At 42.9% G+C, this 72,089-nt stretch overlaps 3 protein-coding genes across 4 annotated transcripts in view; all 3 read right to left on the bottom strand.

Moving 5' to 3' along the window:
• Nucleotides 1-35,092: 35,092 nt before the first annotated feature.
• Nucleotides 35,093-41,108, bottom strand: dmrt2a (doublesex and mab-3 related transcription factor 2a). Its single transcript, XM_085180019.1, has 4 exons — nt 40,907-41,108; nt 39,986-40,379; nt 38,790-38,892; nt 35,093-38,552 (listed from the first exon to the last, which is right to left on the bottom strand). Exons 2-4 carry the CDS (start codon nt 40,349-40,351, stop codon nt 37,459-37,461), a joined length of 1,563 nt encoding a protein of 520 aa, XP_085036145.1. The 5' UTR covers nt 40,352-40,379; nt 40,907-41,108; the 3' UTR covers nt 35,093-37,458.
• Nucleotides 41,109-42,997: 1,889 nt separating this feature from the next.
• Nucleotides 42,998-52,863, bottom strand: dmrt3a (doublesex and mab-3 related transcription factor 3a). The gene is made up of 2 exons (XM_085180027.1): nt 50,429-52,863; nt 42,998-49,282 (listed from the first exon to the last, which is right to left on the bottom strand). Exons 1-2 carry the CDS (start codon nt 50,826-50,828, stop codon nt 48,273-48,275), a joined length of 1,410 nt encoding a protein of 469 aa, XP_085036153.1. The 5' UTR covers nt 50,829-52,863; the 3' UTR covers nt 42,998-48,272.
• Nucleotides 52,864-59,863: 7,000 nt separating this feature from the next.
• Nucleotides 59,864-72,089, bottom strand: part of dmrt1 (doublesex and mab-3 related transcription factor 1) — a 36,928-nt gene continuing 24,702 nt past the window's right edge. For both annotated transcript variants that reach the window (XM_085180054.1, XM_085180053.1), the window contains exon 5: nt 59,864-60,328. In XM_085180054.1, coding sequence (XP_085036180.1) covers nt 60,171-60,328 — 158 coding nt within the window. In that variant the 3' untranslated portion in view covers nt 59,864-60,170. The remainder of the gene's footprint in view (nt 60,329-72,089) is intronic.

Raw genomic sequence — 72,089 nt, 5'->3', positions numbered from 1 at the left:
ACACATATTTCGTTGATAAGCAGCATTAACAGAATGACACATTGTCTCAGTGAGTCTGATGTGTCTCCAGATGTTCTTCTGGATCCAGCGTGTGGAGGGAACCTCCAGCCTTGGTGGAGGTCTTGTTCATTCATTCAGATGTTATTGGTCGTAGGCTCTGATGATGTATCTACGATCTTGGGAGTTTTACGGGGCTTGAAGAGAACAAACAAACATGTGTCACTCTGACATGTGGTATGATCACATTCTTTGTCTTAACCTTGTTGACCTCTTAGCAGAACTGAAACAAGTTGCCTCTGCAGTGATTTGTGGTGATGTTTCCCATCAGGCTGTGAGGGACTCAGTGGCCTGCATGTGTCTGGTCAGTCGTGTTTACACATGGATGCAGACCAAAGGAGCTGCAGCGGGACAGATCGGCAGGAAGTTTTCAGACTGGGAGAGAAGCACTTCTCCTTACTCAGGGGGGCCGAAGGGCGCTGAGACGAGCAGCTGTACAGCAGGGACTCACACACACCACTGAGAGTGTGAGTGATACACAACACTGACACTGGGCAGAGAGACAGGGGTCATAAAGTCTCATTTTCATTTCACTAAGGCAATGCATTCGTTATCCTGCCTAACAGAAGACTGCATTTCCCATCAATATCAAGCCTGCACATCTGCAAGCTGCTCTACAACCCACCTGTATCCAGTCAAAGGGCAATAGTAACTGAACTGGTTCTTATACTTTTCTACTCTACCTGATCAAAACAACACACACACTCTTCTGTGTTAAGTGCTTCCTGTCTAACATTTACACTCTAATAGATGCATTCGAGCATCTTGATGCCTGAGGAAATTTGTCATGCAAACTGGAGCAGCCGGAGATCAGATCACCAGTCTGTGCCTTTAACTCCTAAACTATAGCAACAAGCTCTCGTTGCTCCCTTTGACAGTCGGTGATCTTAACTAACATTATATGAAACCCAAAATTAAAAAAAGGTTCCAAATATTTTTATTTGAATCCTGATGACTTTTCTTTTTATTTTGTCTTTGTTTTTATCTCTATTTTGGTTAAACGAGTGACAAACAGTGGGTTTGTTCTGCCACAAATGCACATTTTATACCCAAGCTACTGCTGCTCCAGTGTCATTCAACTTCGAGTGTTTTAATCACTGTGCACAACTAAGTCTGAGACACTGCCGTAAAAGTGAATATTCACTTTCCAAGTCTTTGAGGTCGGAGCTCCAGCTGTGCGGGTCATCAACCTGAAAGAGCCAAACCCCAAGAGACCTTCATACAGATGGGAAGGTCCTCATCTTTACAAGGACCGAGCCCTCAGGAGACCACCCGGTCGCTACATTTAAGTCATCTCACTAAAATGCAAAGCTCATCGTCTGCCTCATTTAACGATTACGTCCCTTTGGGAAAGAGAGAGGAGCGGCACGGAGCAGAAACTAGAAGCTGAGGGAAAGAATGAATCGTCTCTTTTTCGGTGCTGAAGGCACCACGAGATGCTCTCTGTAAGACGTAATCACTAATTAATGATCATGAAACTAAACTCACGGTGCAGTCATCATGTTCATAAAGCTGGGCAAACCTGCAGTCAGCTGAGACGAAGAAGTCTCTGAGTGACGAAACGTTTCTCCCACTGAAAACACAAACATCCAGGTCTCTATAAGACACTAAACACAGTAACAAACAGATAATGTGCTTATAAGACATGAAAAGTAACCAGAAATATAATGCTCTGCTTTGCAGTGCACAGATTTGTATGTAAAGGTTAAAGAGGAGAAAGTGGAGACTCACTGACGTAGGACCCTGGAGCGTCTTCAACACGCTTGATTGGCTAAACAAATGCTAAACAAATACTTTGATATAGGCAGACTGAACATACGCACAGAGTTATCATCCTCTGCATTAACACTGCAGAAATGACAAAGGCACGCCCCGATGGCAGCGTCTCCTCCAAGCAGATAACTTTAGTTTGAGCCGGTCATCATTAAGGATGTCAGGTGTGCACTAACACTGAGATGTGAAACCATAATCAGTGGTGTTCAGATTCATGTCACGATCCTTCTAGTTTGCCCATTTCTTCCAGCCTCCTGTGCTTCTCTGTCTCTGTCACCATGTTTTTCAGTGTAAGATTTTTGTCTGACTAAACATTTCGTTTAATTCGGGCGGACTCGACTCTACTCATCTTATTTAACTCAACAGGAAGTGTGTGTGCAGGAAGAAGCTGCTGTGTTCTGGTCTACTGTAGAACAAGGACGATTTACATTTTTACAGCTGGTTGCACAGTCCACACTGACCATGTGTCCTATGCAGAGATGGGCAGTAACGCGTAATCTGATTACTTTTTTAAAGTAACGAGTAAAGTAAGGGATTACTATTGCAAAAACGGTAATTAGATTACCGTTACTTTCCCGTAGGAACGCTGCGTTACTGCGTTACTAAAACCGTGATTTGTTTGCGAGAATGTCTCATGACAGTGACGTAAGCGAGTGCGACGTTTGTGACAACAGCTGTGTGCAGATCAACAATGGATCATATATCGAGTGCAGAGAGAGTATGAGCATGCAGCGTTTAAAGCGTGGAAGTACTGACCTTACTTTGAGTTTGATTCCATAAAAAGTGACAAAAACATTAGTGTCCGTTGTGCGTGGGAAGAAAACTTCTTTTTACAGCGAAAAAACCCCTAAACTTCCAAACAAGCACCGAGTAGCTACGACGTAATGGGAAACTCACAGAGAAACTCGCGGATTCTTCCACTGACCGCGGCACACCTGCACCAGGGTAACCCTCCGCCTACCCCACTCCTGCTTTACAGGTGAAAATAGAGCAACAGGACCGCTAGTCTGTGACTTTATTTATTTTCTGCTGTGTTTTACTTGCATCTATTTGAAAGACTGAGTGTAAACACAAAAAATATTTTATTTTATGTGCTGGAATGTGCAGAAAATAGGTTTAAATATTAAACTAATTTCTTCCAGTCAGAGAATGTTGCACATAATTAAATTTTTTCTTGATGCATAAAGTTAAAAGATTAAAACTAATAAAACAAGTTTTAAAAAGAGACTTTTCCATTTGATTACATTTTGTATGATGATTATGCAGAAAAAGTAGAATTGGGCTGAAAGATCTATCACTTTATCACCTATTCAGGTTGTAAATCGTGTTTTTAAAAAGTAACTAAGTAACTAAGTAATTAATTACTTTTGAAAATAAGTAATCAGTGAAGTAACGGGATTACTTTTTTGGGGAAGTAATCAGTAATTAGTTACTGATTACTTTTTTCAAGTAACTTGACCAACACTGGTCCTATGCACATCTATGGTAGAATATGAAGGCAGACTTGCTGCATACACCTGGCAACTGGCTCAGATCACAAACGAGTTGTTCTACAGTTCCTCCAGAGGGACTACTGTGTTTGCACCAAGCTGGAAAACTAACCAGAGTTTGATTTAAGACGGACTAAACTACGTACAGTCCTTCTGAAGAAGGCAGATGTTTAGTGTCTCGGTCAACGGCACTCAAAGCTGGTGACATTTCTGGTTACAGGGTGTCAAACCAAAATGCACCAAACAGCCTGCAGCTGAAACCGAAGCACATTTAGGGGTGATCCAAACGCTCTCTTTCATCTGAGATTTTACACAGCCGGGGACATTTTCTCAACAAGAAATTGTGAAACAATAAAGCGAGGCGATAAACGTTACTAGGCCGTTTACTGGACGAACTTTGTGGATGTTGATGAAAGCGGCGAGGATCGGGACGAAGAGCGAGCGGGATCCTTGCATCCACTTGCATCACCAGTACTTCTGGAGAGTCTCTGCTTTGTTACAAGCTGTCCCAGTGAAGCGTGACGGGACTTGAAACGTTTAACCGACCTCTTTAAACCAGGAACCCTTTTAGGGTCGCTCCAAGCCGCTACACATGCTTTGCTTTTCTCATCAGCCGGGTCGATTTGTAGGAAGTTGCTGGCTTTGTCGTTCTCCCCGGACCTGTATTATTCTTTGCCCTTTTCCAAACAATACCACAATACATCCTGATGTAATGTAAAAATGGCTCAAATTGGGCCATTAAAACGCTCCAACCTCAGTTTAAACTCTCTGTCACTGAAGGTAAAGCTCAATACTTAGCAGTAATGGTGAAAGAATGTGGATAGGCCCAGTTTAAATGGAGCCATCAGCATGGCATGGCGAGAAGGGGAAAAGGAAAGGGCTTTTTATGATTTCCTTTGAAAAATTTATTCCAATTTATAAGGGGTCCTGCAAGGGTGTCGTATACAGTTCCCCCCTCTCGATACTAAATCTTTCAGGCAGAAGCTTTTAAAACTTCAAATGCAGCTAGATCTGCTTACACGTGTCATGCTATAGCCTATATAGTCCCCTTTCCTGTTCAGGCTCAAATGTGTGTTTCATGGATGTGAGAGTTTTTTTCCAGCGAGAAAATAGAAGAGCAGCCCACAGTAAAACGCTGCACATGTCGTCTGGCTTTCCCATCAATCCCGTGGACAGGCCGGGCACGGCTCAGGTGGCTTCACAACGGTTAAATCCTCAAATCACTGAAGGATGCTACACGATGAGTCTGGTCATCGTCAGTGTTGGTACTTTATAGCAGGCCGTGGTTCGGCGAGGTGCAAACTGATAATGAGTTAAACAGGATGCAGATTAAACTGGAATCATATATTTAGATCAAATCCAGCGTTTCTCACATAAAGACTTTATAACGGTACAGATAACAGCCCACCGCATAACGACTTCGTTTATTTATCTACTGTAATCCATGTGAAAGAACTACACCACCCACACCTGAGCAGTGACTCGCTGCTAGCTCCGCCCTTTCCCGCCTCACATTAAGGCGTCGTCTGTATCATTTAGCTGCCTCTCCAGAGAGGAAAGGTTGTGGTTGGATGGACTTTATTTTCTCCATCTTGGGCTGCAGCTGCCAAAAGTCCTTCTCGTTCTGCTCTGGAGATCTGCAGATCAGGTGGAGATATGGTCGCAGCAGATGGCTGCGTCTCCCTGAGCCTCTCTTTCAGTCAGGAGTCCTTCGATGGAGGCGACTGTTGTTGTGATCAGGTGCAATATAAATAAAGCTTAATTAAAGTGAACCTGCTGCACGCTGGAGGGCCGTCCTCACAAACGTGCGGTCAAAGGCGGTGGTGTCACCTCGCAGGATGAGGCTGAATTTCTGCAGCCAAAGTGCTCAAATCTTATTGGTCAGCAGTATTTGGAGTCATGCATTCCTCACCGACTGACCTATATTTACAGAGATTAAATGAATGTTTGTCCTCCCGTTTGAAACAACCCTGTAATCCTGACACAAAAGGACGGAGGAAGTCCTCATTAGCATGGCCAACTCTTGAGTCTCACCTGGATGCTTTCACTGTTTTACTTTACTCAGATTTAGTTCAATTTAAGCATCAGCCACCATTAGGACAAGACTATTGTTTGACAGTCTTCTCCACAGAAAAGCACTGATATATATATATATATATATATATATATATATATATATATATATATATATATATATATATATATATATATATATATATATAAAGCTTTATTTATTTATTTATTTTTTAATTTTTAATTTATTTAGTTATTTATTTAATTTATTTTATCTTTTCTTCTGACGATGCTGTCTGTGTTGAGCGCTCAGTGGATCTGCGTTCGACTACTCCGCCTAGGCTGCACTGTCGAGCGTAGATTCACTGAGCGCAGGGCAAGCTAGCAAGACAGAAGCTAAGCTCGTTGCAACATGGCAAATTGAACCTCCCCCACCCTCATTCAGATCTGGCGTTTGGAACTATTTTGGTTTTCATGTGACGTATGACCCTGAAGGTAAGCGCGTCATGGACAAAAGTAAAACAGTATGTCGGATGTGCCAGCAATGCTCAATTTGTGGGAACTAGTGTGTTAGCGCACTTAGCTCGTTAACGTGTTGGCCGTCCAGCCCCACCCACGGGGCGATCCGCGGTAGCTCGTTAACGGAGATTTGCCGTGTTGTGGCGTTAACGTCATTTCAGATTAACGCTGACAGCACTAGTGGGAACACAACGAATATGACTGCACATTTACTCCGACATCATCCTAGTGCAAAGACAAGTGGAAGCAGAGAAAAACAACAAGCAAGCACGCAAGCACAAACTTTAGACAGCTGTTAGCACATGATTCTCCTTATGGGGACCTGATATGTTTAATATGCTGCTGAGAATATAGCCCAGAAGAAGCGTATAGTAGAGCTTTTATTTTGGAAAGAGACATTTCTCTGTAATAAACTCTCTTTTCCAAAGATGAGGGATTTCTCCATCAGATAGATTTATTTTTATTACTTTGTTGTTTCAGCAACATTAAATTTAAAAACTGTACTTTTGAGTTAAAATATATATTTATAATTTTAATAAATGACAAATTAAAAAAGCATGAACATTTTTTTGTATCGAAAAAATATCGAACTGTGACACCAAAGTATCAAACCGAACCGAACCGTGAATTTTGTGTATCGTTGCACCACTAATAGATATATATATGTATATGTATATATATGTCTTGTTTTTAACTATTATGATAGAACAGATCCATAAAGAGTCAGTCAGCTAATCCTGCTTTCACTTTGGTTCACTTTGGTTCACTTTGGTTGTGCATTTGTTTAAATATTTCTGGCACTGACAGTCGCTGCTCAAGCACGACAACCTGCAACTACTTTGAAATTAAAAAACCTACTTTTCATGCACCGTATAGAAATCAACTTATTGCATTTGTTCACATGCATATTGTTTTTAATAGGAGCTTTTGTTTGACATACAAAACTGTGCTCTACCAACATGTTGGAAATTCAGTAAATCCAAAATGCTCTGTGGAGGATCAGTAGTAATAGCTCCCTTATGCAGTTTCCGTTGCAGCATTTGCTACTGTAGAAAATATTAATACTGTTATAGCTCATTCCTAATCCAGGTAAATCTTCCTGGTTCCATGTTGGGAGGCTTTATTGCACTGATGGGGATTTTGCAGGTTGCGGTCAGATCAAATTAATTCTTTTTTCATCTCAAGTGCTCATATATGAAGCCTGCAGCTGTTGTGAATGTGCAGTAGAAGCAGGACATGGCTGTAGAGCCGAGCTCAGCTCACCTGTGCTCCAGGGGGGAAAGTGGGGAGTAAGGTAATGGTTATAGAGGAGCAAATCTGAATGACGAAATCAGAGCTCCCGCCTGCTCCGCTTCTCAGCCTCAAACTGCTGCAACGCAGCGAGGATGCTGAATGATATTAAACATTTCTAGTCTCGTATAACGTTGGAAACATGCGAAGTACTGAAAAGCACAACAGGTGCAGATACACAAAGATAAGAAAATGGGGCTGAGACGATTACTCGAGTAATTCGAGTAGTAATAATGTTCATTTAGATTCTTCACGTCAAAGCTTCGCCTCATAATGGGACTGCTGTGACGGTTAGCATTGTTGAAAAATGAGCTGCCCCATTATGGATGTGCAGCATTAACAGAGCTGGATACGGTGGAGTTAGTCGACTTCTCAGCCACTTTCTCCCGGCTACTGTTCGACAATACATAAAAGTCCCCAAGACCTCAGGAGCACGATAGGAGAAAATGTCTATCGTATGGGACTGTTTCCAGTTTTTACGTCTCTATCACTCAGTCGTTCATCTTCATTTGCAGTCTAGTGTTAAAGTACCAAAACAAGTTTGCATTGTTACAGTGTCGAACTTGTCACATGTTTTTCCAAATGGCTTAAAACTGCAGTTCCTTTCATGCACACTTGACGCTTCCTCCAAACATCTAATTACACTTTTTCTGCTTTTCTCAGATCAGAATGAAAATTCTCAAAACCATTAGTGTAACCTCCACAACATCTAGTCATTTGTGCACATCATAGTAGCAATGTCTCCTTCCTCTGAACATGTATCAGTTGCTTTCATACAATTCTCTGCCATCGACACATTATCATTTGCTTATGTCATGTCAATCAAAATGAACTCTGAATAGTCGTTCCCAATAAAACTATTAGTCTTCATTTCATTGCTAAAGTCATTACATACAAAATTGGTGAATTAGTTTTCAAATGCTGTCAAGCAAATGTTATACTTATTTTTTTATTATTATTTCCAATCCGGCTCCTTGGACACTTGGGAATGAATGAATGAATTGAAGACTTTTAACTGTATTTTTAGTTTTATGCCTTTGATTCTGCTGATAAAGACCTCCCATTTGGCCGTTCATGCTACAACATAATTAAGTAAAAGTACTGAATGTAACACTTCACATTTACATTTTTAAAGAAAAGCAATACAGTGAAATTATGACTTGGCCGTGCAGACAATAAAGGACCCAACAATGATACTCCCATCTTCTCAGCTAAATGGTAAATATCCCGATGAGCAGCGATGGAGGAGAAGGCCTTCATAAACCTCCTGTGATAAGCAGCCAGCACTAGGAAACATTTAAGTTGGACCTGGTCTGTGGGGGTGGGCCAGTCCTCAATGGTGTGGACTTTTTCTCCAAAGTGCCTTAATGATGCAACTTGTGGCCCAGAGTCTCCACCTCCCTTCTCACTATGTGGCACTTATCAGGGTGCAGCTTCAGGCCTGCAGCTGTCACGCTCTCCATCAGCTGTCTCGGGGCATCCAGAGCAGCACCAAAGATGCTCCCATGCACCAGACGTTCATCCAGGTAGACAAGAAACCGCTGTCATAGGACACCAGCCAGCACTCTGTCCATAAGACTCTCAAAGGTGGTGGAGGAATTGCTCAGGACCCTGAACTGCCATAGTCCCCCTGTCTTTGGTCTGTACTCAGGGGACAATTGCACCTGCCAGTATCCACTTGGCAGGTCAAGGGTGGAGAACGAGGAGGATCCTGCTACTAAGTCGAGGGGCTTGTCAATTCTTCGGTGGGAGTAAGAGTCTTTTGATTGTATTGACTGGTCTGTGGTCCAAGCAGAAGTGCCTCCTTGAGCTGTTTTTCTTGGGCACCACCACAGCAGAGGCCACTGGGCTGTCAATGGCTCAGTGACGCCTGTATTCATCATCCCACCCATCTTTCTGTCCGCAGCCTCCTGACGGGACGGTGGCAGGGGGACACTTTAATAGGTTGCGCATCGCCAGTGTCACCAAGTCTGTCAGGCCCACATCACTTTCTTTAAGAGCAAAAATGTCTTTAAACCCTAGCAGTTCCTGCCACACACTCTCTTGCTGCTGAGGAGTCAACCCATCACAGATCAGGACCAGATGATCGGCGATAACCTCTCCTCCTCTTCGCCTGGTGGGTATGCAGGGTCTCTGAGATGCAAGCAGACACTGCAGCCGTGGCGGGACGCACCAAGGGGGAACAAGCTGCACAGTCTTCCCTAGACTGTGCAGAAAGCCTTTGCCCAGGTCTGGCACCCCACCAGACTAGCAAAAGGTCCAGTCCAAGGATGCAGCCGTTATGCACTCCCCTCCCCCTCACGGGAACCAGATCACTGGTCACATTTAAGTTGCACATTAGTTGTTTGTACAGCAGTTCCAGCTGAGCTGATGTTGGGTCGCACCAGTGTTGCACAGGACAGCCCAGCAATCGTCACCAGAACATGGCAAAAGTCGCCAACCTGGGCCCAGCCTATAGCAATGACTTTGCATAAATGTTTATGAGCGCTCAAATGTTTTACATCATCTTATATTTAGTCTGAAGTCTTCTTTGATGCCTGGATGGCAGTCTCAGCCTCCAGAAGAGATGCTTCATGGAACCACATTAGTTCTCACTGCAGTGGTGAAACACTGTTAGTTTGGCCACAGTTCATAGTTCATGTTGAAACTTAAATCTACTGGAACCTTCTTTCAGCCAAATGCATCAAAGCTAAAATATTTAATCTCTCTGCAACAATGATCTCTAACATATTACTAAAAAACGGTGTGAAGAAGTAGAATATGATCAGCTTAAGACAGGAAGAGCCTGCTGCAGTCAATTTATTGCAGAACTTGTCACAAGATATAAAGAGTCAAATTTCATGTGTTTAAAATTTCAACCACATAATTCACGAGTATCTACTACACTTTTTCTTGCTTTCCAGCGCTGGCTTTTTGCACTAAAGTGGCTTGTTTCACATGGAGGATGAACAGAGGGGGAAACTAAGGCCAAGTTTAAGACAAATGAGGATTATTTTGAACTGAGAATCATGCAAAGCTGTTATAGTCCAAGAATAAAACCAAATTACAACATTAATGTCCACATTATGAAAGTTAATGTTCACTTTCTCACATTACTCGTTTAATACTACGCTGCATGTCAGATGTAAGATCTGAGGACAATGACGTGGATTTTTGTAACAAGACGTTTTATTCTATTTTAAAGCAACATGAACTTTGTAGAATCAGAAACGAGTCAGAATGACTGATTTCACTTAAATTGTAAGAACATTCAATAGTTGCAGCCCAATGAGAAGCTGATGTTTGTATCCAGGACTCTTCTTATCAAGCTTTTTAACATGTATTTTTTCCCTCCACGGGCTCTCTCTGTTGTTTTACATAAACGGCCCGTATGAGACCTGGAAGCAGGCGCAGCAGAGGCTTCAGCTGTCGACACGTTCCTCTCGGGCCCAAAGGAAGTGGATATTTTTCCTGTGAAGGTTTGTCCTACATTTGGGTCTCTCTTCACGCCACGGAGAACAAGTAAAAGCAGAGCTGCTCTCCGCCACAGCAGCAGGTTTCTGACAGACGCTACCTGAGAAGTTTAGGACTTTGGGAAATTGTTCCACTTCCAAAACCACAAGAGTCATTAGTGTCACACATATATACTGTTACATTCTGAATATAATACACGCCCATGAATGGGAGCAATAATCACCACCAAAGAAATGTGGCCCGAATAGGGTTTTTTCCCTGGTCGTAGCAGGGGCGTAAATCTCTCGCTCCGTTAATGTGACGTGCAGAGCCGAGCTAGAAGGTGAGCAGCTGAGTAGCACATGTTCAAAGACCTCCTGCAGTCTCCCAAAGACCCTCTTGATAGATTTCCTGCAGGTGGAGCAGTTTAATGTGTGCACCCACTTGCACAAATTTACAGTATATGGTATTTCAGAGAGCGGGCGTAAACCTGATGTTTACCTCGACCTCTGCTTGTTCAGCTCCGCCGTTTTCTGTCGTTTCATCTCCGTGCATCCGCTGTTCACTTTTGCAGGTGTGACATAAGTTTCCACTCAAAGGGAACGGCTCTGGTTCTCCTGGGAGATGACTCCGGTCAAAGTTGTCACAAGGCATCGTGTCCTTTTTCCTACCGCTGAGAATATTTTAGGCCTCATTGAGTCTTAATAATGAGTTCTGCAGAATGAATCCACATCAAACCGCCGTGTTAAACGCCACAATATTCAGGAAACTGGAGATCGTGTTTCAGTGTTAGCATTCTGCGGTGATTATTGAATGCAGGGCTGAGATGGCGCGTCTGTGCTGTGTGGAGGCTTCGTCAGAAACAGGCAGCAGAGAGCGCTCCGGCTTTTTAGTCACACAAGTTTAATATGTTAGTGACTTTATGTGAACGGCACTGTAACTAAAGACGAGTGAAGCACAATTATATTTGAGTATTTCTATTTGATTTAGTTCTTTATTATTCTAGTATTTTGTGACATTTACTTCTTGTGATATTTGAGTCTTCGGGGATGATTTTCGGCGATTGTGACATCTTATGTTCCAGTTGGTTGTTGGTTTGCATCGTCTCCTTTCGGTGTCTCCTGCATCCAAAATGTTTTGTACCATATTTAAAACGCTACGTCCAGATGAACAGAATCAACCTTTGGAGATGTACTATTACAGTTTTTTTAAAAGAAACTATAAATATATGAAAGTCTGATGAGGACCAACCACAGAATAACCATTCATATGTGTTACTAGCAGTGTTGGGGAGTAACGGAATACATGTACCGCCGTTACGTATTTAAAATACAAAATATGAGTAACTGTATTCCGTTACAGTTACCGTTTAAAAAGGTGGTATTTAGAATACAGTTACTTTGTTGAAATAAATGGATTACACGGCGGTACTTCCCTGTTTCATATTGTGGCGGGTCAGGACTGTTTGGGTTTTGTTTGACAGCTACGTTCTGTTGTTCCAGGCGGCAGCGTTACGGTTGCCATGGTTACAGGGTGACGCTCTCTCTCTGCGTGTTTCCTGGGTGAGAGAGGCCTTTTTGTTGTTGTTGTGCTAAGCTAACAGGCAGAATGCTACAGGTATAGCTCTAAAGAATGTAGCATCATGGGCAGTGTAGTCCGTGCTGCAGGGAGAATGGACTGCCATACACGTTATGTGTCTGTGAGCGAGGGAGGGAGAAAAAGGAAAAGTACGAGCTGTCATCGAGCAAAAACGGGAGCTGGAAGCATGTAAATATAATAATAACCACTGCAGCCAAGAAGAGAGCCTGACGAGCCCAGCTGTAAGTAAGCTATTAAGACTCGACTGTACACCGTGTTCGTGTTTTCCTCTGAAACAATAAGTTCTGTTGGAGCAGCCTTTCAACGCCTCTCTCTGTCTCTGCTAGCAAAGTTGACCCAGACAACAAAGTAAAGCTAGTTTTCAGCTACGAGCCGACACAGAACCCACCGTATTAGCCAGAGGTCCCTTTACTACGGTTCGGAGCCGCGGACCTTCAGTAACAGTAATAAATCACAGCAATAGTACATTCATGTAGTTGTAAACAGCATGATAATATATTAAGTAATCCAAAGTATTCAGAATACGTTACTCTCATTGAGTAACGTAACGGAATACGTTACAGAATACATTTTGGGACATGTAATCTGTAATCTGTAGTGGAATACATTTTAAAAGTAACCTTCCCAACACTGGTTACTAGTAATAGTAATTCTGTCACAGTTAATGAGGCAATCGTGTGGAGATGAGAGGAGTTTGGACCCAAGTGCAGACGCTGACGATGGAGTTTTAATTTACAGCAAAATGCAAACAAGGAGGACATGCAGATGGAGAGACGTAGGGCTTAAATACACAAGAAAACGAGAGGTTGAGGAACAGCGAGAACACAGCTGGGACGAATGTGACACAAGGAGACACGGGGAAACAAACTCAGGACACTGAGGACACAGACTGTCAAAGTAAAACAGGAAATGCACGACAGACATGGAAACGCAGACATAACAGGGAACACAGGGAGGTACAAACCCTGAAGACTAGAAATCAGAAGATACTGAAGGACTTCAGGAGCTGGAAATACAGACAAAGAGCAAGTAACTACTGATGATCAATCATTAACGAAATTAAAGATCAATAATAATGCAAACACAAAACACTGGGTCACTGACCCGGGACAGTGACAAATGTATATTTAACAGCAGTAATATCTGATTTTTAACAGTACTGATGCGTTTTTTTAATATTGTGATATTAACACTTTTACTTGAGTTAAACAGTAAACTTTAAACAAAATATGAACTCATATGTTTGACTACAAAATCCTCAATTAGGAGCTTTTCTCATTTCTTTGAGATGATTTTGCAGAATCTTCTTGTATCAGAAGAATTCTTCACTATTCCACCTTCATGTGCTTTTATTCACACACATGCTCTGTATTTAACTGTCATTATTAAACCAAAGGTAACTTTTTAACTAATCACTGCTAATGATTTCTTCTTTAATGCAACACTTTCAAAGTCCTTCAGAGTGATGTGAGCATCACAACATTTTGAGGCAGGAACGAGGCTCCTCTCTCCCCTCGTGTACAGTAAAGCTATACTTTGGCCTGTGACATGTGTGATTTGCACAGGACAGTATAATATACCATCCCAGTGAAACTGAAAGCAGCTCCGCAGCGATCCTGATCAAAGGCGGCTTCACCGTCTCTCCCAAAGATAGACTTACAGGTGATGTATTGGATGAGTCAACTGTCCAAATTTTGCTTCAGAGGTGGTATCCCCCTCTGTCACGCAGGCTCCCCATAAAACACTTTCATGTAAGTCAGTAAAAAAAGAGAAAAGTCCCGTGAAAATGTGAAGATGGCTTCATGAGCAGGGGTTTTATTTTTCATCTACAGGCTTTAGATTTCATTTCAGAGCCTCGTTCAGTGTCTCTTACACTGGCAAAAAGTCAAAGTGTGCTATCACTGGCAGAAATTCCCAATGCACACATCTAATAATTCATTTTCACGAGCGGTGAAGTGCAGGATCTGTAGCCGGACAAACACGCTACGACTTCCTGTTTTCATCCCATAACAGTACTTTTTATTGTCTATGTGACACGGGGCTGTACTGGTGCAAATATATTCAGAAGAGTCGGCAGACAGCATATCTGTTTAGTCTGATTGTTGTCAGATTCTTATCTCGTGGCCTCACTCTTACTAGGAATAGACGGCACTCCATGGCTGGAAGGGTTTTATACGAATGAGGATGTTGGAATTAGTGGAATAAATGTAATCTAATCTGGATTCATTCTGGATATCTTCAGAAAACATCTCAACGATTGAACGTTAAATGAAAAAAACAGATGCTGCAGCGCTTTTCCTTTTAAGACATCACAAAGCATTTTCCATGCAAATAAGCTGCGTCTACATCTGCTCGAGGTCACCCTGACGAACGTAGTGCCGGTGCAAACACAGACGTGTGCATTAAATCAGGCCGTTCACAAGCCTGATCAGATTAGCTCATGGATAAAACAAAACAAATACAGTTAAATTCTTCTTTGCAATAATCTCCACCTCTTTGCTTTGTCCGGCTCTGTTCTTTACAGAAACAACATCCGCCTGTACACGGTCATGTTGCGACATATGAAGAGGTAATGTTGCTGTTTGAAACACGTTCGCCGGGCGGGGCTGATTCCTCCTAACTACCAACCATCTCCTGTAAGAAAGTAAAGTTACTTTTAATCAACTTAAACCTCAGCTTTTATAAGAAGTTTAATAAAGGAGACGTTCACAGGTTCGAGGAGATGTGACAATGACCTCTCTGCACTGAATCATACTTGTTATTAACCTCTTGTCGTGTCCAAATTCATGGGCTGCATCCTCCTGAGGACCCGGCCTTCGCGGTCTACGTGGGCCGGGTCCTCAGAAGGTCGGGTAGGCCGGAAGTAAACGGCTGTGAAATTGGACGGTCTAGCCTTCTGATTAGCGTCACCGCTGTCTCAGCCGTCTGCTCCTTGCTATCTAAAATACAACAGGACACTGGCGTAAACTCTCGACCGTCTCACACTTCTGTTTAATCAGTTTTCTGTTTGACGTTTATTCAGCTGTGTAAAAATCCCGGAGGATTAATAAAGTTTTATTTTATCTAATCTAATCTAATAACTTTAATCTCAGACAAACCGATTTACTCACAAACAAATAAAACAGTGAAAAAAGCCCAACAATAACATTTTTAGGTTGTCTAAGTGACTTATTTATCACGTTTAACCCGAGCAGCGAAACTCCGCGGTGATCTGAAAATGATGTGCCGGGAGTTGTGCCGTTCTCGGCCGCATCAGTGACCCTCGAGCTCCCGGCGAGCTATCGAGCTGGTGGATAGCAGATGCTCCGAAAACGTCGAAGCACTTTTGCAAATATGCGATATCTTGATAAACAAGCAGATATTTGAAGTTTACACAGCTACTTTCTCGCCTGAAAATATGTTAAAAGTTTATTTTGTGACCCAGAAAGATTAGTAAGAGTAATTTTAAAACTTAGTAGCGGCCGCCATTGTTGGAAACTGGAGTTTGGCTGGGCCGTGCTATGAATTCTGGGATATGGTAGACCACGAAGGACACACCCGACCCATCCTTCAAATTCGGGGAAAAGGAGGACGCATTTGTCGGCTGCATTCGGAGGAGTCTACGAATTTGGACAGCCTTCAGCGCGTCGCTGTGACGTAATCGGTCTACAAATGCGGCCTCAGGAGGAAGCAGCCCATGAATTTGGACACGACCTCTGTCTCTCTTCCACAGCATGTCTTTATCCTGTCACACCAACCAATCACAGCAGATGGCCCCGCCCCTCCCTGAGCCTGGTTCTGCCGGAGGTTTCTTCCTGTTAAAAGGGAGTTTTTCCTTCCTACTGTCGCCAAAGTGCTGCTCATAGGGGGTCATATGATTGTTGGGTTTTTCTCTGTATGTATTATTGTAGAGTCGACCTTACAGTGTAAAGCACCTTGAGGTGTTGTTGTGATTTGTCGCTGTGTAAATAAAACTGAATTAATTCGCTCACTACTGTCAATAAAATGCTCATTTCTGTTATTCAAGCTGACAAACTCACAGGTGCCACGTAGCGGTGCTTTCTCCTAGAAATACTGTTTGAGGTGTAAACAACTAAACTGCAACAGCAAATAAGTTTTGAAGGAAACACAAAGCGGGTGACATCTGTCAACATGAGGGCGAGAGGCTGCTAATCAATGTGTTTGGCAATTCGCAAAGACAATGAAATGTCATCGTCTGTTTCAAAACAAAAATATTTCCCAACCTGAACTAAAACGTATTTGTTGCCTAAACCAAACCATAAATGTGACTCTTGATGTGTGAGCCAGCGTCCACGCCAAACAACACCTCGTGCCAACACTAGATGCACTTTCACGCTGCATGATTCATGAATTTAAAAAGAAATGGCCTTAAGCATAATTCACTCCACACATCGTTTATAAATAAAGGTCGTTGGTGATATGATGCTAATTTAATGGGCGGGGTTATGTTTGCCTCACAGAATTTAATTTAATGATGACGTTTGAGAAGTTTTTAAGTAGTGGGCACTGTGAAGGGAGAAAACCCAACAGGTTTGTGTTTGAAATGAGTCCCAGGACTGTAAACGAGGCAACAAAACGAATAAAAATCACCTTTCAATTAATTCTCTGAACAACAGGAAGACATGAAGACAGTCGTCTGTCTTTTATTTGATAGAGGACTCAAAGGAAAGCCATGCAAACACTTTAAATAAAGTTTAGAGCTGCTGCTCATGATCATTGAAGTGTTATAAACACAGTATAAAGGTCATGTTTCTGTTTGAGATCATAGATCAGAAAAAGAAACTCCCGGTTTTCACAGAAAGTTTTGCAGCAAACAGATTCTTCAGATGTCAGATAAGAAAAAACCAACGAAAGCAAAATGATAAACAGGTCAATCAGACAAGAAGCATCGAAGTCTGATTCAGTCCGTCCATAAACAGCCTCTTCAAACAGCCGGGCAGATAAGAAATGGAAACCAGTTTCTTCACACTGTATTGTGCAGGAAACACAATGTGGTGATGTGTCAACAGAGAATAGCACAGGCGCTGTTGACTAAACAGCACCAAAGTGTCACAATGCAAACAGGTTATATCAGACCAAGGTTAAAACGTCGCCCGGCGCCTTCAGGTGTCAGCAGCTTTTGACTTTGTAAAGCTCAGTTGGGTAAAATTCAGTGAAAAACCGGAGAACGGGAACTCCGAGGAAACAGAAAACAGGTGAAGTGAATCCTGATCACATGTGAGCAGAAAAGCAGCTCAGCGCTGTGACTGTTTGTAACTGAAGTACATGATAAATGCACACCTGCACGCCCATATAAGGGACTTTACGTTTGTCAGGTTGACATTAGAGCGAGCTCGAAGGTCATGTCGCAAAATGTAACGTGAAATCGATCTGCGTACTTCAGGACATTCGTTTAGTTTCTGAGGACATCATTAAAATATTAACATCATTTAGATCTCAGCTGCAAATCGTTCAAGTCTCCACTTTACATCCTTTTAATTTACAGACCCTCCAACAGCAGCTAGCTTAGCTCTATATGTGCACGATGGAGTCAATACGATCAGCAGCTCCACTCAAACTTAACCTGGTGGAGCCCAAAGGTACCAGGAACAGGAGGAACAGGGGGGGCGTCGGGTTTCACAGGACGCACCAGCAGGCCTGATTTAAATATCGCCGTGTTGCATCCACACAAACATCAGAATTTCAGCTAAACGCTTTCTACAACCACCAACAGCTAAAACAACAAATGCTGTTCCAGCCTCACCCTTCACCCTTTGTTTTAACATATCTGATGACTATTATTAGTGCTCTGTAATATTCATATATAGGGCCAGTATTTCTAATATCAGTGTTGTTACTGATACGTTGAACCTTTAAAGGCAGCTTGTGTATGTTAGAGCAGTGTGTCGTGATTAATGCGATGAGTCGTCATCATTTTACAACTCTGTGATTTTAACTTATTGGTCAATGCAACAAAACCATTCAGCCTGTCGGGTGTTTTGAAACTTGGTGTTTTGGAGACCTGGGATGTAAATGTGTTCATCTCTGAAGCACTTTGGCTCAACTGCTGTTGTTTAATTTTCAGGTTCAGACATTTTTCATAGCGCGTGTTTTAGGCTGCATGTTGGTGGTTAGCACTGTTGGAGCGTGTTCTCCACATGTTTGCATGGGTTCTCTCGGGTACTCCGACTTTCTCCCACAGTCTAAAGACAAAGAGTTAGTGAGGTTCGGTTCATTGGTAAATCTGAATTGCCCATAAGTGCGAATGGTTGTTTGTGTCTGTGCTGGCCCTGTGACAGACTGGCGCACCGTAGCACGCACTGTAATTATGCTAGTAGCTGGTATCAGCACCTCTCCATCTTCAGCCTGTGAACAAACCCTTCATGAAGCGTCTTCTTATAAAAGCTGAAAACTAAAGTTAAACTTGCACATTGAAGCCAAAACCAAGACAAAGTTGGTAAATGGCCTGTATTTGTATAGCGCTTTTCTAGTCCCTAAGGACCCCAAAGCGCTTTACACAACCAGTCATCCACACATTCACACACTGGTGATGGCAGCTACATTGTAACCACAGCCACCCTGGGCGCACAGACAGAGGCGAGGCTGCCGGACACTGGCGCCACCGGGCCCTCTGACCACCACCAGTAGGCAACGGGTGAAGTGTCTTGCCCAAGGACACAACGACCGAGACTGTCCAAGCCGGGGCTCGAACCGGCAACCTTCCAATTACAAGACGAACTCCCAACTCTTGAGCCACGATCGCCCAAGTTGATTAAAAGTGAATGTTATGGTTTCTATAGATCAGCGGTCCCCAACCCCCGGGCCTCGGACCGGTACCGGTCCGTGAGTTGTTTGGTACCGGGCCGCGAGAGTTGAGGCTCAGGTGTGAAATGTATAGTTTTCAGGATTTTTATCGGTTTTCAGCGTTATTTTGTTATCGTTTTTATCGTTTACTCGGTTTTCCTGGGTCTTTTCACGTGTGTTATGAATAAATCTTCTTTTTTTCGGTACCGGCACTAGTTTTATTTTGTTGCATTTATCCGCGACACCTTAAAGGCCGGTCCGTGAAAATATTGTCGGGTATAAAGCGGTCCGTGGCGCAAAAAAGGTTGGAGACCGCTGCTATAGATGCTGACTTTTTTTGAGTGTTGGATCAAAACTTCATCTGTAGCTGAAAGAAGCGACATCTTTGTAGAGATGAAGTGAGCGACATCTCTGTGCGGCTTCAGTACCAACTCTTACATATGAAGTGTCATGTTTTATAAATTTTGTTGCTGATTTAAAGAACAAAATAGCCTCAAACATAACATTAAACCCTTGTTTGTTGCTGTCCGACATAAACAACACATCTAATCCTGAGTTGGCTGTAAACATCTCCAGTAGTTGTACCTATAGCACTTCTGAAGCAATGTACCCATCTGTAATGGTAAAAGTTTATCTGTTGCTCAAACCTGTAGTACCATCAGGGTATTATTTGGATGTGGAGGATATTTGATCTTATGTTATAAAAGAACAGCTGAAATCACCCAACACGAATCAGGGAAGCAGGACACAAAAGTTTGGGATGATCAGACATTTTATTCCTAACAAAAGCTGGCAGGTGAATAAAATGACTCCACAATAAATAAACTCAGTCTGTATGTGTGCTTGTTCATGAATGGCCTTTATGCTGAACTGTGGAAATACTGAGGATTAACTGGTAGTGATGCAAAGCACTGCAGAGATTTTGCAGAGACATAAAACAGCAGTTTAAAAAGTACTCGACAGATTTTCTTCTACAGATGGTTAAAAAACAAACCAGTGTTTTTAAAGTGAGGACAGTTTTCTGCTGGTACTCAGATCCATCAGCCAAGTCGTCCTTCAATAACTGTAAAAAACAACAATGTAGTGACATCATCAGTTTCACAATATCTCAATAACAGACGTGTCACCACACCATCGTGACCTAACGTTGGTCTGTGGGGGTTGTCCCTCAGCATCGTCGTCCTTCGCACTGTAAGGGAGGCTTTAGCGAGTGAATGTGATTGGATGAAAGAGAACACGTAATGTCGTCACTTAAAAAGAACCCACTGTGCTGTGTGATGAATCTCACACACGGCACAATGACGACTCAAACGCTGTCGCCCAAGTGAAGACGCCGACCAGCACGGGGAACAGGAAGGATGCAGGAGAGGAATCCGTCCTGTTTCTGTCACACATGAGTCCAGTCAGCCTGCAAAACTGAATCCTTCAAACTAAAGTTAATCTTTTTGTGTTTTAAATGAGATGAGAGACTGACCTCTGCATGTGTTAGGACCTCCAGGACACACACGTCAGCTGTGGTCTCAGTAACTGCGATGAGTCATTAAAAACATTGTCGTACCCCGTGCGTCGATATTTTTTATTCACTTCGGTGGAAACAGTAACTACAGTATAATATTAATGGTAACATCCAAACCCTCCTGTCACACATGAGCACCATCGGCTCCTCCAGATGAGCCGGCTTTGATGGACCAGTAAAAATGTCCCACTTTGTCCATGCAGACACAGGAAGTTCCAGTCTGGAGGTTTAATTGCTGGTTTGAGGACAGATTATTAAATCCATCTTTGACTGTGGAAATGCAAACTGCAAAGACATCTGTGTGCAGGAGAGACATCTGTGTGCTGAGGTCTAGATGAAAGCATGAAAGCATGAAAAGAGCTGATTTTCTTTAAGGGAAAAAAACAGAAACACAAATGCATAAAAATAAAATGTAAATCTAATGTTTGTTAAATCAAAATAGCAAAAAGTGTCAAACAGGATTATTGTGAGGAGAAGCTTCGTGTTTAGTCAGTGTAAAGACTTGTAACACATCAGATTGTGGATTTGTTTTAGTTTAGAAACAAATAATTTCCCACGTTTTTCTCACATCTTTATGTAAGAAGCACGTTTGTCAGTGTGATTCATAACAAACTGAATCTCACCCACTTGTATCACTCGTGTCCTCGCTCTCACCGGCGTTTAGTCCATTTTCTGCTTTGCATCTTGTTTTCTTACTGTTTCAAATCTCCAGCTAAACATGGTCGTGTCTGCACTGATGAGTGTGAACCTTTCACTTTCTGTTCAGCTTCAGCGTCGCACATTTCTGCTTCGACTCGTTCTGTGAGGCATTTTGTAAAAACCTTTTAAACTGTCCTCAAACCAAATGTCTTATTTGCCACATGAATCGTTGTGATCCTGGAGCAACAGAAGGATCACAGATACTTATATAAATAAAGGATGTTGTTGTTGTGCAGCATACGTAAAAATACAAAATCGATGCAAATATTCAAATGTTTAAACGTGAACAGGCTGTGATGTCATAATTGTTCCTGATGCAAATGTGTCGAACTGAGCTTAAGGTGACCTCGGAGAAATGTTCCTGCTTCAGCAGCCGGGTTAGAAAACAACGCCGCGTCAGAGGCCTCGTATCTAACGTTGTGCAGCAGCGATGCTGAAGACGGATCTGATGGATTAAACGTCTCTAACTGTTCATGTCTTTAACATCTGGTCACATATCAGGGGTTTCAATGACGCTCATTTTCTTGCTATAATTGTGTTTTCTGCTGGGACTTTGGGGCGTGGGCATGCCTCTGCATCATATTTTCACATGTACATGAACAAACATGTACATGTCAAAACAGCCTAAAGAAACTCTGAGTTAAAAGAAGAATTTATTTACTGAGAGATAATAATAATAAACTCGTGTTTTCATTTCTAGAGACTCTGATCAACCTGATCAGCCCACCTTAGTCCTGATCATGTGCCCAGCTATGAAGGAAACGATCTGTGGAGCTCTGATGTCATCGTTCAACACGTTAAATCGTGTTTATTAGATCATTTTATTTGAAGTTCAGGAGCGATTCACCCCGTACTCATACATTATACATCTTTAAATGCCTGCTTGTCACACTCCGATCTGCACGGCATGCTAAGCTCTATGCTGAGCTTCCAGTTGCTGATGCCACGAACTCCACCTCCTTGCATCCGTCATCTTACATCACAGTTTCCTGCACCTGTAGCTGCCATTCTCCCCAGTGTTGAACCCTTCTGCATCCTTGCCGTGCCTTTGCATGCATGTGAAATTAAGTGACGTCCCATTCTTAATCCACAGGGTTTAATACTATGTTGGCCCTTTTCAGGATTTCTAACAACTGCATCTCTTCTCGAGGAGGTTTTCCACAAAGTTTAGGAATATTTATGGGAATTTGTGACCCATCTTCCAGAAGAACATTTGTGAGGTCAGACACTGATGGTGGTCTCACAGTCTCCCCTCTAATTCATCCCAAAGGTGTCCTATCAGGTTGAGGTCAGGACTCAGTGCAGGCCAGTCAAGTTCTTCTACACCAAACTCATTCATGTCTTTGTGGACCTTGCATTGTGCAGTGTTGGAACAGGAAAGGGCGTTCCCCAAACTGTTCCCAAAATGCCCAGAGCGTGAAGTTTTCCTAAATGTCTCGTATGCTGAAGCATTAAAGATCCAGCTTCTGAGAAACAGCCCACGACATCATCATAGAAACACCTCTAAACTTGACACTCGGCCCATTACAGTCAGACAAATACTGATTTCCTGACAAACCCAGACTCGACCCGACCGCTGTGCACTCTGTGCCTCAGCATCCACTGACCCCGCTCTTGTTACGTAGCCTAAAACCATTAACGGTTGACTGTGGAATATTTAATAGCGAGGGCATTCACGACTGAAGTTGTTGCACAGGTGGCGTCCTGCTGGACTTCACTCCTGAGAGCGACCCAGTCTTTCACACATGCTTATAGAAGCTGTCTGAATGCCTACGTGCTTGATTTTATTCACCTGTGGCTTTGAAACGAGTGCTTGACACAAACAAATTGTAGGATTTAGACGAGTGAGTGATGGTTTTGTCAATGAAGTGCAAATAACTGCAGTCCAAATATTTATATGTGTGAAGTTGTGGTCCAGTGAAAATCCACTATGAGCAGAGAAGGTGTGTCATTAAGCATCATGACAGTTGAAAGTCACCAACATGTGTAGAATGAACTTCTCCCTCTATTTCCATCAATATGCAGATTTTGCAGCCAGGGTGTGACCTGAGGGGCCGTGTCACTGTTACAGAACTGGTTTGAGTGCTCTAACTGGGACAATGCAGCTGCAACTGCCAATCAATGTGTCTGTCAGTATATAGAGGATCTCTGTTATCAGGACCATCACCACGTGGGCCGAGCAGAAACCTCGCTGGAGTTGCATGCAATGCTGGAAGCAAGAGATACAGGGAGACCCTGAAAGGGTAAATGTGTGACAGGCAGCAGGGCTTCCATACCAGGAAGTGCTGGATCTGCTGGATCATGTCCTCACAGTACCTGCTGAATGTTGTACCATCATGGTTCAAGACTGGTACCACCATACCACACACTGACATGTCCTAATGATTAGCACCTTGTAGCTTCATCATGATGAAGTGCTCTGAGAGGCTGCTATAGGACCTCCAGCTTGTTTACCACCAACACACTGAGTGGCTACTTGACTTTCCTCTCCAACAGGTGAGAGCCAGTGTGAGCCTCACTCAGCAGCTGGTGTCCTGAGCCCACCAACGTTCATCCTGACTGCTGCACCAGTGAAAAGTGTTTGGGCCTCATGCATGAACGGCTTTACAGAGAGAAAGTGAAACAACTCGTCCTTAATGTCAGAATAACGAAGGAGGTCAAGAAGAGCAGCTGTACGCTCCTCACCAATGACACTGCGAGGCAGCTCTAAGGCTGTGGCGTGCGAATCACAGGCGCTCCCACTTTCTTTGAAACTGCAAAGAGAGAACAGCAGTGTTTGTACTCCTGTGTGGGATAAGGAAAGCACACATCTGCCCTCCCATCCTCATCACTTTCTACAGAGGCAGCATGCTGAGCAGCTGCATCTCTGTGTGGTTTGGTCAGAAGATCAGTGCTTGCTCCAACGTGGAGGTTTGATGGTGGTGGTTAAAGCTGAAGCATTAAACATTAAAAAGTCCCTTTAAATTTTAAATGTTCCCTAACAGATGAAGCTCTGATCCTAACAAACTATAAATATTCATCTGTAACCTGACAGGTGAAAACAAAAACTAAAAGCATGAATATAAATCAGTGACGTTGGTTAGGGTGAGCAACTGGTTTTGTGTAACAGCAATGGAAACGTTTAAGCTTTTAGACATTTTCAGTTTCAAAATGTTTCTGACAGCTTGAAATGTGAAACCTATCAAATTTGTTATGATCTAATAATAAATCCCTGATATTTCTGATTGATTACAGAAGTCCAATATAAAATAACATCTGAGATTTTCTTAGAGACGTAAACTTCTGCAGATTAATAATTCCTGTTATGTGCTTTGATATCGAATGTCTGAATGAGGAAATGAGGAAGAAAAGCAGCCTGTGGGCAGGTTAGCTCCACATCATAGTAAAGGTTTAGGTTAGCCCTCACTCTGGAAATAAAAAACTTCTCATCTCAGGATTAACAAACTCCTTAAATCCTGTGCAAACATCCGATGGATGCAGCACAACCAGCCCAGTCCTCTCAGGAGTCGAAGGATCCATTACCCCGACTGCTGTTTTGATGACGCCGGGATCCTGTCATGCAGGTGGTTTTAATGTTTTGGCTGAATCTAAAGAGTGTCACATTACATAATGCACACTTTAACACTGTGGGTCTTAAATATAAATGAGGGCAGAAAAGCAGTGGATTTAAACTTGAACGTGTCGTCCTCGGTCACTGGACTTTATATTGTGGTCAATATTTTAATCGCAGCGTGTGTTGTTGTCACACGTTTAATACACAGCGTTTGGTTGTTTTGGTGCAGAGGTTGTCTAAAGCTGTTGTGTTACCCTCGTGTGGACGTAGCCCAGGAGAGAATTTAAAGTCAAAACCAAGTAAAACTGGTTGGAGCTCATATCCAGCACTCGAGAAAACTCTGGGACGATGCTGAGAGAGTCCAGCACTGTGCATACGGGCGCAGGTGTGGCTAAAACTCTGAAACATGTGAGTCCTTCAGAATAAACCAGGCGCTGCACCGAGCACAGAGTTCATGAGGGTCATTGCAGAATAAATCCACTCCCTGTGGGAGCCTTGTGGTGATGCTGTGCAAAATTAGATTCATTATTCTTTGACTCAGCAGTGTTAAATAAAACACCTCGTGCTAAACATGGACACATTGTTTGCCTGCGGGGTGGGTGTGTGCATTTGAATACACTCTTATAGTCCTATGCAAATCAGAACATTTAAGTGTTAACCTTGGCAATCGCGGTGTTTACTCTAGTTACCATGAGCCAGGTGCGGTGGCCATTTATCACTGCAGAATTACAGCTGCACCGACCTCTGCGTGCAGCGTCACTCACGGACTCTCATTCACGCCACGGCGCCACAGCGCAGCGAATCACACCGGAGGAGCTGCAGAAGGCAGCAAAAACAACGAGCCGACAGAAATAACAGCTGTAAAGGTGTACAGAGCACGGCGGCAGCGCATTGCTCGGGATTATAGTATTTTCTTTTGGCGACAATGCAACACAACCCATGTTTCCATAGCATTTACATGAATGTTTAGACTGGCAAATTCCCTGCAGACACTGAGCAGGTGGACAAGATGTCATTGTTCCTACAAGTCACCAAATAAACAGCTTTTCTTGAATAAAAAGAAATGAATAAGAAACAACGTCTTAAAAGAACAGCAATGATGTGAAGGGTTCATTAATGTACCGATGTTTTATTTTCAAATCCAGCAAAAACGAGTGTCTTTAATGTTGTGAAAGAAGCTTGTTTTTGTCTCAGGATTCACCTTTCTGAACATGTGCTGCTCAAAGATTTACAACTATTTGAATAAACTTGCAAATGTGGCTATCAGCTGGATTTGAAGTGACTGAATTTGCCTTTCTCCTTGATCCTTGCGTCAATGTTTCAAAATGATTCCAGAGAACACGAGTCGAACTTTCACGTTGCTTCGACTTGCAAATTCATTCTGTGGAAACAATTAGTCCTGAGGCGAACAGAACAAAGATTGTTGTACGTGAAGCGACGGCGTGCGGCGCGCTCGCTCTGTGCAGGCTGAAGAGGGGCTGATTGTTTTATGGGCCCAGGGGAGAAGCTGTGTTTGCTTTCGGGCACACGTTAACAGTTCATTTGTTTTTCTAGAGCTCCAAATGTCAGTTTGTGGTGCATCGTTTTCCCTAATGTGAGCAGGAGCGCTGGCTGACTCTGAGGGCGACCTGTGCAGCGAGTACAGGTGCCAGCTGGAGAAATAATTGGTTCCTACCCTCAGGAGGCAACAGCTCGCACTACAATGCATCATTGTTGGGCTGTAGTGGACGCAGCCTGGAGATTTAAATATAGAATGATCGGCTGCTCAAATTATTTCAGTGACACTACACAGCTGTGTGTTGTTTCTCATCCCCAACATTGCTTTGCTGGACGGTATTCGGCTCTTTTTTAGAAGAACACGTTTAAAGTTGTCTTGCTTACCACCAGTGTTGGTCAAGTTACTTGAAAAAAGTAATCAGTAACTAATTACTGATTACTTCCCCAAAAAAGTAATCCCATCACTTTACTGATTACTTATTTTCAAAATAATTAATTACTTAGTTACTTTTTAAAAACACGATTTACAACCTGAATAGGTGATAAAGTGATAGATCTTTCAGCCCAATTCTACTTTTTCTGCATAATCATCATACAAAATGTAATCAAATGGAAAAGTCTCTTTTTAAAACTTGTTTTATTAGTTTTAATCTTTTAACTTTATGCATCAAACAAAAATTTAATTATCTGCAACATTCTCTGACTGGAAGAAATTAGTTTAACATTTAAACCTATTTTCTGCACATTCCAGCACATAAAATAAAATATTTTGTGTGTTTACACTCAGTCTTTCAAATAGATGCAAGTAAAACACAGCAGAAAATAAATAAAGTCAAAGACTAGCGGTCCTGTTGCTCTATTTTCACCTGTAAAGCAGGAGTGGGGTAGGCGGAGGGTTACCCTGGTGCAGGTGTGCAGCGGTCAGTGGAAGAATCCGCGAGTTTCTCTGTGAGTTTCCCATTACGTCGTAGCTACTCGGTGTTTGTTTGGAAGTTTAGGGGTTTTTTCGCTGTAAAAAGAAGTTTTCTTCCCACGCACAACGGACACTAATGTTTTTGTCACTTTTTATGGAATCAAACTCAAAGTAAGGTCAGTACTTCCACGCTTTAAACGCTGCACGCTCATACTCTCTCTGCACTCGATATATGATCCATTGTTGATCTGCACACAGCTGTTGTCACCAACGTCGCACTCGCTTACGTCACTGTCATGAGACATTCTCGCAAAAAAATCACGGTTTTAGTAACGCAGTAACGCAGCGTTCCTACGGGAAAGTAACGGTAATCTAATTACCGTTTTTGCAATAGTAATCCCTTACTTTACTAGTTACTTGAAAAAAGTAATTGGATTACAGTAAGATGTAATTTCATGGGCAGTAACGCGTTCCATCTCTGCTTACCACTGCCTTGCAGTTTTACTTTGTATTAAGCGAAATCAACAGGAAAAGTTTTGACCGGCTTAATTTCTGATGCCGTCTTTTTCTAGATATCCAGAGACTCGTCCATCCCACCCGTCTCTTGTTTGGTCTCCCATTGCCCCGTCGTGGTGAATGCCTGACCCTGAGCTTGGCTCTACTGGAGGGTTCGTCCTGTTAAAGCAGACGTTCCCAAAGTGTGGGGCCCGCCCCCTAGGGGGGGCGCAGAGCCATTGCAGGGGGGGCGCGGCATGAAAAGGGAAAAAAAAAACAAACAACGCTTGGACACTGCTAGCACGGGCGCCCACACAAACGCAAAGCAGGAGATGAAGCATCGCTGAATATGTTTCCAAACCAACTTCATTCTAAGCCAAAGACTAGAAAATATGGTGAAGCAAATCTTCCCTTTGGCTTCACCTGCACAAGTGCCGAGGTAGGTCTCCCTGCAGGATTGGTTTTCCCTTCGTCGGGAGCAGCGCTGGGCTGTTTAAATCACGGACAAACAGTATCCCACATTCTTGATTTGTAGTTCACAAACACTTGTTGTAATGACTAACTACTCCTGACATTTTGGAGATGTTAGCTCTTTATACAGTAAAGTTACAGTTCTCGGTGATTCGAAACGCCGTTTACGTGGACGAAACAGCTGCGTTTTCAAAAATACCCGTGTAGGTGTGGACGTAGCGTAAAAGACTTAGTAGTTTATTTTCTTACTACCTGTCATTTATTGCAGATCACTTGTATTTGCTTAATTGTTTACTAAATGTTTGAGGTGTGAAATAAACCGCAATGGAGCAAAATATGGGCGTGTGTGGTTGGAGGGTGTGCGCGAGGGGGGGCGCGAACATTTTTCTTGTAAAACAAGGGGGGCCCAGCAAAAAAAGTTTGGGAACCACTGTGTTAAAGGGAGTTTTTCTTCCCACTGTCGCCAAGCGCTTGCTCATTGTTGTCGTATCATTGTTGGGTTTACTGTTGTGAGTTGGCGTTATGTGAATAAACCTGAGATAAATAAGACAACAAGTGAAGTTTCAGCTTTTCGGCAGAATCTTGATGCTAACTTTACAGCCTCGTTTCAGTTGGTCCATCCAGGCAAAAGCAGCTTTGCTGAATGGGAAAAATGCACAGATGTGGACAGATGTGTGATTATCATCGTTCTTCCCCAGTGTTCCTTCTGTCTCTGTATTTAGTTGATATCTTTTTTCTGTTTTACTTTGACTGTTAGCGTTGTCTTTCTTTGAGTTTCACTTCTACCCTCACGACTGTGTTGACAAACAAACGTCTGTCTCGCCTCAGACCTCACAGTCCCCACTGAGCCTTCAGTGTGGACACAATCATCACGAGCATGTTTAAACTGTTGTTTAGTTTAAATTTATTTGGACCTCACAGGGTTCAAAGTATAAATACACACCCAAATATATACATACACTCCCACTAATATTTGGTTAAATGGTACTTTAGCACTTTGATCAGATACTGATGGGAATTCTGGATGAAGACTTGACTCCAACTGGAATTATTCATTTAAATTGGATGGTTTGTTGACATGGACTCGGCATTTAAGTTTTCAGTAGGGTTGAGGTCAGGAAAGATCATTCCAGAAGCTTAACGCTTTATTTATTCCAATAAATAAAGCAGTTCTGACATGTGTTTGAGACACCCAGTTGTGTCCAAGTTTCAACCGTCTGTTGATCAGAGGAGAAAAGTTTGGATATTATTCTCTTTCTTCATTATACTTTCCATGTTTTGCACTGGCAGCAAACCAGCCCCAGAGTGATGCTACCACCAACATGCTTGACAGTTTTCTTAGGTTTGAAAGCCTCACCTTTACTCCAAGCCAACACGTTCTCACTCCCAAAGCGTAACATTTTACGCTAGGTGACAAATCGTCAACATATTACGTTTTCGGCTACCCACCACGTTCCTAAATGACGACCTCGGAAAAATGAGGAAATATGAGAACCGTGTGGACTCAATCTACAAATGTTCGCTCTTTTTCTTCAAATCGCTTAGAAACACGCTATTTAACATCATTAAAGTCCTGGTTAAGGTCAGGAAAAAGGTTATGGTTAGGGCTAGGGATAAGGTTAGGTTTAGGGCTGGAATACAGGGCTGGAACGTCTATTACCGCGGGAGCGTCATTGCACTGGATTTCGGCCATAACCCGCCGCGTACCATAAGAACGGTCTCCTTTCGCGTTCCTCAGGAACGCCGCAGGACGTGACAAAACGTCAGCATGTTACGCCTCGGGAGTGAGAACGGGCTGCTCCAAGCACACCTGTTTGAATAGATGATCTTGGAATCTGCAGTTTTCCCAACATGTATAAATCTACAGCTCTTCTTGATTGCACGTCTCCAACAGGGTCCAAGCATTAGCACAACTCATTATAAGATTTACGTGAGTATAGATTTCAGCCTGTGTGGAGAAAATCCGTCATAAATTCAAACGTGTGTCAGAAGAAAAACTCAAAGAAATCACTAAAGGCCCAAATTTTGTGTGACACTGACACTCATCGTGAGCGTGTGTGAGCTGCAGTGATGTCCTTCCACTCATTTCCTGTTCACGGTTGTTTCCAGTGTCGTCTGTAAAACGTTGATTCCTGCAGGATAATGTGAGGTTTGAATTTCACATCCTGTGAGGCACAAGTGGAACATCTCACCACCACCATGAACGCTCACACATGCCACTGCACACTGGAAATGTTTTATTTTATTGTGATATCTCAAAAAAGAAAATAATGCTGGGGTTTCCTTGTCTTGCACCTACGCTTATAAGGACTGAGAAGCCTGTGCGTGCAGGATTTTCCCAGCCTCCTTAAGCTATGAACCACCAGCATGTTGCCCCCATTGGCCCCCGGGCCTGTCAGCTTTGACAACATGGTAATTAAGTGGGAGCTACTTGTCAAAAGCTGCAAGGCTACACATTTCTTATTGGATTACAAGGTGGTGGGAAGGAATGCAGGAACTGGCCGGCGTTCCTGCCCCTGCTGCTGGTACAGGAGGAGGGAAAAACATGGGTGGAATGAATAGAGAGCCTACCCTTCCCTTCACGCCCGCTGATCGCTAATGCAAAATAAGGCATGTGCCATTTATTCCAAGAGTCAAAATAACCCACTGTGGGATTTTTCTGTGTGGGAGGGTTGAGTTTGTGGTGCTTAATAGATTCTTAATGTGCAAAAGATTATCAGATGGGCGAAGAGTTGCCGTGACAATGGCAACAGTGGGACGGATGGCTTGGTTTAACACCTGGAGAAGGGTGTGTGTGTGTGTGTGTGTGTGTGTGTGTGTGTGTGTGTCATGGATTGAGCCGACTCAGGCGGTGATAAAGCAATAAACCCGGCGCACAGTCACTGACAGGGCAGCCAAACGCTATATGGGCAGCAGAGAAGAATGGAGCTGTTGTATCACAGCAGGGGAACTCCGTACGACACCATCCCTCCGTTTATTTTCACCTTTTGGACTTTTCAATATTTCTGCCTCACTGCTATCCTGGTCTCTAGTTTACACACAAATCCAGCCTATCAGATGCGTCTCTGCCCCCATACTGGCAACCGCACAACATAATGACTTCAGAATAAGGACGCCATCTGCATTTTCTATGAGCCTTTTTTACTGTATAGAGGTGAACGGACGCTCACAGCAAAACTGCACCAAAAGCATAATTAATTTGGTTCAATTATCAGCTGCCATTAATAAGCTTTGATAATGAGCTGCATTTATAAACTGTGCAGGTGCAAAATTAGCAAATTTAGTGCAAAGTAAAGCATGAAAAAAGCTGTTTGCACAATGAAGTGCTCAGGAAGTTTTCACATAATTACAAATGTGCAAAGAGTTTCCTGTTTATTTCTGCTGCACATCCTCACATGGTCGTCTGTGGGGACTGAGATTTCCTCTTGATGGAAACCAAATGCTCCCAACTAAAACTACAGAGACACACCCTTTAAAGAAGTATCCTCACATTAGCTCAGTGTGGTCATTTGGAGTTTTTTGAATCCCCAAAATTAAACAACAGTCAGCAAAGGAGAACATAAAGTGTTATTTGGATGATTAAAAGCTGTCAGCAGGTTATTGTCAGAGGAAATACACTTCATCATCGTGCTTTAGTCAACAACAGAGCGGCGATGCTTAGTTTTTATACATATACCTGAATGTGAGTAATGAATGTGAGCACTGAAGTGCAGCCATATGTTTAACATCGACTGTAGGAGCAACAAATGCATTCAGTGACCTCTGATCTGCTGTTTGCCCTGAAACAAGAGCCATGAAAGAGTGTGTGTGTGTGTGTGTGTGTGTGTGTGTGTGTGTGTGTGTGTGTGTGTGTGTTCATGCTGTGATGAAGGAGAGAGACTGAAGTCTCTAAATGGTAAACGACACCTGTGTACGCCAAACAAAATGCTACTGTGTGAACTACAACTGCTGATAAGGGGAGGGGGGGAGGGGTGATGGGAGGGGAGGGTGAGGGGTGATGGGAGGGGGACCCCAGGGGGGCGACTTAACAAACCCGTTCTCTCTGCTGACATGCTGAATCACACACTTTGGGAATGAGACAGTGACGACTTCAGCAGATACTTATCAGTGGCGGTTAGTGCAGACAAACACTGTCACCTTCTGCAGAGCGCACACGCACACACACACACACACACACACATTGATAAGTCATAGATAAAACACTGTCTTCATTGTGCTCTGAGTACATATCAGATTTGATACTTTGGGTTATAGATGGAGTTTGTTTATCTGTAAGGCTGTGCCAACAACAGCCTGATGTAGTCGACGTCTTTAAAACGTTAAGCTCTCATATTCAGTTACACTTTGTAAACCATGTTTAATCCACAACACCCTTCTTCCAGTGTCTCAGTGAGCTATGAACAGCATGAATCGATGTATTAGAAGACGGCTGCAGCCAAGGCGAAGCTGCGCTGTCCTGGAGTTAAACCTCTTTGACATGACAAATAAACGTAAAACGTAAATAAATAACCTGAATCGTGCACCGCTTCATCCTGCTTTTTAACTCTAACAGGGATGTTGCAAAATGATTGTGATATTATGTTCAATAATACTTAGAACCAGCAACGGATACCATAAACTCCTGAGAAAGTGTTTGCTGAGTAAACAGCAGAGAAACAGGTGCACACAACCAACCACAGGTGGAAACAATCTGTGAGTGAGGAGAGGACAGACGGGAAACTCACACGAGACGCTAAAAGACACTAACGCTGACAGGTATGGCGTTGTTTTTGTGCCACTATTCTGAGCGCACGTAAACAAAAGTTTGCAGGTGCAAGTGTTGCATTTTGAGGAGAAATTTATTTTGAGCAAAGAAAAGTAAATTTGAGTGAATAAAATTCATTGCTGCTGCAAAAACTGTATTTCAGTGTTTGCTATTATCCACACACACAGCAGCCCCTCTCGCTCAGGTTTTGCATGTTGTGCTCGCTCGCAATGTGTTGCTCGTGCTCTCAACATTTCTGCCCGTGCGCACTCAACTCTTTCTCTACACCAGGGGTCCCCAATCCCAGTCCGTGAGGGCCGGTGTCCTGCAGGTTTTAGATCTCACCCTGGGTCAACACATGATTAGTTCATTACCAGGCCTCTGAAGAACTTAAAGACATGTTGAGGAGGTCATTTAGCCACTTAAATCAGCTGTGATGGATCAAGGACACATCTAAAACCTGCAGGACACCGGCCCTCGTGGACTGGGATTGGGGACCCCTGCTCTACACCGTTATATTTGTGCCACAAAACCAGCCAATCACAGACTTGGATGCAAAAAATCTGATTGGCTGTTTTGGTCTCCAATCAGCTCGAAATGACGAAATGCAATATCCCAGAATGCATTTCGTCCAAAACTCAAACGAGGCAGTGGTGGAGGAACACAGAGGGGCGGAGTTTGAAATATTACTCTGACTGGGTCACAAAATAAACTTTTAAGATATTTTCATGCGAGAATGTTTCTGTGTAAACTTCAAATACCTGCTTGATTCATCAAGACATCACATATTTGCATAAGTGCTCTGACGTATTCGGAGGTGCGTACTTGTGCGTACTTGCATTCTCGTGTACTCGTGATACGTCATCAGTCGGAGACCAAGTACTGTTCCAATTCGAAGTACGCGTCAAGCCGAGAATGCGAAAAAGTCCCGGATGTGTTCTCGCTCTGTCTGTTTTATTTATTTATGCATCTTTGGTGACTTGTGTGGACTTGGTACAGCTAAATATCCCAGAATGCATTTCGTCCAAAACTCAAACGCAGCAATGGCGGACGAGCGGGGCTAAAAACTTTTAAACTTACTCTTTCTGGGTCACAAAATAAACTTTTAAGTTATTTTCAAGTGAGAATGTAAATATTTAAATATTTGTTCAGTTCTCTTCCAAACCCCAGCAGCTGTCTATTGTCATTTTTGAGTGTCCACTAAAATAAAAATAAAAGCGTTCTAACATCTCACCTGCTTGTTTTTATTAAGGTATGTACACGTATGTACATGTGCACTATTTTTATTAATAGAGATTTCGCGACTGAGGTTAAACATGATATATAAGTCACTTAGATCACGTCTAAATGTTAATGTTTGGTTTATTTCAGTGTTTTATTTGTTCCCAAGTAAACTTCATAACATATTACTCACAGTTAAATTAAGGACGGCAGTAAAAACTCCGGACCTGTGACATCATCAAGTACGCTGGTGTTCCAATTGTACAAATCGTGAGTCCGTACTCGCATTCTCGGCGAGTCCGGATTCGCCGAGAACGCGAATACGGACTCGCGTACTTGAGAACTGAGAAAGGGCCCGAGTTAACGATAAAAACCCTGAAAACCTTAACACACCCAAGCCTTAACTCTCGCCGCCCGGTACCAAAGGACTCGGGGTTGGGGACCGCTGCATAATGACCAACAGGGGGCGACTCCACTGGCTGCGGAAAGACCAGCTGCTCTTTGACCTCATTAACCCTCCTGGGTTTTAAAAGCAATTTTTAGCATTACTGAATACAACATGATGTCATCTCGTGATTTCACAGTCAGCCCAACATGTTTATTACATGTTTAATGCAGCAGCTACAACTATGACTTTACACCGTCTGTGTTGTTAGTCAGCAAAACTATGTGTCAACGCACAAAAACAACCTGAAGCCACATCTAAGTTTAAAAGTAGGAGCCAATCGTCCTCACAATGCAGATATGTCCACATCACGAAGGTCCCCAAGAAGGTGAGTAAACATACCACACACACATATTTGTTTTCATATCTTAGTGAGGACATCTCATTGACATAATTTTTCCCTGCTGCTCAGCCGAAACACGATCACAACCTCACCGTAACCCTGACACTAAAACCACATTTTGAGTCTCAAATGCCTCAAACTCGTGGACACAAGCATTTTGTCCCCATAAGTGACTGTTGGTCCCCACAAGCAGAGATGGGCAGTGACGCGTTATGCGTTACTGTAATCTGATTACTTTTTTCAAGTAACTAGCAAAGTAAGGGATTACTATTGCAAAAACGGTAATTAGATTACCGTTACTTTCCCGTAGGAACGCTGCGTTACTGCGTTACTAAAACCGTGATTTTTTTGCGAGAATGTCTCATGACAGTGACGTAAGCGAGTGCGACGTTCGTGACAACAGCTGTGTGCAGATCAACAATGGATCATATATCGAGTGCAGAGAGAGTATGAGCGTGCAGCGTTTAAAGCGTGGAAGTACTGACCTTACTTTGAGTTTGATTCCATAAAAAGTGACAAAAACATTAGTGTCCGTTGTGCGTGGGAAGAAAACTTCTTTTTACAGCGAAAAAACCCCTAAACTTCCAAACAAGCACCGAGTAGCTACGACGTAATGGGAAACTCACAGAGAAACTCGCGGATTCTTCCACTGACCGCTGCACACCTGCACCAGGGTAACCCTCCGCCTACCCCACTCCTGCTTTACAGGTGAAAATAGAGCAACAGGACCGCTAGTCTTTGACTTTATTTATTTTCTGCTGTGTTTTACTTGCATCTATTTGAAAGACTGAGTGTAAACACACAAAATATTTTATTTTATGTGCTGGAATGTGCAGAAAATAGGTTTAAATGTTAAACTAATTTCCTTCAGTCAGAGAATGTTGCAGATAATTACATTTTTGCTTGATGCATAAAGTTAAAAGATTAAAACTAATAAAACAAGTTTTAAAAAGAGACTTTTCCATTTGATTACATTTTGTATGATGATTATGTAGAAAAAGTAGAATTGGGCTGAAAGATCTATCACTTTATCACCTATTCAGGTTGTAAATCGTGTTTTTAAAAAGTAACTAAGTAATTAATTACTTTTGAAAATAAGTAATCAGTAAAGTAACGGGATTACTTTTTTGGGGAAGTAATCAGTAATTAGTTACTGATTACTTTTTTCAAGTAACTTGACCAACACTGCCCACAAGTATAGTAACATGCCAGTTTTCTGTCCTCACAAAGATGTCTTAACATGCACACACACACACACAAAGTGCAACCACAGGCTACTTAAAGTGATGTAAGTCGTCATCGGTGACACAAAATGTCATCGTGTGGCCAAATCCAGTTACAGCAGCAACGAGGAAGCTGTTTAAGACGATCACACGCCCACAGTCTCTGCTTTACGTGAGACGTCTCAGCAGGCTTAAAGTAAAGTAAAGAAAAATGCTTCTTTTTATCAGGCGACTGGTTCAGCTGCAGATTCGCGCCGATGAAACGTCCGTGCCAGAAACAAGAGATTAGTGACTTTTTTTCAACCTCCTGTCTTGTTCATTATTGCACGGATCAGTGTTCTGCTGCTCATGTGAAACCCGTGTTTGGAGCTTCCTTTCAACACACTCACACACACACACACACACACTCACACACGCTGAGAGGCTGTAAGTGGAAAGGAATGAGTGGAGAAATGCATCATGAACGGCTGAGATGATGCTGCTCGCAGATTTATGAGCCGAGATCGTGTTTCAGCCCCTGAAGAGCATATTTAGTCTACGTCCACTCTGTCACATCCACACCTCGTTTATGTGGTGTACTTGTGAAATTTGTCTTTGTGCAAAACTCGAGTGATAAAAACATTCCTGGGATTTTCTTTTCCTTCGTTTTTCACTGAGGCTTTGCAGCAGTGATGGGATATTGTCCGCTACATTCATCTGAAACAGATTTTAGTTGTTGCAGAGTTACTGTAAAAACTTGCAAACGACAAAAGTGCAAAGGTCAAGGAAACAGGTTTTATCTACGTTATGGAAAAGTGCGGTTAAAATGTCTGCAGGACGTCTGTAAATCTGGTTCCTTTTATTAAAGACGCCTTGATTATAGTTGAGCAACAGCTCGTCTGGATTTATGCTTTTAATGGGCACGAAACAAACGACATGTTACAAAATGAAGTCTGAGTCCAAATATTAAATTATTAATAGTGCAACATGAAGAAAATGATTAAAAACATTAGGGTTGTGTGTGTTTTTCTTATAATCCATCAGAAGTTCTTGTGTTTCTGTGTCCGGCTGCAGGCGTCGATCGCTCGGTGCAGACTAACTCCTGACGCACTTCCAGGCGTCACAACTCGAGCACGAAATGACATCGGACACTTTTTATGGAAGTTCAGTCTTATAAAGTTTATTGACGTGAGGGAAACATCGACATCGTGTTTAAATACTCGACACAAATAAAGTTATTCAAACATGCGTGTGTGAAATATTCGACACTGTACAGAAACATCACACCGTCTGTTTTCTGATGCAGTGCTCGTGTTTACATTTGACCCAAAAACCACAACTGAAGCTGATCTCTGCTGAGACCAGCCTCGTGTTTGTAGTGCAACAAAGGACACCTCGTGCATTTAGTGGAATGCTCGACTTATGGCGGGCGTGGGCCGTTTCAGGATGGCCTCCACGGAGAAGGACAGGGACTCGCTGGGCGCCGTTTTGGTCCCTACAGGCTTGGACAGAAAGTCTTTGGCGTACCTGTCTGTGAGTTTTACCGCCTGAAAGTCTTTGGCGGCGCTCTCCCTGTACTTGCGCGCCGCCTCCTCTAACAGCTCCTTGCAGTATGGCGCTCTGAGCTCCGAGCCGCCGCTGGCTTTTTCACTCAGCGAGTGCTGGATGAGGGAGTGGAAGGAGTTGAGTTTCATGGAAGGCTTAGCGTTGTCCTTGCTCAGCTTGTTGAGGACTTGGCTGGAGTTCTGGGAATGCGGGCGGTTGGGGAAAGATTGTCCAAAGCTCCTCTTAGGAGGAGAGAAGGCCGAGCACTCCCTCTGCTCCCCCTGGGTGACGGCAGGTTTGGGGTCGGGCCTCTGAGGGTCTGATAAGTCCTGCAGAGCGGCGGCTCGGGATCCCTCCAGTTTAGCGGCGAGCAGCGTGGCCTCCTGCTCTGGCGGCTGACTCTCAGCGGGCATCGCTTTGGGCTCCCACACAGCACCGGGCTTCATGTTCTGCACCGCCGTGGCGTTGAACAGGCACTGCTGGTACAGAAGAGCGTCTCCCAGGTTGGCCGCGCCGCGGGGCCACATCACGAGGCCGCCTCGCGACGGCTGCAGCGGGTAATGGCGGTAGGTGGTCGCCACGCTGACGTTGGAGGAGATGAGCTCGACGTTCCCATGCGTCGAGGGGTACTGCACGCCCAGATCCAGGCAGTTAGGGGAGAGGAAGCCGCACAGCTCTTTGGGCTGCGGCTCGACCGGCGCCGTCGGCGAGTAGGCCGTCTTGTAGGCGTTGTACTCAGACGAGTGGTGGACCAAGCCGTTGGGGAAGAGCAGAGAGCCTGGAGCGCCCTGGTTGTTCTCCAGCAGCTCTCGTTCTTTGTACTCCCGCTCCAGCATGATGCTTTCCAGCTCCTTGTCTGCAAAAGCCCGTCTCTTCCTCATGCGGTCGCTCAGCGGCGGGGGAAGAGACGGGTTGGCTGCCAGGAATGGATCCGACTGCACCGGGCGATATCCTGTCATCGAAAAACAAACGTTCAACTTTTATGACATCGACACCCAACACAGATAATAATCTAATTACATTTATACTTAGTAAAGCTGCTAAATGAGTTAGCGTAGCACGTGCTGACGTTTTACTGCTTACAGCTGTTAGCACGTCCTGATCGCCCGTTTGGTGTTAAAGGAAAAAGAAATGTAAGCCCCGCTACGAGCGACGGAGAGGCAGGAGCTTCTTTTAGTCTGAGCCGTACCTTCCAGGATGCTTTTGGCGAGCATGGTGGACGGTCGGATGTGTCGCTGATATATCGTCCTCCTCTCTGCAGGAATCAGTTTCCCGGATACGCCTTTCTTATCCTGGGAAATTAGAGAAACAAAAGAGAAATACTTAAAAGACGCTGACAGAGTGTTCACCTTAATCCTTGTTAGAATAACTGATTTTTCACAGCTCAGGTCCACGTCGCGTATGTTTGGATAATAAAAACCAGCCTTAACAATAATCCAGCAGCGACACACGTCTGTCGTGTTATTACCTTAAAAAGGCCTCAAAACTGGACGGAGACGCAGGACTAACAAATCCAACATTTAACACATTTTTATTTTTGTGCAGTAACAGAAACGAGAGAAAGTGTTTGTTAAAGATATAAACCAGGAGATTTAACAGGAGCTCAGCTGATCACACAAACTGGGAAACATTCATCATCTTTAAAATGCAGTTTTGCTCTTTTACAGAAATATGTGCAGATTTTTCACACACACACGAAACAGCCGTGAGTTTGTGTTTTTATTCTAATTCTCTTCCTGAGCCTTTATTTGGGGGAAAACTAAATATTCCTCGTTTGCTGAATGAACCTAAAAACCTCCAACGGCTCCTCGGATGTGCCTTTATACTCGTGTTTGTTCAGTGAAGCTAACAAAGCGATATAACGTGCACGCTGAGCCTCGGCTTTACTCTGATCAGCTGCAAGCCCGAACACAGAGCCTTTAAAATAACACCGACGGCGCTTCTGAAGGCTTCAGGTTCTTAGAAAAACTTTGGAAGAATCAGCGATTTTCTTTTTCTTCCACTGTAGCAGAAAGGACGGTGTGCAGATGTGAAGAAGTTATCACAAACAACACGGAGAAGCGCTCAACTTCTCAACTTTCCCACAGACAAAAGCAGAAACAGCAACAAAAGCGTTTCTGTGCACGCTGGTCACGTGTGACACGACAGAAGCTGCGACCACAGAAGCAACGCCTGATTCACTAACGCTGAGGACGGGGTCAAAGGCCACAGGTCACTGTAGCGGCTCCAAGTAGAAGATAAATATGTTGAGCTGCTCCTGATCATCTGAACTTCCCGAGCTGCAGGGCAGCAGGGATCCAGGCTTCCAATCAAACAGCTGATCACACGCGTGAGTCCTTCCTGTGTGATTAGCGCACCTCCACCACACACCACCCTCAGTCTCACCTCTGTGGCCTGCTGCCTCCTCAGGGCCACCTGCGCCGCCATCACCCGCTGCCGCTCCACCACCAGCAGGCAGTTGGCGCACTGGCAGTCCCTCCAGCGGCAGAAGCGCTTGTGGCCCTTCAGGCAGGACACCACGCCGTGGTTGCGGCAGCGGGCGCACTTCGGCGTGCGGCTCAGTTTCCTCTGGTCACCCGCGCACATGGGGCCCGCCCTGTCGCGGCTCTTGGCGCCGGGGCAGTCGTCCTCTGAGGCGGCGTGGCCGAGCCGCGGAGAGGCGGGGCGCTCGGAGGAGTCGGCCAGCTCTTCGCTCTCCGTCTCCAGGCTCTCCACGTCGATCTCCAGCTCGCAGCCGGAGTTCTCTGACATGTCTGCTGGATTTAAAGCCAGTTTGTACCTGGAGACGAATATGACCTATTAGATCATGATCAGGTGAGAAAAACTGGCACTTAAAATATGTAAACATCATCAGTTTGTCAGACTTTACACACCAAACATTTCCTCATCTGGACAGTTTCATGAATTATCCCAAACTTTCATTTCTTATTTAAAAATAATAAAATAAAAATATTTTTAGTCTAATAAGTAGATTATCTACAAGAATAAAAAGATAATAAATCTGTTGTTCGTTTTTTTAAAATTTAAAACAGCTTTTAGTTTTTCTGAACATTTATTTTTATTTACAGCTGTGAAATATTTAACAGGACAGTTTGTAATCAGAGAAAGTGAGGCCTTAATAAAACCAGAACTAGTAAAACTCCAACAGTCTGGTCTCAGAGTTTAACGCGATGCAGTGACAGCAGTTTGTCACATAACCGGGATATCTGTGTGACACCGGCTCACACAGTTTAATTAAACCGGTTTAATTAATCTGCGTCTGAGCGACTGAGCCGAGAAACACTTAAAAAACGGAATTAGTTTTACCTCCAGGAGTCCAGCAGGGCAGGAAACGTCGTTAACACCGTGATGAACGCCTCACACACTCACACACACTCACACGGTCCAGACTCGAGCTTGTAATTAGCCGCTAATTGAGCGGATAAACGCAGAGCGCACCGGGGACGCGTCCAACTTTCCTCTGACTCGGACACAAGGAGCCACACCGCTATGAACCGAAGCAGGCTGCCCTCTGATTGGCTCTTTTACAAACACGCAGAGAGCCAATAGGAGCAGGAGCAGTTATGCAGGGGGCGGGCGGAGTCCTCTCAGCGGCCGCAAGCACCGAGCGCCCCGCGGTGACTTCAGGAGGTCACTTTCCAGGAACGACAGGCCGAAAGAGGGAAGATGTTAAAAAGAGAAAGTGGTCCAGGACACCAGCGCGACAGTTTATCTGTCTGCGTTTGATTTCAGCTTTATGTGAGAAACGGAGCGCTGCTCTAGGCCCGACTCAGCGTCCTCTGCGCGTCATCGAGCTTTTTAGTTTTCAGCTGAAAAAACAAACAAACAGAATTTTACAAAACTGTAACTTTGAGTCAGCAAATGAGGAAAACTGTCATTTACTGATGAGTAAGAATTTAAAAAGAGAAGAATGATTTTATAAAGATTGAACCTGGTGGATTCACTTCCTGGCGTCATTAATCTGTAGGCATTAGCTGCTGGGCCTCTGCCCACAGACGGGGGGGGGGGGGGGGGGGGGGGGGGGCGGGATGGGGGGGTGATACAGGTGTCCTGCAGGTTGTTACAGTCCGTGCAGCTGGCGCAGATAACCGGGGAAGATTACCGTGTTGTCACAACAATCACACCTGAGAGAAAAACCCACCGTGTCAGCGTGAAGAGGAGCCCACACAAAACAGCCGCTGGAGGCCCGAATGTGCCTCAGACCAGCAGACGCGTTATATGAATATCTGAATATTATATTAATAAATCTGATTGTTATAAAAGCAGTTATCGCTGCTTTTATTTTGGAAATCCATCCTCATAATTCTCCTTTAATGCTATAAACGGACTGAGATGAAGTCTGAGTGTCTGAGTGCTCTCTGTGGTCCTCAGTGTCTTTTTCACCCGTGACACTAATGACGGAATGTGGGCCTTACACGCGTGCATCTTTGACTGCTGATTGAGAGTCAGCCTCACAAAGACAAACACGTAACATTTATTCATTGTCAACCGACTTTCACGGGAACCGACTGTGGGACAGTGCACGCGCGCAGGCCTTCACAGTGAACGGCAGCGCGGACTGCTGCGAGTTAATGTCACGCATGTGCTGCATTGAGAAAGACCGTGGGACTCTGTCCTGCGGGATTTTTTCAAACTAAAAATGTCCACATATTTTTAATTTACTGTCACTGTGCGCATGCGTAACATTAAAAAGAGATTTTCTTAAATTACATTTTTATCTGTTTATAATTCTCATTAAGATAATATAATAATTCAATTATATGATTTTTCTCCGGTGCAAATTTAAATATAGTTACAGACTTTTATTAGCTCTTTATTTTTCAGATCTTTATTTCTTATTTTCAGGAGGACCCGGTCTCCGTTTCCCCTCCGGACGGTCCCGCTTTGTGCTTTTCTGCCACGCGGACTCACGGTGAGCCGGTGTTGTGCCAAAAAGTGATCGCCTGGCAAAAACTGATGTCCAGTGTTTCCGTGTATTTTTTATGTGTAATAGCTTTACGTATGTTGGTAAACAGACTTCGGTGAACAGCGTTTACAAAGTGTTTATATATAGAATTAAAAATTATCTGTTTTTTCAAGTATCTTTACAACTCTGTGTCATTGTACTGACATTATAACCACTCCGCTCCTTTATCCGCACCTAAAATATTTTTACTGAACTATCGTAATATTTGCTGATGTCCTCTTGGCCAACTTACTCTTAAAAATACATTTTTAGTGTTAATGAGATTTTTTTTTTAACTATATAAATAAAGGTTATATAAAAGTCGCTGCCAAAAACTGATTGCAGCTTCTACCTTGTTACACGAATGTTGTTTGTGGCTCAGTATGACTTTATGTCATACTGAGCCAAATGCTTCCCTTTATTGAGGGAAGCATTTGACATGTTTCACATATTATAGCCCAATAAGTTACTTATAGCAGTTTAAATACGAGCAATCAGTTTTTGGCAGACAATCCGTTTTTAGCACAACAAAAAGTGCCAAAAAGTGTCCGCAGGTGCAGCTTTATTTGCTTCTTCGTCTTAATTTACTGCGGAGGTTACGAGCAGCCCACCCGCGGCTGCTGCTTCCACACCGGGAATGCTTTGATCGTGAGAGTGGGCCGCAGGACCGGACAGGCGGGTCCGCGCAGAGCCGGACCCTCCAGGTGAAATGTGGACGTCACGGAGGTCTTTCAATGACTTTTCAGAGAGGGGTTATTTTTGAACTCCTTGAAGGAATTATATGGATCCGTGAAATAGTTGTAGGCTTTAAGGAGTTAATAAGAGATGTTTGGTGAATTTCCAAAACCAAGGAATTTCCAGGTTTTAGCTGAACTCCGCATAAGGATTTTCCAGGGACCTTTAATTTGATTTAAGAAACGTAGCTTGTTAAAGGGTCTTTGCAGGGAGTCCTGATTTTTTATTTATTATTTATTAATTCTGATATTTTTCTTGCGTGGAATTTGATCATTTCGTGGGTGTTCGCTTATCTGCTCTGAGGTGTATCAAACAATTAGGTGAGGACTCTGAATCACTGATTGGGTTTTAGGCACTGATGGAATTTCATAAAAATTCACGGGTCTGTTGAGTCTTGAGTGCTTTAAAAGAAGCTTTGAGAAGAAAATATAAGTTCATATTAATTTTAGGTGCTTTGCAAACCCCCCTCAACCTTTTCGGGGTGTTGTAAGACAGATTTGCTCCACTTAGTAATTTCAGAGGTTATTACAAGGAAACCCAGAGATCCTTGAACAAATTCCATGATCACCTCAGGAATCCTGAGATCTTCCATCAGTTTTCCTGGATCCTGGAGTGGTTTTGAAACATTACAGGTGTTTCTGGCCTGTGACTTTTTTAGAGTATTTCCTGAAACCAGGAAATCGTAGTTTTTGTTCCCTGAAGATTTTCTGTGAGATGTTCAGCGGGGTTCCCTCTCCAATGTCATACATGCAACAATATCCTCAGACAGTATCGCCTCAGTTTGGATGTTCCTGATGTTCCTGTAAAGAAAGCAGTCTGTGATAACCGAGAGTCATTAGTCATCTCATGACTTTTATTCATCTGAACCTTCGATTGGTGTCTCTTTATTGATTCCATAAACATTTTAGGAATAGTTTTCCACAGTTTGTTGTTGTTGTTTTGTGGGCGTGGCTCCCTGCCTTTGATTTTCCTGCACCAGCTATTTCCCCAAAAACAAACGAGTTCAGGTCCAACATGACATCATGAAAACAATTTTAAACAGCACAGGAAACAGTTTCCAGAACATTAAAGGCTTTTTTCAGCGTGCACAGATATGTGACAGTGTGTGTGTTTATAAAAATCATGTGTTAACTGCATTTGGGCGTTTTGTGGAAACATGCAGGAAGCAGCGATATTGGCTGATATGACCTTTGCGTGGATGCAGACACACAGTCCTCACATGCTGTCCAGTTTACTTTGGGCCTGATTGAAACAGCAGCATCTCGTTGGAAGCGTCCTGCTGTGCACGCCGTAAAGTGTAACAGGAGCTGTGTATAGACAGAACGAGCAGCGTGGGATCACTGGGGATCCTGCTATGTTAATTAGCCTCTGATGGACCGACAACACATGCAGCTGAATAGAAAACCAGGCGGGGCGACATTTGTCTCTGTCTGAAGGAGGCTGACACCTCGACCTCTCATGGCCAATGTGCAACAAACAGGAGGACGTGTCCTACAGCTGCCTGACAAGCCTCATCCACGCTCTTTACTTTCATCTGCATTTGCTGCACTCAGCCTGTAACCCGACTGCTGGTCATCATGTGATAATCAGGACATTTTATCTGTGAGAAAGAGAAGCAGCTTTAAAGTGAACTTATATTCCTTCAGTCTGAGTTTGCACTGAATAAAAGATGTTACTTACAAGCTCCCCCCTCCCCACACTTTCATTTGGAGAATAATATCATTGTGATGTTTGTGAATTACACTCATATCATATCCAGAAAACTTTCCTTTTATCCTAGTTTCACTTTTATGTAAAAATGTTGTATGTAAAAAATATTTATGTGGATAGAAATGTTTACCACACAAGCATGCGCTGCAGATTAACAGGAATGTGAAGTTTTTAAGATTCAAACCTGACATTCCTCTGTTGTCCACTGGGTGGCAGCCTTCAGCCGGAAACCCAACGATGTTCTGCTATTTTTACTCCACCAAAAAAAACAACAACAACAATTGATGTAAAAGTTCCTCTCATTGTTTGAAAGAGTCCAGATCATTTAACCTCTTTGCTATAATTAAACTATTGATTAATATTAGTCTGCATTTGATCAGAAGTCTTCTGCTTTGGATGTAAATTTGATTTCTTATCGTGGGGTTTAGATTACATTAGCTTCAAAGATATTTCATTTTTTACATTTTACAGCTGGTTACACTGTTTAGCTCAATTTTAGTCATTAATTATCAGCTGGTAATATTTAACCTTTCCTCATTATGTAGCAATTTACACACACACACACACACACACACAGCCTGTCAGATCAGGATGTTGTGACATGGAGAAAGGTCAGTTTTACCGGGAATATGATGACATACACGTGTGTTGGCTACACGATGGCTCCACATCCAAACACGCTGAATCATTTCATAATGTGAGCAGTTAATGCATTTCACTGAGTCTTTCAGCAGCTCACTGTAAAAGAGACTGAGCAGTATGACTTGGTTAAAGCCAAAACCGTAACATTACATATTTCTTGCTATTGGAAAGGTCAAAGGTCAGAGCAGTGACGAAATTGATTCCGGTTCAAAAGAGCCAGATTTCATGAAAATGAATGGATAGTGCAGGAAGAGTGGCTGTCTGAAAATTAGATGGATCATCTTTTTTGGGGGGTTTTTGTATTTATAATTCAGTTTCCACATTTCTTCCTTCCAGGAGTCCAAAAAAAAAAAAAAAAAAAAGAAGAAGAAGAAGAAAAAAGAAAGAAAGAAACTAAGTACAAAATTAGGTTGTTAAAAGTATTCCCACTTAAATATTAGGTATAAAATCCGTTAATGAGTCACATGTTACTATTTTAAAGTAGTTTTTTTTAAAGAAAATATTTGGTAAATTAATCAATTAATGGAATAAATGTTTATGGGCTGAAGATGCAGGGCTGAGGCCAGAGCTCCTATTTGTCAATATCATTGTGGTACAAATAATATCCAGTAAAAGCAATAATAATAATAATAATAATAATAATAATAATAATAATAATAAAGAACTGGCAGAAGAAAATAAAAGCCTGTTATTTTGCAGTTTGTCCACCAGAGGGCGCTCTGCAGCTTCCCTGTTGGCAGCACACCTGAGTCTGAATCCATATATTGCAAAGAATTAAAGAATTAATCAATAAAACAAAGATTATTTTTAATTGGCATCGTTATATGATGTCAGCAAAGCCTCATAAATATGTGACTGCACATGAATGTTAGGAAATCTGTTTGTTTCATGAGTCTGAAAGACAAAATAATAATATTGGTCAGTGAATCGGATTCTTAAACCACTCAATAAAAAAATGGTATCAGTCTTGAAAATATCCCCAAAAAATGTCCAAAATAACAGACAAACAGACAAACAGATTATTTTATTGATAATTTGGTTTCACGTGTCTTTCTACGTGTCTAAGATCACTCTGACGCTTCTCTCGTGTTTTGCATCCACATGTTAACACAGCTGTCAGGTGACTGTAGTGCAGTAGGAAATATCACTGCGCTGTCACAAAGCGCAGAAACAGTTGCCGAGCTGTCCATGAGCAAGGCAGGGGTTCAGCTTCCGGGCGCGTCCTTCCACTTTCCTGCCCACACTGTCGGGTATTCTGTGGCTTTTATTTCTCACATCACTCGTCTTCGTTACATTTACTGTTTTGAAAATCTTCATTATCCACGTCACGAGTCTCCGGCGCCTGTTTGTGGTTTATGTGCAAAGGACACCACTAGATGGCAGCACGTGACAGGTTTAGAGTGAGGGGCCGCGCGCTGAGCGAAGGAAACGTGGACGAGCGGATATTCATTTCTGTATTTCTGTGAGTAAAAACAATTTTCCCCCCACGCGCGTGGATAATTTTGATCCACAGATTATTCACAGCACTGTCGCTTCTCTGTTGTAACTATAAAGTCACGTGTGTTTATTTTAATCCGCTGCAGCTGCTTAATCCGGATGTTTCGTCTTACCTGGTTAGTTGGAATTTGTCACCTTTGGAGCGTCTGAACAAGCGGAAGTTTGTGATTGGTCTGCAGCTGCGCAGATCATCAACACGTCACAGGTTTAAATACACGAGCACTGAGGGAGACACGTGCTCTTATTATTGTGTTTGAGGTTTTTAAAGCACTGACAGCCTGACTGACGTCACTGTCTGATGACGATCAGTGTTTGTTTTTCACTTTTACAGAAACATCTTCGATATGACACCAAACATCTAAACAGTGGGTTTCACGAGTTTTTTAATCGTTTTAAATAACATGAATATCATATTTATAATCTCGTGTTTTGATGCATCGAAACAAACTGAGATTATTTATTATTTTCTTTAAAAAAAATTAAAGGAAAATCAGATTTTTTTTAAAGCTGATTTCAGATCTTTCTGTTCGGCTTTATGTGAAAACATTTCATACAAAAACAACATCACGTGTCTGTGAGGAGCGCGCTGACGGTGCCACGGGTGACAGAGATCAGGCCCACGGCACAATCATAAACATATTAAATGTTTCCACTCCTGATTAAATTAAGGTTTTATTATTACTGCTGCTCCATAAAACAACATCATTATCGGGAACGCTTCCATATTTTGCCTCTATTATTATCCTTTGGTGTCACGCGTGTTTTATGTGTGGATGTGAAGCCGGACTGTGGGCAGACATAGTCTCGTGTAATCGTGACTGAGTGTGTGGGGCCGACACGCAAGAAAACAGCCGTTATCCGTTTGGACTACTCACATTTATTTGGCATTACTCGACATGCAGCCGTGATCCGGACACGGCAGATTTCACAGTACTACACATGCTTACAGGAAACAGCTGAGACGCTTTCAGAATAATGAGTCTGTTACATTCACCCGCTTTGGTCGAGTCCAGTGTGGGAAGCGCGAGGCTGATGTTTGAGGTTCATCGGAGTGATTGCTCCCACGGCTCAGCTCAGACAGGACAGTCCACGCCGTCCACGCACACGTCCTGTCACGGTGACACATGTCCCTCAGCCTCCAGTTCAGCTGGAGGAGTTCAGGATGCGGGAGTCTGCGGAATCTGAGCGCTCCTCGTACTCCTCATCCGGGGAGTAGAGGCCCGGCTTGGGCCCCAGCGGGCACCCCTCCTCCTGGATGCCCACGCGCGGCTCCTCGGAGGGCCTGGAGGGGAGGAGGGTTGAGCCTCGGAACAGCCCGGGCCCGCCGGGGGCGCCAGGGGGGAACGGGGACACGTACTGCGCCGCGGAGCGCAGCTGGTACTGCTGCTGCAGGGCCACGGAGTTCCACAGAGTCACGTCGTTGTGCACGAAGGGGCCCGCGTGGCTGCGCGTCAGAGAGCTGCGCAGCATAAGCGGGTAGCGCGTGGGCTGCGGGAAGGACGGGTGCTGCAGGGGGACCCCCAGCGCGCCCGTGGACACCACCCCCGCGGCGGAGTCGGAGGTGAAGCGCAGCGAGTCCGGGACCCGGAAGGCGGAGCCCACGGACCACTTGGCGGAGGAGGACGCCGGGTGGTAGGAGCCCAGGCCGGGCTCGAACAGGTGTCCGTTGGAGGGCAGCACCAGCGCGTCCGCGTGCGCGTCCGCGTGCGGTGGCGCGTTGGCGTCAGGATTCCGACTAGACAGCAGCACCTCGATGGCCCCCACCAGGTCGCCCCCACAGCCCCGCAGGATGAGCTCCAGGACCGGAGGCTTGTGGGCGGGGAAGATCTTCTTGAGCACCTCGAGCGGGGGCCGGTTGGCCCGGAGGCTGAGGGGCAGCGTGATTGAGCCGCCGAGGCCCTCGATCAGCACGCCCTGCTCCGCGGGGCTGGCCGGATACTTCTGCGGACTCTCGGCTTTGGCCTCCTTCTCGGCGCTCCCGGCTTTAGGGAGGCCGTAGCGGCTCTCCTCTGGCAGGGAGGGGGTCCCCGGAGACTCGGGGGTGTAGCAGTTCGGTTTGGAGGCCTCCGGTGAGCTGACCGCGTCCTGCTCCTTCTCGCTGGAGCTCTCTCCGTTCTCTCCTGCTGAAACCTCGTCTGCGTCCTCCGTGGGCTCTGCGGGTCAGAGATTCACAACGTAAGCACAAAATCACGAAAGAGTGTCAGCATCCACACAAAACTTTCAGCACACCCTAAACCTGCGAGCTCACAGGCGGTTAGTGCGAACTCCTCACCCCGCCTCACAGTGCAAACACCTCCGCTCCTCACGAGGAAAAGCAACATGCCATTAATCGCGTGTCACGACTTGTCCGCTACACGCAGACGTGTGAGGATTTATCTGAGCCTCCTCACAGAAGCTGTTAACGCAGAGTGCTGAGTGCGCGCGCCGTGGGATCTTTGACCGCAGTTTGCAAACACATCGCCTGTTGCTCGGCAACATTTCATCCGGAGCTGACCTCCTGCGAGAAATATGGCGATTATATTCGATCGGGCCTGTCCGCCGCTGATTACTGTAATCTTTTACAGTCACGCAGGAAATGAAAGCGCGCGTGTCCGAATCTGTGCTTAAAGTGTCAGGAGCAATAAAGGTGATTCGGGCAGGTGGATGGAAAGTAATTATTCTTTAATGGTTCTCACAGAAATCATTTCCACGCAGGTCAGCGAGAACTAAGCACATTTTATTTTATATAAATTATTTAGTTTCTATATTTATATAGAAAATAAAAATTTCTGCGTGAAATAGAAGAATATTATTAAAAGTTCAGCATAAAAAAAAACGTCTGTAATAATTATATCTGCATCATTATTTAAACAAATGTTAAAAACTGAATTAATTCATATTGTTTTAAATGTGTTGTTAAAAATGTCAACACGACTTTGTTTTATTTCGCTTGTTTTTATTAAACGTTTCTTTCCTGAAACATCTTCATCTGTTTCCTGACTCTCAAAGTGAAACCTCGTATTCACGTGATTATTTCACAGAAATCGGAGTGATGTGTATCGATCACTTCAGCTAAATGTGTCATTATCAACGATCATTTCAGCTTTTATATTATTTCACATCCGTTTTTTTTTTTAACATGAAAACGGTTTAAAATAATAAAGTCACGATGTTTATACTGTGAGTTTCAGGCCTTTAAAAATATTCTTATTAAAAAAACATCCCATAATTTGGAGGTTTTTTTCTTCTTCATTCCAGACAAACAATAATTGTTTAGAGAGTCAAATATCTCCCCCCTGCTCTCCCCCCTGCTCTCCTACCTGAGCACAGCGGTGCTCCGGGCTGCCCCGGCTCCGTGCTGCTCCACCTCAGCTCCAGCTCCTCGGTCCTCGGCGGGGCTGGCTGATTCCCCTCGCCGGCCCCGGCTAAGCCGATGCTGGGCAGCACTCTGAGGGACTCCGGGATGAGGCTCTCCAGGCTCTCGTTCGCCTGCTGCCTCCGGAGCGCCACCTGCGCCGCCATGACGCGCTGCCGCTCGATGATGAGGATGCACTTCTCGCAGGTGCAGTCTTTGAACCGGCAGTAGCGCTTGTGACCCTTGAGCCAAGACAGCACGCCGTGGTTCCGGCAGCGCGCGCACTTGGGGGTCCTCTGGAGGGGGGCCCGAGGCTGTGACACCGGAGCCCCCATATAGAGGTACGGAGACCCATAACCGTTCATTGCGTCGGACTCAGCCTGTTTTCCAGCGTGGACGCGGGTGCGAGAGTCGCCGTCGGCCGCAGCAGCAGTCAGAGAGGTGGAGGTGGATGGAGCTGCTGTGCTGCACGCATGACAGGAGGAGGATGAGAGGTGTGGGCTTGTAGTGGAGGATCCACCTTTCCTCAGCTGACAGCACTGATACGCATCAGCCTGACACGCTATTATGGAGACGAGCAGTAACCAAACGCGTCAAAGCGCCTGCGAGGATCAGATAACAGCAACGACCTCCCGAAGCACCGGACACGCTGCTGGAGGCAAACACGTGACCCTGGACCCGAAATGAAACCCCGTGTTACAGATTTATCAATGAAGTACAACATGACTGCAATATTACTACAAGATTATTCCAGTATTAGTGCAAAATTACTACAGCATTAGTGCGATATTACTGCAACTTTACTGCAATATTAGTGCAACTTTACTGCAATATTAGTGCAATATTACTGCAATATTAGTGCAACTTTACTGCAATATTACTGCAATATTAGTTCAACTTTACTGCAACTTTACTGCAATATTAGTGTAACTTTACTGCAACATTACTGCAATATTAGTGCAACTTTACTGCAATATTAGTGCAATATTACTGCAATATTAGTGCAATATTACTGCAATATTAGTGTAACTTTACTGCAATATTAGTGCAACTTTACTGCAATATTACTGCAATATTAGTGCAATATTACTGCAACATTACTGCAATATTAGTGCAACTTTATTGCAATATTAGTGCAACTTTACTGCAACATTACTGCAATATTAGTTCAACTTTACTGCAACTTTACTGCAATATTAGTGCAACATTAGTGCAACTTTACTGCAATATTACTACAAGATTAATCCAATATTAGTGCAAAATTACTACAGCATTAGTGGGATATTACTGCAACATTACTGCAATATTAGTGCAACTTTACTGCAATATTAGTGCAACATTAGTGCAACTTTACTGCAATATTAGTGCAATATTACTGCAATATTAGTGTAACTTTACTGCAATATTAGTGCAACTTTACTGCAATATTAGTGCAATATTAGTGCAACTTTACTGCAATATTAGTGCAATATTACTGCAATATTAGTGCAATATTAGCGTGATATTAGTGCAATATTAGTGCAATATTACTACAAGATTAATCCAATATTAGTGCAAAATTACTACAGCATTAGTGGGATATTACTGCAACTTTACTGGAATATTAGTGCAACTTTACTGCAATATTAGTGCAATATTACTGCAATATTAGTGCAACTTTACTGCAATATTACTGCAATATTAGTTCAACTTTACTGCAACTTTACTGCAATATTAGTGTAACTTTACTGCAACATTACTGCAATATTAGTGCAACTTTACTGCAATATTAGTGCAATATTACTGCAATATTAGTGTAACTTTACTGCAATATTAGTGCAACTTTACTGCAATATTAGTGCAATATTAGTGCAACTTTACTGCAATATTAGTGCAATATTACTGCAATTTTAGTGCAATATTAGCGTGATATTAGTGCAATATTAACGTGATATTAGTGCAATATTACTACAAGATTATTCCACTATTAGTGCAAAATTATTACAGCATTAGTGCGATATTAGTGTGATTTTAGTGCAATATTACTGCAATATTAGTGTTATATTACTGAAACGTTACTGCAATATTACTGTGATAATACTGCAATTAGTGCAAGTAGCTCAGAGACAAATCACTCTGCAGGACAGACTCGCATGAAGATTTAAGAGCCTCATGTTCTTTCCAGGCACTCGATTTGGTTTGAGCCCTTTTTAGCAACATTAGCGTCGTACGCCACACACGCGCACACGCACGCACACACACACGCACATATCGAGAGAGGGTGTGTGTGTGTAAAAAGAAGCGTGAAATCACAAAACGACTAAATCTGACATCTCCTGTGTGCAGGTTTTAAAAGGACTCGCTCCCTGAAACAAACCAGCGAAACCTTTAAATCTTAAATCAGCTGTTTCATATCCAAACGAGTCACCCATGAAACCTTTAGGTTGTAAAAAGGTTGGTATTTAAAGACTGTTCATAATTCGATTACAGGCCCGGACATCTCTCCGCGCTCCTCCGTGTCCTGCAGGCCTTTAAGTCTTAATTCTAGGGGCGAGAAATAATAATGGCGCTTCTCGCACCTTTTACACAATCGTACATAACTTAGCTGATTAGGCCTCTGCATGTATAAAAGCCCTTTGGGAACTATGTCGAGGACGCTGATATGTCCCTTCTGCCGGACTAATAGAGGGCATTGAAACATAACACCGGACAAAGCCGGGCCCATTTCTGACCGTAAAAAAGGTTTATTCAAGCAAATAATGGGATCCGAGGCTCGCGGCTTACAGGGAATAAGAGCACGGTAAACTTCCCCGCGTGAAGCCCGTCTCCAGGGCTATTAAGCTTTTAATTGGAAAATAGCAGAGGAAATTTCAAGGTGACTAGAGTGGCTTTGCAGTTTGTGCCGGCCGAGTAGATTTGTGGGAGTGGGAGGCTGCGGGTGAACGCATAATAAATTTATTCGTGTTGTTCACGATAAAGATTAAAACACGTTCGGGATGAAAGTTTATACTGCAGCGTCTCTGTTAGAGCTCTGCAGGATGCTGGAGGGACTCCTGCGTTTCCACGTCACGCACAAGGTGTCCTTTAGCGCCCTGACGCGCTGGTCGCGGCCAAATTAGCCACCGTGAGGTGAGGAGCTGCTCTGGAGGGGCATCGCCTGCAGTGTTATCTGCTTCAGTTCAAGCGTGAGTTGGGTTTAAACACCTGCTCGCTGTCTGTGACCGCGCTCGCTGACAGCCCAACACGCGTGGGTGACGGATTAAAATAAGGTTACTCGAATTTACTCGCTAAGATGTTTCACGTTACAAATGTAATCCAAGTTAAACTTGTGACAGTCCGCTCAGTCAGTATGTATTATAGCCCAAATTTATATGTAGCCGTGTCAACGTAATATTAACTCAACGAAAGCGCCCACGCACATGTAAAATGTTAATAATCTCAGATTTGAGACCTTTGATATTAAAACACTGCCGCACACAGTCTCTCCATCACAGCCCGCTGAGTTTCTGAGCTGCTCCAACCCAGAAGTAACTAAAAGTAAATAAATACTGAAGTTCTGTGTGTGGTGCTGTATGGCCTCAGTGCATCAGCATATTTATATCCAATATTTTCACATATGTGGGTGAATTTGAAAAACGTGCTTTGTTCTGCCTTCTATAGGAAATGATTTCAAATGAGCTCAAAGTCACACATTCTTTTACACATGCAAAATTATAATGTGCCTAAAGCAACGTGCCATTTATTAGAAGAATAAGATCCCGACAACAGACACAGGAGAATTTAAAAGACTAAAAATTAAATTATTTTGGCAGCTCCACACATAAGAGTTTAACACTGTTTTGTTACTTTTGAATCATCCGTCAGCAAAGCAGGAAAAGAAGTATTTATACTCTGATACTGTAGGATTACATTTACCTGAAAAAATGTAAAAATATAATCAAAGTAAAAATAAGGATTCTCTCTTTAAGGTGTCAGCTGAGGATGATTGATGTGTCTTTATATTTTCCTTATATTTATTTATTAGTGATATTTGGATAAAAGTGCATCTTTTCGCGACTCCACCTTGACTTGGTCTCATTATAGATTCTGTTATTATGAGAGATCGTAGTCGGGCTCATTGGTTCGTCACACAGAGCTCTGTGAACTTAAACCACGTGACCTCCATCCTGCAAATCTGGACTCAGATTAATGTGTCGAAGCCTTTTTTCCGTTTTTGCTTCATAAACGGAGTTCCAGTATTTATTTTAGGCAGTTTTGTTCACGACACAAAACCTTCCCACGGTGCTTTCTTTGCACTTGAGTCTCTCCTCATGTTGGAGCTCCTGTTTGCACTGGCTGAGGGGACTCCTCCGGCGGGGCCCCTCCGGAGCAGGAGGAGGAGCTGACCTCTGCTGAGTGAGGTTTTTATGAGGTGCTGATTGGGGGTGTCGCTGCCACTCACAAGTCCTGTCACAGAAACGCTGATTTAACTTTCCCTGGGGAGGCGGGACACCGAGCTCCTACAGAGGAATTAGCTGGACATCTGACGTCTTTAGAAAGCTGACCGAGGACATCAGTCAGACGTCAGCCTTCATCCAGGCCAAAAGGGAAAGGCTGTGTTTTTAAGACCGATGCAAGAAAATCTATAAGCGGGCAGTAAAAACAAAATACTGAATAAATTAAACAGAAATATCAGCAAAGCGTGAGTGTGTCATTAATATTATCTCAGAGTTATAGATTATATTAACATCTCAAACTGAGCTTTTCTCTTATTATCTCACATTTGTAAAATAAATAAATAAACGTTATTATCATCATTAAGGAGGGCAGGTCGTTTTTATTTGACTTGCATGTAAAGCTATAAAATGTTTGAAGATGGCTAAAATTTTATGGCGTTCTTTACGCGGCTGCTCAACCCCGTCGGCGCCGGACAGGGAAGTAAATTTGATGATGAGAACTACAAAAAAGGAAAGATGCAATAATAATAGTAAAAAACAGGACGAATACAAAGTGGTTTAAATCTGAAGTTGTCATACAAAATGTGATTCATTATTCGAACGAATGAAAACTATTTTCATATAATTTCAGGAGTTAAATAATCATTTAGATTTTTCTGTGCAAAACTATTAACGTGTCGTTATTCTAGAAAGATTATTGTATGAGCTCATTATGTCATACACAGAGTGCTGATGCAGGCCTGCTCGTCTGACACTGAGATTCAAATAAAACTGTTTTGGGTGCAGAGGGAGGCCAACAAAATAACACTTTGAGAGCTTCTTGGTATTTTACTGCATGTCTTGCAAGGCTGCAATCTCTTTTTGAGATATAGATAAGTATAAAAAGGGCATTTTTAACGATGAACTAATCTCTTCATACCAGCATTAGGCCATGACTGAGGCCTCTGGTCGCTCTCTGTCCTCCCAAAGGCTGCTCCGTGTCTCAGATCAGGGAGGTGAACCTGGAAGTTCGTCTTCACAGTTTGGCCTTTTATTGATGCTCGGCTTTCAGGACAGACATTTATGAACAAAGCTCGTTCCGTCCTTCAGACAGTCGTGCTCTCAGTAAACCAGCTGAATTCAGTGGCTGCTGATACGTACAGAATACTTGAAGTACCCGTTTAATTTTACTGCATTTTTTAAGGTATGCAGAGTGGAGGCAACAAAACTCAGCCTTTATATAAAATAGACTTTTAGTGTAATTAAAGTAAAAAATAAAAGAGAAGAAATCTAAAAATATGACGAGTCAGAAGGAACAAACATCAGGCCAGAGGAACATCGGAGAGCTGACGATGAAAAAGCCGGGACTATTTATACACCGGGGCTGATGTGTGAGGACAAACAGGAAGAGAACAAGACAGGTGAGAGTGAACAACACAGGTGAGAAGAATGAAGGAAATTAAACCAACACAAGAGAATAAACATTCAAAGTGAAACAACCAATCAGCAGTCAGCAAGGAGAGCAGACAGGAAACCAGGGCGAGATCTAAAACTAGTACTATGTAAAAATCAAGATTAAACTCAGGACTGCAAAGCTGTGAAGCAACAGACTCAAAAATCAAACCTTCAAACACTAAAACAGCCAAAAAGAAACGAAAACATGAGAGTTTTAGTCAAACGTGCTCACACATGAGGCAGTGGGTCAAAGGTCAAAGAGCTGAAATGAGAACAAGAGTTCACCTGATCATCACGGCTCCATGTCTGCTTTTACTTTGAAAGAACAATCTGATCACATGCATCAGCCTGTTGTATCGATTACACGAGTACCAAAAACACACCGACCCATCCACTCTTCCACGGACGCTCATGAGGGGTTCATACGTCCTTTTCCCTCAGATTTCCATGGTAACCGCTGGTAGTAGCCACGTCCTTTTCTCAGCCTTTATTCCGTCATGTCAGCATCACTCTTCATCTTCTTGTCAGAGTGGAAAGAACCTCTGTAACATTTGTTGATATGCATCATTATTTTGATCCTGTGTAATTATGATGCTGGATAAGAGAGATTCACCTTTCTTCTGTCTCATGTGGAGGCGAAGGATTCGAACTCTGAGCTAAACGTCTTCATTGTTTTCAAAAAAAGTTGCTTATTATTTATATTTTTTAATGTGATACATTTTAACAAATCTGCTGTTTGTTGGTCTCATCACAGACTCTGTTCTGCTGCGCCTAACTTTTCTTTTTTTAATCATCGCCCAATGAGAGACTAGCAAACACCATCAGCTGTTTCTAACCACTGAATATCACTCAGTGTGTGTTTTTATCACTCATGTATTAACCTCGTTCAGTTTTCACGTTTCATACTTCAAAAAGATTCAGTTCACTCGTTCAGAAGTTTCTCTGCAAACCCTTCATTTGACCCAAACAGCCACGTCAGTGCTGTCAGCATGAGACCAACTGTAAAATACTCTGACCTCCTATTTTTAGACATTTCAGTGAAATTATGTTGCAGTTTTTTCAGTTACCACCAAAAATGTCCTTTGTGACATCACAGTGGACCAGGACCGCTACATTTCTGCTCAGTTAATCCTCGAGTCCAAGTTCGTGGCCGTAAACAGAGCTGAGTTTGATATGTTAAAGGTGAGACGCTCTCTGGTGTTAAGATGCTAAATATAGACTCACCGTGTCAAAGGGCACCTGTTGTGCTTTTTCTGTAACATTAAATATACACTATGGTGTTATTATGGAGGACAATCATATTAAACAAACAAAAAAATGTAAATAAATATATAGAAGAACTCGCTGTGAGACTTTTTTTCCTACTTCTGGATTTGTATGATGTCACTGAGAAAGCCTGAGTCGTCCACGTGCTGTGGCGACCCGAGAGTAACCGAGCGGCCACGTTTCTCATTTGTTGTGAATAAAAAATAACTAGAAACACATTTTTAGTTTCAGTAGTATAAGATGTATGAGGCTTATTTTGAATTGCGAATCATGCAAAGCTGCTCTAGTAGAGTCAGGAATAAAAACATGGAAGTGGGAATGAGCAGAATGGGAGAACTGGTTTCCTTTAATGTAGAATATTTCATCTACACAGTAAAATATCATCTCAATAAAATAACCTTTGAACTCTCTCCTTTCCAACAGTGGTGCCAACGTCCTGGCCGTTCCCGGCGCTTTGAAATTTCCTCCTCCGTCTCTGAACCTGCAGCATCCCCTTCCACACCGTCTCACCGAGCTCCCATCACTCCCCGAGCAGGTGTCACGGCGGGATCCGAGCAGATTTTATCTATTACGGGAGGGCGTGATTCATGGAGGCGGAGGCAGCTCAAGGAAAACCGACCCTGTGACACTTTCTCCCCTGCCTGTACACGAGGCAGCAGCTACAGAAGGACAAGGCAGCGGCGGCCTGACAACTGTGATAAAATGGCCTTCCTTAACTAAACTCATAAAGCACGGGGCGATAAAACTCAATCTTCTGTAAAATCCAATTAAGTCATTATCTGACTGATTGTATCTTTAATTGAAAACAGAAGTGACAGTAAATTTCTGTGATATATCAGGATCAATCGATACTGCTGTACAATCTGGTCTCCAGAGGTGATTTATAATGTCAGAGCCTTATAGGTAACTCCACATTCTTCTCTCTAAAACCACTGGTGGATGAAATTAAGAGTAAGTGCATTTCATAAAAAAACAAGATGGTCACGTTATTGATTACAACAGATGGGGCACAATCCAATGAATGTTCCCACAGTGCAGCACAAAGAAAATACAAGTAATTTTCTTTGTCTGTTTTATATCGTTGTTCCCGGCGCACGGCCGCGTTCGCACTCCATCACGTCCCAGCGTTTTTATTCCCAGAAAACCTGTAGCGACATAAACTCCAAAGCTCCAAATTACTTTTGTTGCTGTCTTATTCAAACGCAAACACAAATAGAGGCATTGGAAGCGAGCCGTTTGAAATGAGTCTCGATAAAACACAGAGCGTGCGGAGCGGGGAGAGCTCCGCGCCGCGAGTTGCTTTTTCATTTACAGTTAAACTCAAAATGCAGCTTTAGGCCTTCAGTGTGAAAAAGAGCAGAAATGAGAAAGTTACTTTTATATTTAAGATATAGTTTTTCTCCACATGCTCACAGGTCGATCAGCAAACATGGAGCTGAAAACATGAAATATTCCAAAGTCAGCCGCCGGCCTCCACCTCTGCTCCGCCTGACAGGACGCTGGAAAAGTTGCAAACAGTAAGCGTGTGCACAGCTGACTCCCAGCCAGGAGGGTTAAAAACACAATAGACATGCAAATGCTGTGGAGGATATGAAGCTGCTGGATCTGCACCATAAATAAGCAGCCGGTGCTCACCAGGCGCCAACGCAGCAGAGGACACGTGATCCCCGTCTAACCCGTCCCACGCCGTCCTCGGGAGGACATCTGAGTCTGACACGGACGTCCAGTCGGAGACCAAACTTTACGTCACAAATATTTGATTTTTGTGATTTTTTTTTTTTTTTTACATCAGCTGACTTTTAATCTGAAAAACAGTTTTTCAGATTAAATCTTTTTTCCCCCCATTGTGAGAATATGGTTACAGGGGGCCCATAATTAGCTGACATGACAGCATAAAAAGATTTCATAAAAAGTGAAATAAAAATTTAATTAAATGTTATTTGTAACAAATCTTAACTTGAAAGTCTCATTTTTGTCTTTACGAGTCTTTAGAGAATCAGACTTTTAAATGTTGAGCCGGAGTGTAAATGTGCACGCGGACGCTGACGGAGGTTAGACGGTTAAAGGTTGTGCACGCTGATTATCCAACAGCACATCATCCTGACATGTTTGTTCTTTACAAGCTGCAAAGAGTTTAACACAGAAAAATGTGGTCTTCTTGTTCTCGTCTGGGAATAAGTCACCAGCTGTTGGACTGATGAGGTGAAAGTCGATCATGCTAAGCAACCCTCACCAGAAATGCGGCGCTGCAGCTTCATTCAAAGGAAAAAACCAGAAGCTTGCTCTGCATTTAAAAAACCCACTTTATTTCTGTTTTGAAGAGTTGCTTCACGCTCAATCATCTGATCTTGATTAAAGCTAATCAAGGGTCTCGCTGCATTAGCCAGTTAATTACATTGTGATACGTAACCCTAAAAATGATCTACAAATACAAGAACAGAGCTTCAGAAGGGAAACGTGCAGACAACGTGCAGACAACGTGCAGACAACGTGAAACTAGAGCGAACGATTCAACGGTTTTTAAAGAACATCAAGTTTCAGCTCGTCCGAGCTCGTGAAGCTTCTGTCGTGTGATCTCATCCTTTTCTTCTCTTATTTGGTGGCGCCGCCTTCGATGGAGTCGACGGTGAAGCCGTCAGCTTGGTTGCCGGCCTCGCACTCAGCCTTGGCGTCAGCGTTAACCAGGGAGCTGATGGAGCGGCAGATCATGGTGGAGTCGTGACCGGCGGAGATGCTGCCGGGTGAGAAGGCTGCAGGAACAAGACAGATGGAGAGTCAGGGATCTGCTGAGGAGCACCGAAGATCTCAGAGCAAAAATGTTCTTCTCTAAAAGTCTGAACCCTGTGAGTCACCAACGAACGATCGATTTACTTCATTAACATCAAACAAACCGAACATGTCAGGGACTAAAACAACCACCTGGGTCGATAATGAAACATTTTTTCTAATGACTCATATTGATGTTGATTATATAAAAGTCAGACGATGCAAAGCAACATTTTGTACCTGTCCAGGTAAGCTTGTAACTGCACTGGCAGTGTGCTGACAAATGAAGCTGTGCCCAATCAGACGCTTTGCAGATGGTTTTCATGGTGGATAAAAACCTGACGGTGCTGCTCTGTGTTCTGAGCCTCCACCCTGCTTTACAGTGAGCTGCAGACTCACTGTTGGACTGTTGAATGAATCGACTGAGAGGCTGATCCGTCTCCTGTCCTGTGTCTGCTGGATTTTATTTTCCTGTTCATCTCCTGGACTGAAAATCGAGTGAACAAGCAGCCAATGCCCGAAGAAAACTTTGAGAGACCTTCAGAAAGCCTGGAGAACTATCGCTCAAGACCACTTTAAAAATGATATTAAAGTATTAAAAACAAGAGATTATGTTTCATACAACTTTCCAGAATCTTTGCTGCACTAACTACAAGAAGTCACAGAATTTGATGGAGGAAATTCCTGCGAGGAGTCAGTGGCACATCCAAAATGTTGTCACGATGGCGCCGATGACAACGTTTGCTGAGCTTTGCTCGACACATTTGATTATCAAATATTAAAACTCCTTCACACTGCAGTGAAATGATAATAAACCGGGAAAAACCCTGACAATCCTCAGATGGTTCACTTCACGTCTGACATCAAAGTAAAATCTCTTCCTCAGAAACTCAAAGTCATTAATATGATAGATTCCTATTACGTCGTGTAGGCAGACAGGACGGCGCACATATAAAATAAACATGTCTCCGTGCTGTAAGGCGAGTAAACGAGAAGGACAACAGAAATACTACAGTGAGACAGACCAAACGGGACAGTAATCATCAGCTCTGCAGAATAAACGCTCCTCTCTGTTAGCCTCCATATAAATACGAGCACACGGTGAAATGATTCCCGGCAAAGCCTGGGATTTACAGCAAATTGAATCAGCGAGCAAGAAGAGAAGACAGTGACCACAAAACAAAAGCATTACAGTTTTTACAGTTAAGAGCGGAGCGATGTGCAGCCGCTCGCTCTGCAGCACAAACACTAACAGCAGACCTCAGGCTCAGTTATTAACAATGATCATTTTCACTGTTTGGTTTGGTTATGACCTTTACTACTCAGGTAACTGTTTCTGAAATGTTTCATGTAGTTAAACTTTTAACTGTTTGAGCTCGGAGACGATGAATAAAAGAACTGCTGACAGTTTTGGTGCTCAGCTTTTGTTGTGTTTGATGTAACTGAGCAGTAGTATAAACTACATTAATTCAATTTTATTTATATAGCACCAAATTACAACAGTCGCCTCAATGTGCTTTATATTGTAAGAAGCCATCGAGAAGCCCCAACAATCATATGACCCCCTATGAGCAGCACTTTGGCGACAGTGGGAAGGAAAAACTCCCTTTTAACAGGAAGAAACCTCCAGCAGAACCAGGCTCAGGGAGGGGCGGGGCCATCTGCTGTGATTGGTTGGGGTGCAGGGAGGGAAACATACAGAAGACAGTTATTAAACCAAGTCACTTATTAACTTAACAAGAGTCGTACATTTTTAAAAACTTAAACAGCTGATTTTCAAAACTTTAATTATAATTCAAATAAAAATAAATCAGTACATGCAGTGGGAAAGGAAATCGTCACATCATCCAGCTCACGCACAACTTCACACCTGCAGCACCTGCAGAGAGCCAGGCTCCTCCCACCACTAGCAGATGAACACTGGACACTTTTACTGACACTGAGGTCAGTAAAAGTTCCCATTTCAACAACATGGACGTATTAAACACATGTAAGCACACACATAAACTTCAACTATTAACAGTAAGAGAATTTAAAAGTAGTATTTAAAAGTAGAATGGGAGGCAGAGCCTTCAGTTTTCAGGCCCCTCTTCTGTGGAACCAGCTTCCAGTTTGGATTCAGGAGACAGACACTATCTCTACTTTTAAGATTAGGCTTAAAACCTTCCTTTTTGCTAAAGCATATAGTTAGGGCTGGACCAGGTGACCCTGAATCCTCCCTTAGTTATGCTGCAATAGACGTAGGCTGCCGGGGGATTCCCATGATGCATTGAGTTTTTCCTTTCCAGTCACCTTTCTCACTCACTATGTGTTAACAGACCTCTCTGCATTGAATCATATCTGTTATTAACCTCTGTCTCTCTTCCACAGCATGTCTTTATCCTGTCTTCCTTCTCTCACCCCAACCGGTCGCAGCAGATGGCCCCGCCCCTCCCTGAGCCTGGTTCTGCTGGAGGTTTCTTCCTGTTAAAAGGGAGTTTTTCCTTCCCACTGTCGCCAAAGTGCTGCTCATAGGGGGTCATATGATTGTTGGGTTTTTCTCTGTATCTATTATCGTATAAATATACAATTTTATGTATTTTATTTTATAGGCGACTGTTGTTGTGATTTGGTGTTGTATAAATAAAATTGAACTGAATTGAAATCGAACAAGCTATGGCTACTAATAAAACAATAACATTAATGTGGCAGCAAACGTAATCATTCATCCCTGTTTGTAAAATGAATAGAAAGTGCTAATTTAACAGGATAAAAGTTTAAGTTTCCCAGATTGAAGCAAGAAAAGTCAAACAGCCTTTTGATCAGGAGTCACAGAATTACTCAATAAATATTTAAATACCATTTTTACAATAGTATTAGTAGCTTTTTTGTATAAATGCCAAAAAATACAAATCAGCCTTTTTAATTTAATAACATGTAATTAATATATAAAGTAATAAATTAATAAATAATTAATGTTAAGATAATTAACAAAAAATTACTTTAAGGTACATTAAAATATTTTGGTATTTTTTATTTGTTATTTATTAATAAAACCAAGAAAATAATCAGCTGTTTAATCAAGATGCTCCACACGTGTTAATCTGAGGGTCGAGTTTACAGGAGAGAAAACGACAGAGTAGAAGGTTCATCAGCTCCCAAAATACAATAAAACTATGAGAAATGTACACAGGTAATCAGATTACACAAGTCGACTGAATTCACAGCTTAAAAAATATAAAACCTCCCTGCACTAGTGTGTGTGTGTGTGTGTGTGTGTGTGTGTGTGTGTGTTCTCCTCAGCAGTGGTGGGAGGAGAGAAGAGGAGTAATTTTTCTCCTCATTAACTTCCTGATTGGTTTCCAGTTTCTGCCCGTCTGCAGTTTGTCACCAGTTGTGAACTGGCAGCCCGATCGTTAATACTAATGTTTGTGTAGCTAAGTGCACTCAGCTCTTTCTCTTTTTTCCCCTCCATCCCTCAGCGGCCCACTTGTGTGGCAATAACAGCGAGTGGGGGGGAGAGGGGATGTGAATTAGCCTTCTCACTGTTAATTCGCCGCCTGTTCATCAGCAGGAAATCTATGGTGTAATTAAAGGCCGAAAGCAACCGGACGCGTTAGTTTCAGTGGGGACGTTAAATCACGACACACTGTAGTACACATGTTCCCAACTGCATCCGACTGTCCTCGGCTCTCCTGTTTAATTCAGATTAATGTCAGGCCGCTGCAACAGCAGGAAGCCGTGTTCTCAATTAGCCACATCACGCCTGTTAATGACACTAATTATATTAAACATATTCTTTATCTTGTCTATGCTAAATATTTGGAAGTGTGTGGAAACGTGTTACAGCAGTCAAATTAAATACAAAATCACAAAACTAAATAGATCAGAAGTGCTTAATTAAATAGAAAATTTTTAAAAATTAAATCAAAATCCTGGGTCTGTCCTGAGACAACCTCCTCCGCAGGTCATGGCCAGAATACCTCACTTAACCCTTTAAAACCGGTCAGAGCTGCACGCTCTGTTTTGCATAACTATTTTTAAATCCCGGTAGCTCTGCAACCACGTGAGCTAGCGCAATATTTTTTTTGCATATGAAACCGGAGGAGTTGTACTTACATCTTATGCCATCAGCTTGTCCTCGGTCACAGTTTCCTTCCACATATAGTTTTGCAAAAACTGCATAAAAAGCACTTGCAGCAACAAAAACATAATATTCCAGAAACACGCTTTGCTGATCTGATCAGCTGTTTGTAACACTTCCTACGTCCATCAGTGCGAACTATCGCATGTCGCCATGACCTGCCCGAAACCGGAAGTGACATCATTTTCGCGGAAATGTAGTTTTTTACCATCAGGGCCTCATGAGCCTATACTGGTGTTTTTAAAAGTTATCTTTGACTTTATGACTTTCTGTGTGGTTTCTGGGATGCTTAGGACTCATATTGCACTGCTGGAAATAGTTTATTTTGATGCATATGCTGCTTTTTTGTAAATTTGCATTATAATATTTATTTTCGTTTTTCCTGCAGTGTATAAAAATTGGTGTATTTCAAAAATAAAACTATGAAGACACTCAAAATAAATTTCCTGTGGTGGGAAACTATTTTGTGCAACTTTTTTGTATTTACAGTTTTGAGGGATAAGCCTCTTAAATTTCTCTAACTAGAAATATATGTTAAAAAAGCAAAAACGATTTTCAATTTTTTTTGTAGTTTATTGCACTTTTTTGCAATTTATGTAATTACTATGCACTTAATGCAGACATATTATTAAAATTTAGGCTGTAATGGTTGTATTGATGTATATCAACTTGAAATGCTCCCAAAAATGGCTCCACAGCATGTAAAAATATAATATAAGCTCTGGCAGACTTGGTTCTATAGTAGGTCTTAAAGGGTTAAGAGGCGTCCAGGGGACGTCCCAGTCAGATTACTGAACCACCTCAACTGGCCCCTTGTAGCAGCTCTACTCTTCGTCCCTCTTCAATGACCGAGCTCCTCACCACATCTCTAAAGAAGAGTCAGGCACTCCTCAAACAAAGGTCAATTCTATCTGCAAACTCATTCTTTGGTCACTACCCAGCGCTCGTGAGCTTAGGCGAGGGAACATAGGAACATAGACTGACCGCTAAAATCCAAAGCTTTGCTTTTAAGATCAGCTCTCTCTTCAAAAGAAAAGATCAATACAGCATTCGTGATGCCCCACTGCCAAAAACCATCTGTCAATCTCCGTTTCCACTCTCCTCTCACTTGTAAACAGGGCCCTGAGATACTTAAACTCCTCTACCTTGGGTAACTGTTCCCTCACTCGGAGTGGCCACTCCACGAACCATGGCCTCAGACCTCGAGGTGATCATTCTAACTTCCGCCGCTTCACACTCAGCTGCAAAGCGACCCGGAGATTACATCCAATAAAGCCAACAGAACCACATCGTCTGCAAAGAGCAAATATGAAATCCCAAGTCGAATCAAACACATACCCACCACCTGGTTAATCCAAGATATTCTGTCCATAATATGTGAATATGTGACACAGAGTCAAACAACCACAGGAAAAGTCCAACTTTTACAAACCAGACACCTCATACCTCTGAAGCACCCCCCAAGGGATACCTCGAGGAACGCAATTGAATGCGTTCTCCAAGTGCACAAAACATGTGTTGAGTGGTTGAGCAACCTCCCACGACTCTCGAATATTCTGAGAGGATGAAGAGTTGGTCCAGCATTCCACGACTGAACATCGTCCTGAACCGGAGGCTTGACTAACGGACGGACTCTCCTCTCCAGTGTCCCAGGCACAGAGCTGGGGAGGCTGAGGAGTGCGAGCCCCCTGTGGTTGGTGCACACTCTCCAGCCCCCCCTTCTTAAATAGGGGGGTTGATAAAAGCTTAATACATAAAATCTATGAGTTGAAGACAGGCAGATGACTCCGGTTTCCTAGGTAACAATGTATTACCCAGCATGTTGTATTCAATCAACAGAACCCTTCGCTCTCGTTCAAAGTTGCTTCATTTTCTGACCTCAAAGTTGTCAAAGTTTAACCTGGCCCCGCCCACTTTGCATCTCCAGTGATCATCTATCATCGCGTCAAGTCACTGACGTTTGCCGACTGGACGGATGCTTGTTAACCAAACCAGCTCGCCAGCATTAGCTGATATGGGAATTTAATGAGGTGCCAAAAAAACAAACATGGGTGAAGAAAACAAACTAATGGGTGACGTCACAGTATCCATGGATACAGATAATTTTCATGTTATATATTTTATGCGTGGCCTCCAGAGAACTTTAAGCTGTAACTTTCATCTACATGTCTGATAGTAACAACTAAGAATATCAAATCTGTCCAAAGTTCCCCTCCAGGCTGTAACAAACTGCCTGTGAAGCTCAGAGTTCATTCTCTGGAATGAACTTGTGCCCTTTTCTCACTCACTCAGCACTCTATATAAGATTTCCAAACTATTAAACAGTCTTTGTGTGGATTAACAAAAGGAAGCTTTTTTAACCTCCCACTTGTCCTGCTAAGAGAGGGAGGGAGGGTGTGAATGGAGGTACAATCACTTCTGCTGCTGCCAAAGCAGGGAACAAAAGCCCAGATGTGAGAGGAGATGGTAATTCAGTCTGATCCTCCGAGGATAAGCTTGCTCTGTGGGTTTCATGCTCCACACTCATCTCCTGTACACAAGGGTCATGTGGGTAGATAACACTTAAGTAAACACACACACCCTGTATGTGCATGCTTAGCTCTGCCTTCAACTGTACTGACTGTCAGGGGAGTTTATGTATCTGAAATAAATACCTACTTAGCACAGGATCTAAATTTGCAGAGATCATTTCACATCAACGAGGTCGATCTTATCGCTCATTAACAAAGAAAATAATTCATCTAACTGGGCCTCTGAAACCTGCTAACAGCTTTGTGAGCCTCAAACATTTCTGTATTTTTAACTAATTTCTTTTAAAAGGCAATGGTTTAATGTAAGTTTGTGATGTGTGCAATTCCTGACTATATGTTCCCTGCATTGGTCACTGCTACCCTGACAATGATAAGCGGAAGAGAATGGATGGATGTTGCATTGCAGTCTGTAGTAATGTTTGTGCAACAGCAGCTAACAGCTGATTCTAAGATGTCATCACATCACAGCCTCTGTTTGATGGGTCGTTGTTAGCAAGTCAGATGGAAAGTAACCATCTGAACTAGCCCGGTTCTGTAGGATTAATAATCAGATGTATCGTGTTAGCAGTTCTAACATTGGGCTTTCTTGGAAAACTAATTTGACATTGTGTGTGGAGTATGTAAAGAACCCAAATCCAGAACATGTTGGTGGAAATGGAAAGTCCAGAATTAAACAATGTCCAGCTTAGCTTGGACAAACAGCAACAACATCATTAACATTAGAGCAGGGCGATATGGCCAAAAATATTTATCACGATATATTAGACGATATATTAGAAAATTTGCGATAACGATATAACTGACGATATAATTGATGCGAGACAAAATACAACTCCACAACTCCACAACTTTACTAGCGCAAAAAAAACACCATCCATTTATTTTCACTTAAACAAGCAGCTGTTTTTTTATGTGCATTGAAGCTGTATACAAATGTAACAGTGCAAATGCAAAATCCTTACTTAAAGTTTAACCAAAAGGCATTTCCAGTAGAAATGGGCTGGCATATCTTGAGCATAACCATGTATAATATCCACTGAAGTTATAAAGAGGAGCTTTGCAACATTAAACTGCAGTGTGCTAAATAAAAAAGTCAAATACGTATTTTTGCACGGGATTATAAGGCACATTAAGCGAAACAAAGCAGTCAGATAAATCAAACTTTATTCAACTCGTTCTTCTTACTTCCTCCACTTCTGTACCATTGATTCATTAATGCTGTATTTTATCACAGCGGCTCTATTCCCGTGTTGTTGCAGTATATTAATGACTAACCTCGTATTGTGGATGGATTATCTCAGTTGTTCTCCTGTTGTTCAGTTGTTCTCCTGACTGAAGTTTGGCCCGTTTACAGCATGTGACTGTATTTGTCTCTAACCATCAGGAACCCTCACCTTAACTTTTATGGAGTGGAAAAGTGTTAGCATTCATCCTCCAGCTCCACTGTTTATGTTATGCTAACATAGCTGTGTCGCTAGCGATCACGTAGCACATTATTATATACCAGCTAGTCCAACTTCAGTAACTTTACAAACGTCACTGCCATTTAGTTTCCTGTCTTCATTTATGTTGGAAGTGTTAGCAGAGCTGTATGTTTAATTTTTTTTCAGAAATCTCTCAGTCAGAACATGCTATATCGTGCTGAGGTAACTAGCGAAACTAGCGAGCTAACTTCCGCTAGCTTCCTGCTAACTTCCTCCTCCATTAAATGTAATAAATTCTGTTTTCATGGATGCCTGGATGTTAAACTTCATAGTTACACCTGGTAAAGCAGCAACGCTGATCGTTTTATTAAAGATGAAAGAATTTAGACAGTTTTTAACTCTCAGTGATGCTGCAGTGTTTGACTTTGGGACCTGTAGAGGCGGAGTTTAGGACCCAGATTACTCCCAGATTTACGACCACCTTAGTGCGACAAATACGGCAATAACGACGGCCCGCTTGCATGTTCTACAAAAAAATGTGCTTTGTTGTGTATCTAACGGACAAACACCAAACCAGTTCCACATCACTGAAGTTGCAGCATTTTTACAAACCAATTCTGTTTCATCCGTTTCACTCAACAATCGGCCATGTGCGTATGAAAACAAAGGCACTGCACATGCGCATTTTACCCATATTCTATCGCGATATTTCACTTTCTTATCGTTGCCTAACATTACCGTGAACGGTATAATATGGCTCAGCCCTAATTAACATACATTATGCACAAGGAAACAGAAGGGAGCAAAGAACACAGACAGCGTGAGACAGAGAGAGCAATAACAGAAACACCAGGGGAGGTTACCTCTGCATAAATTATGATAGAAATAGACACGAACAAAAACACGAGACAGCAACTAAACTAACACTCCTGACAAAAACAAACAAACTGAAAAATCAACCTTGTCTTCATCCTAATTTAGAATAACAGACAAGAACACATCAATGATATATTAAGAGAGAACAGCTGCATGACCTATAACTCGACTAGATTCAAACTCTTGTCTCTGCAGTAGACGACTCAGCCTTGATACTTTGGCTCTCACTTTCGTAACTTTTAACTGCAAAGGAGACACTGTTCAGTGTCTGCAAGCTGCAAGTTCCCCGCTACTGTCGGCTGCCTGAAAGCGCTTTCTGTCCAGGGACAGCAACACTTAGTGGAGGCTGTTATCAAGGCAGCAAAAATTCAATCTTACGAATGAAGAGTTGCCTGTCACATGACAAGGTTGACCTGGGATTAAATGGCTCCCATTAAAAAGATACGAGCTGCAGCTTAAAAAAAGCGCCTGGCCAGTTTGAGAGGGTCCCGTGTGTGTCCAACTGAGGACAGCCCATGTAGGGATGGACGCTCCCCGTATGGGCGCTCGGCTCCTCATCATCAGGCGAGCAGCAGGACTTAATGGCCTGGAAAACTCAGTCAAAGAGCAGTCAGGCAGGCGGGCTTTAAATACTGAGCAGTGAACAGTGGAGGCTCATGACACTCAGCTGATGTTCACAGTGCAGACCTTCACCCTCGGCTTTAAACCACCTGACTTTTCTGTAGGAGCCCTAACGCTGCAGGCTGGACAATCATTTTAATCTAACAGTCGAAAATGTATCAGTTTATTTTAAAAATGCTTGTTTCATTTCTTTGATCCATAATAATAATCCATATTACTGTTTGTATTACAGCTGATACAGTTTGTATCCCGTCTGCCCTCCCGTCATATTTCTTTTCAAGATTTTCTTATTTAATCACTAGTGTACATATATTTATATTTATAGATACATATATATTTAGTCATCTTTTCTCTTTTACCACGTCTCTCTAATATTTTGCTCCTTATTATTTTTCTATTTTTTTATTTTATTTTATTTTATTTTATTATATCTTATTATATTTTCTCCTACTGTATCATGCTGCTGAGTGACTGCTGCTCGTCAAACACATTTCATTGCAATGTTGACCCTGTGCTAACTTGCATATGACAAATAAAACTGAAAACTGAAACTGATCAAAAGAAATAATCTTAAATGTTTTTGGAGCCTTTAAACCTGACAGAATTTATGTGTCAGTCATAATTTCACGCATTTCATTGAACTTTTCAATTAATATTATGCCAAGCAACAGACTAAATGCCCACTATGGCTTCCCACTTATTTAGACTTCAGAATTAGAGTACTTTAATAATAGGTTATTATGTAACTTGTCAAGTTTATAAACTACTAATCCAGATTATGGAAAGAAATCCACATCTGAAGTGACACAAAAATAATTTTTTCTCTTTTCTTTTTACTTTGAGAGAATTTTTCTGAAGAATTAGTCCAAATGAAGCGTTTCAAAGCCTCACTGTCCTGCTGTGGAAGCAGTCACAACAAAAAGACAACATCGAAGGGAAACCAGAACACTGAAGCTAACAGAGCCTACGGACAAACTGCTCTTTGTTTTGGTTGTTTGATTATATTTGTTCTTTTTCTCACAACACAAAGACGTTTCTGACAGAACAACGAGCCTTGAGCCCACACAAAGGCCCCCCCACATATATGTGTGTACAAACAGAGCCAGCACTGCTGAAACAAACCACCCCTCGCTCTGCACTGTGACTGCTGCTGACAGTCTGTCACTGCTGCTGCTATTTCACATCAAACATCTTCAGAGTCAATAATAACTTTTGCATTTTCATGAATCAGGACTATTTGTTTTCTGTACCGTTAAATACATTTATCACTCTCACCTTGTTAATAAATAGCTGTTAAGATAATTGTTCAAAGGGATGCAGAGGATCAGAAAACACTTAAAGGCTCATTATTGGTTTGTTTTGGAAGCAAACCGAGTCGAGGCCACGGAGACTGTCGGGGTCAAAGGCTAATTAAGCAGAGAGAAACCTTTGCTCCGGCATTGTTAACCAATCTGTCCCCAGTGAAGATGACTGCCACGGAGGCGTGACGCAGCCCTCGTCCCTATGCTAAATCTCCATTTCGGCTACTGTGCCCCATCAGCTCACAAAATGGCCCGTCAGTCCATCGCCGGGCTGCCTGACATGATCCATCGAAGAGTTATGGATATGCAATAATGAGCTGAGGTGGCCGATCGATATTTGCAGGACTTCTCTATCATTACATTTTAAACAAGAGATTCATTGTGAGTCGACAGGGTAAGAAAAATGCCAAAGTAAAGGACACAGGAAGAGTGAAATATATTGCTGTGGATAGGAGGACGCCTCTCACGGGTGCTAAAGCTGCCAAATGTGTTTATCCGAGTCGCTCGGCTGTTTCGGGGAGCTGCCACGGCCGCGTCATTTGTCAGCCGCTGCTGATGCTCAAAACAACGCGAGGAAAGAGACTACACGAGCGCCATTAAGTGGGAACGCAGTATAGTAGGAAACAACATCCAAGAAGTCGTTTATATCCGGAGAACATTTAGACATAAGTCATGTTTGGATTTTGAGATTAGCTGCGTAGAACCAGGCAGGTTAGAATCTGGATTAGGAGACGATGTTTAAAAGTCATGTTTCAGTGTTTAAGAACCTGAAATGCCACCATAATACAAGACTTCATTAAAAAGGCTATTCTTATTATTAATGTTAATTAGGATATCATTTTACAAAAGTATAAATACCAGTCCTAAAC

This window comes from Neolamprologus multifasciatus, chromosome 12 (assembly GCF_963576455.1).
Source record: "Neolamprologus multifasciatus chromosome 12, fNeoMul1.2, whole genome shotgun sequence".
Lineage (NCBI taxonomy): Eukaryota > Metazoa > Chordata > Actinopteri > Cichliformes > Cichlidae > Neolamprologus > Neolamprologus multifasciatus.
This window is presented reverse-complemented; position numbering and strand designations above follow the sequence as displayed.

Coding starts and splice junctions, on each gene's coding strand:
- dmrt3a (XM_085180027.1), bottom strand. CDS start 50,828: ATGAACGGTTATGGGTCTCCGTACCTCTATATGGGGGCTCCGGTGTCA. Junction 49,283..50,428: donor CGGAGCACCGCTGTGCTCAG/GTAGGAGAGCAG, acceptor TCTGACCCGCAG/AGCCCACGGAGGACGCAGAC.
- dmrt2a (XM_085180019.1), bottom strand. CDS start 40,351: ATGTCAGAGAACTCCGGCTGCGAGCTGGAGATCGACGTGGAGAGCCTG. Junction 38,893..39,985: donor GGAGGCAGCAGGCCACAGAG/GTGAGACTGAGG, acceptor CTAATTTCCCAG/GATAAGAAAGGCGTATCCGG. Junction 38,553..38,789: donor CGCCAAAAGCATCCTGGAAG/GTACGGCTCAGA, acceptor TTTCGATGACAG/GATATCGCCCGGTGCAGTCG.